We start from the raw sequence: 72,089 nt of genomic DNA, 5'->3' as shown, positions 1-72,089 counted from the left end.
AATAAATGAGTACAGCAAAGTAGCAGGTTACAAGATCAACATTCAAAAATCTGTAGCTTTTCTATACACTAGTAATGAACAAGCTGAGGGGGAAATCAAGAAACGAATCCCATTTACAATCGCAACTAAAAGAATAAAATACCTAGGAAAAATTTAACCAAAGAGACAAAAAACCTATATAAAGAAAACTACAAAAAACTGCTAAAAGAATTCACAGAAGACCTAAATAGATGGAAGGGCATACCGTGTTCATGGATTGGAAGACTAAATATAATTAAGATGTCAATCCTACCTAAACTCATCTACAGATTCAATGCAATACCAATCAAAATCCCAACAACTTATTTTTCAGAATTAGAAAAACCAATAAGCAAATTTATCTGGAAGGGCAGTTTGCCCCGAATTGCTAAAAACATCTTGAGGAAAAAAAACGAAGCTGGAGGTCTAGCGATGCCGACTTTAAGGCATATTATGAAGCCACAGTGGTCAAAACAGCATGGTATTGGCATAAAGATAGATATATCGACCAATGGAATCGAATAGAGTGCTCAGATATAGACCCTCTCATCTATGGACATTTGATCTTTGATAAGGCAGTCAAGCCAACTCACCTGGGACAGAACAGTCTCTTCAATAAATGGTGCCTAGAGAACTGGATATCCATAAGTAAAAGAATGAAAGAAGACCCGTATCTCACACCTTATACAAAAATTAACTCAAAATGGATCAAAGATCTAAACATTAGGTCTAAGACCATAAAACAGTTAGAGGAAAATGTAGGGAGATATCTTATGAATCTTACAACTGGAGGCGGTTTTATGGACCTTAAACCTAAAGCAAGAGCACTGAAGAAGGAAATAAATAAATGGGAGCTCCTCAAAATTAACCACTTTTGTGCATCAAAGAACTTCATCAAGAAAGTAGAAAGACAGCCTATACAATGGGAGACAATATTTGGAAACGACATATCAGATAAAGGTCTAGTATCCAGAATTTATAAAGAGATTATTCAACTCAACAACAAAAAGACAGCCAATCCAATTACAAAATGGGAAAAAGACTTGAACAGACACCTACCAGAAGAAGAAATACGGATGGCCAAGAGGCACATGAAGAGATGCTCAATATCCCTGGCCATTAGAGAAATGCAAATCAAAACCACAATGAGATATCATCTCACACCCACCAGAATGGCCATTATCAACAAAACAGAAAATGACAAGTGCTGGAGAGGATGCGGAGAAAGAGGCACACTTATCCACTGTTGGTGGGAATGTCAAATGGTGCAACCCCTGTGGAAGGCAGTTTGGCGGTTCCTCAAAAAGCTGAATATAGAATTGCCATACAACCCAGCAATACCATTGCTAGGTATCTACTCAAAGGACTTAAGGGCAAAGACACAAACGGACATTTGCACACCAATGTTTATAGCAGCGTTATTTACAATTGCAAAGAGATGGAAACAGCCAAAATGTCCATCAACAGAAGAATGGCTAAACAAACTGTGGTATATACATACGATGGAATATTATGCAGCTTTAAGACAAGATAAACTTATGAAGCATGTAATAACATGGATGGACCTAGAGAATATTATGCTGAGTGAGTCCAGCCAAAAACTAAAGGACAAATACTGTATGGTCCCACTGATGTGAACGGACATTCGAGAATAAACTTGAAATATGTCATTGGTAACAGAGTCCAGCAGGAGTTAGAAACAGGGTAAGACAATGGGTAATTGAAGCTGAAGGGATACAGACTGTGCAACAGGACTAGATACAAAAACTCAAAAATGGACAGCACAATAATACCTAATTGTAAAGTAATCATGTTAAAACACTGAATGAAGCTGCATCTGAGCTATAGGGGTTTTTTTTGTTTTTGTTTGCTTGTTTGTTTGTTTGTTGTTGTTGTTTTTTACTATTATTACTACTTTTATTTCTTTTCTTTATATTAACATTTTATATCTTTTTCTGTTGTGTTGCTAGTTCCTCTAAACTGATGCAAATGTACTAAGAAACGATGATCATGCATCTATGTGATGATGTTAAGAATTACTGAGTGCATATGTAGAACGGTATGATTTCTAAATGTTGTGTTAATTTCTTTTTTTTTTTTCCGTTAATAAAAAAAACAAAAACAAAAAAAAACAAAAAAAAAAAGAAGGCATTAGATCAAAATACTTAAAATGTTGAAAGGAAACAAATGCCAGCCAAGAATTTTATATCTGCCAAGACAGTTTTTCAAAAATGATGTAGAGATTAAGACATTTTCAGTTCAACAAAAGCTGAGGGAGTTCATCAACACTAGACCTAGCCTAAAACAAATGCCAAAGGAAGTTCTTCTGGCTGAAAGAACAAGATAATAGGCAGTCATTCAAAGTGGCATAAAGAAGAAAAGATCTGCAGTAAAGCTAACTATTTGGGTAAACATAAACACCAGTTTTATTGTAGAATATTGTTTGATATGTAACTCCACTTCTTACTTGCTACAGATACTAAAATGCAAATGCATAAAAATTAATCATATCTGTGTCTTTGCACATAAAATATGCACAGATATAAATGGTAACAAGTATTTTAAAAAAAGGTGGGAGACAGAGGGGTACAGGAAAAGTATGTGTTCATGTTATTGAATTTAAGTTGGTATCAACCAAATAGAATTATTGTATATTTAAGATGTTGAATTTTAACCCTATATTAACCACAAGGGAAATATGTGCAAAATAATTACAGATAAAAATGAGAAGCCACTTCATATGGTAAAAAATAAAAATAAACAAAAGGACAAATAATACATTAATGGAAATGAAGGACAAAAAAAGGAATAAGACTTACAAAGGCTAATAATAAAGTTCTGTATTATCAGTAGTGACTTTAGTGACCTTAAATATAAATGGATTAAACTCTCTAGTCAAAAGGCAGAGATTGGCAGAATGGATTTAAAAAAAAAAAAAAAAAAGCATAGCTCAACTATAGGCCACCTGAAAAACATTCACCTTAAATTCCAAGATCCAAGTAGTTTGAGGGTGAATGGGGGGGGTGGAATATACCATGAAAGTAGCAACCAAAAGATAGCTAGGGTGGCTAACCTAATATTGGATAAAATAAACTCTAAGTCAAAAGCAATTACAAGGGACAAAATTGTCACTGTATACAATAAAGGAACAATTCAACAAGAAAATGTAACAGTTACAAATATGCATGCACCTAACAACAAATCCCCAAAATATCTGAAACAAATACTGACAAATTTGAAGGGAGAGATTGATAGTTCTACATTAACAGTAGGAGGCTTTAATGTACAATTCCCAATGATTAATAGAACAACTAATCAGAAGATCAGTAAGGAAGAATAGGACTTGAATAACAATCTAAACCAACCATATCTAACAGACATGTAGGGGAAATTTCACCCAACAAAAGCAGAACACACATTCTTCTCAAGTGCATATTGATCATCCTCTAGGATAGACCATACGTTGGGTCACAAAACAAGTCTCAATAAATCAAGAAAACACTGGAATCATAGAATATATATTCTCCAACCACAACAGAATGAAGCTAGAAATCAGTAAGAGAGAGAAAGGTGAAATTCACAAAGATGTGGAAATTAAACAACCAAATGGGAAATCAGAAGCAAAATTAGGAAATATCTTGAGGCAAATGAAGAAGAAAATACAACTTACTAAAACTTATGAGATGCAGCAAAAGCAGTGCTGAGAGGGAAATTTATAGTGCTAAATGTTTACAATAAAAATGAAGAGAGATTCCAAGTCAGAGCCCTAACCTCAAAGCTGGAAGAACTAGAAAAAGAAGAGCAAATGAAACCCCAAGTGAGCAGAGGGAAAGAAATAACAAAGATTAGAGAAGAGACAAATGAAATAGAAAAATAATAATAATAATAAAATAATAGAGCACTCAACAAAACCAAAAGTTGGTTATTTGAAAAGATCAATAAAGTCAACAAACCTTTAACTACACTGACAGAGAAAAAGACAGAAGACACAAATAACAAAGGTCAGAAATGAAAAGGGGAAATTACTACCAACACTGCCAAAATAAAAAGCATTATAAAAGGATATTATGAACAACTGTTGTTCTAGTTTGCTAGCTGCCAGAATGCAATATACCAGAAATGGAATGGCTTTTAAAAAGGAGAATTTAATAAGTTGCTAGTTTATAATTCTAAGGCAGAGAAAATGTGCCAAATAAAGCAATTCTATAGAAATGTCCAATCTAAGGTCTCGATCCAGGGAAAGATACCTTGGTTCAAGAAGGCCAATGAAGCTCAGGGCTTCTCTCTCAAGTGAGAAGACACACGGCGAACACAGTCAGGGCTTCTGTCTCTGCTGGAAGGGCACATGGCAGACATGACGTCATTTGCTAGCTGTCTCTCCTGACTTCTGGTTTCATGAAGCTCCCCGGGAGGCATTTTCCTTCTTCATCTCCAAAGGTCTCTGGCTGGTGGACTCTCTGCTACAGCATTCTCTGCTCTCTCTGAATCTCCATTCTCCAAAATTTTTCCTCTTTTATAGGACTCCAATAAAGCAATCAAGACCCACACAAATGGGTGGAGACATATTGTCACCTAATCCAGTTTAACAACCACTCTTGACTAAATCACATCATCCAGGGAGATGATCTGATTACAGCTTCAAACATACAGTATTGAATAAGGATTATTATACCTTTATGAAATGGGGTTTTGATTAAAACATGGCTTTTCTAGGGGACATACATCCTTTTAAACCGGCACAATGTAGACCAATAAACTACATTATCTAGAAATGGACGAATTCTTAGAAATGTGCAAACTGTCTACAGCGACTCAGGAAGAAATGGAAGATCTCAACAAACCACTTACTAGTAAAGAGCTTGAATCGGTAGTTAAAAACATACCAACAAAGAACCATGAAGACATCATGTTGAATGAAATAGGCCAGACACAAAGGGAAAAATATTGTATGTTCTCACTGCTATGAAATAATTAGAATAATGAAATGCATAAGTCAGAAACTAGAATATAGGTTACCAGAGCCTGGGGCGGTTGTAGGAAATAGGGTGTTAAGGTTGAAAATGTACAGAGTTTCCATTTGGGTTTATGGAAATGTTTTGATAAGTGACGGTAGTGATGATAGCACAACATTGTGGGTGTAATTAACAATATTGAATTGTATATTTGACTGAAATTAAAAAGAGAACATTTGGGTTGTAAAAAAAAAAAAGCTTACCAACAAAGAAAAGTCAGGACCAGATGGCTTTACAGGGATTTCAACCAAGCATTCCAGGAAGACAATTCCAATTTTGCTCAAACACTTCCAAAAAAAATTGACGAAAGGGAACACTCCTTAATTTGTTCAATGGGGCCAACATCACCTTCATGCCAAAGTCAGATAAAGATACCAGAAGAAAAGAAAACTAAAAACTGATATCTCTTATGAATACAGATGAAAAAATCCTCAACAAAAATACTAGCAAACTGAATACAACAGCATATTAAAAGAATTATATACCATGATCAAGTGTATGCAAGGTTGGTTCAACATAAGAAAAGCAATTAATGCTTTTAAGTTAAATTAAAGCAATTTCTTTAAAAGAATGAAGGAACAGAATCACGTGATATCTCAATTGATGCAGAAAATGCACTTGACAAAATCCAGCACCCTTTCATGACAAAAACACTTAGAACACTAGGAATAGGAGATTTCCTCAACATGATAAGGGACATATATGAAAAGTTTGTGACTAACACTCCATTTAATGGTGAAATACTGAAAGCTTTCCTTCTAAGATCAGGAACAAGACAAGGATGTCCACTATCACCACTGTTATTAGCAAACATTGTAATGGAAGTTGTTGCCAGAGCAGTTAGGTGAGAAAAAAGAAATAAATGGTATCAAAACTGGAAAAGAGGAGATAAAACTTTCCCTATTTTTAAATTATATGATTCTATAAACAGAAAATCCTGAAAAATCCACAACAAAACTCTTAGAGCTAATAAATGAATTCCAGAGAGTGATAGGGTACAGCATCAATTCCCAAAAATCAATACTTTTTCTATACCTAAGCAATGAACAGTTGGAAGAAATCAAGAAAAAAATTTCATTCGCAATAGGAACTAAAACAATCAGATATCTAGGAATAAATCTAATCAGGGATGTAAAGGACTTGTACACATAAAACTACAAAACATTACTAAAAGAAATCAAGAAGACCTAAATAAATGGAAGGACATCCCATGCTCATGGATAGAAAGACTAAATATCATTAAGATATCCATACTACCAAGAGCAATTTATAGATTCAAAGCAATCCCAATCAAAATTTAAACAACCTTCTTTGCAGCAATGGAAAAGCCAATCATAAAATTTATATGGAAGGGTAAGTGACCTGGAATAGTTAAGGCCAACTTGAAATAAGAAATGAAGTTGGAAGACTCATACTTCCCGGCCTTAAAACTTATTACAAAGCTAGCTGCCAGAATGCAATATACTGAAAATGGAACAGCTTTTAAAAGGGGGAAATTTGATAAGTTGCTAGTTTACATTTCTAGGGCCAAAAATGTCCCAATTAAAGCAAGTGTATAGAAATGTCCAAATTAAGGTACCAACAAGAGGTCACTTTCACTCAAGAAAGGCCAATGAAGTTCAAAATTTCTCTCTCAACTGGAAAGGCACATGATGGACATACTGATGCCTGCTAGCTTTCTCTCCAGGTCTCTTTCATAATGAAGCTCCCCTGGGGGAGTTTTCCTTCTTCATCTCCAAAGGTTTCTGGCTGTGTAGGCTCTCATGGGCAGCTCTAAAAGAGGGACTCTCTCCAAAGTGTTTCCTCTTTTAAAGGACTCCAGTAAACTAATCAAATCCCACCTGGAATAGGTAGAGTCACATCTCCCTCTAATCCAAGGTTAGTACCCAGAGTTGGGTAAGTCATAGCTCCACAGAGATAATCTAATCAAAAGATTTGCAACTATATGGCTGAATAGAGATTAAAAGAAATGATGCTCCCACAAGATTGGATCAGGATTAAACCATGGCTTTTCTACAGTATATAATCTTTTCAAACCAGCACACCCAGCAACCAAAACAGCATTGTACTGGCACAAAGACAGACATATAGACCAATGGAATCAAATTGAAAGCTCAGAAATCAACCCTCACATTTATGGTCAACTGATTTTGACAAGGGGGTAAAGACCACTAAATTGGGAAAGAATAGTTTCTTCTACAAATGATCCTGAGAAAAAAAAGGGAAGACCCCTACTTCCCTACTTCACACCAAATACAAAACCCACTCAAAATGGATCAAAGACCTAAACATTAGAGCTAAGACCATAAAACTTTTAGAAGAAAATGGAGGGAAATATCTTATAAAATTTGTAATAGGAGGTGGTTTTCTAGATCTTACACCCAAAGCATTAGCATTCATAAAAGAAATAGATAAATGGAAACTCCTCAAAATGAAACATTTTTGTACATGAAGAACTTTGTCATGAAAATAAAAAGGTAGCCTACGTTATGGGAAACAATACTTGGAAACCACATATCAGACAAGGATTTAGATCCAGAATATAAAGAGATTCTTCAGCTCAACAACAAAAAGACAAACAACTCATTTTAAAAATGGGCAAAAGACATGAACAGACACTTCTCATAAGAGGGAATACACATGGCTAGAAGGCATATGAAAAGTTGTTCAACTTCAATGGCTATTAAGGAAATGCAAATCAAAATCACAGTAAAATTTCATCTGACACCCATTAGAATGGCCATTATCAAAAAACAGAAAACAACAAGTGTTGGAGAGTATGTGGAGAAAGAGGCACACTGTTGGTGGGAATGTAAAATGGTACAACCACTGTGGAAGGCAGTTTGGCAGTTCCTCAGGAAGCTGAGTATAGAATTGTCATATAATCCGGTAATATCATTGCTAGGTATCTATTCAGAGGACATGAGGGCAAGGAGACAAACAGACATTTGCACACCAATGTTTATAGCAGCATTATTTACAATTGCCAAGAAATGGAAACAGCCCAAAGGTCCATCAATGGGTGAGTGGTTAAACAAACTGTGGTATATTCATACGATGGAATATTACCCAGCTGTAAGACAGAAAAAAAGTCATAAAACATGTAACAACATGGGTGGACCTTGAGGACTTTATGCTGAGTGAAATTAGTCAGAAACAAAAGGACGAATACTGTATAGTCTCACTAATATGAACTAACATTAATGAGTGAACTTGGAGAATTGAAGTTAAGAACACAGATTATTAGGAGATAGAAATAGGATAGAGATTGGGTAATTGGTGCTGAGGGAATACAAATTGTGCAACAGAACTGATCTATCAAAATTCAGAAATGGCTAGCACAATGCTACCTAATTATAGTACAATAGCATAAGTACACTGAATGAGGCTGAGTGTGAGTATGATAGAGGGAGAAGGGCTGGGAGCACATATGAAACCAGAAGGAAAGATAGAGGAGAAAGACTAACATGGTTTAATGTAGGAAAGCCTAGGCTGTACAGTCATGGCGATTAAATATACAAATTAAAAAATGTTTTAGCATGAGGGAGAACAAATGAATGTCAGTATTTCAGGGTGTTGAAAATAGCATATGAGAAAAAGTACAATCAAGGTAAGCTAGGGTCTAGTGTCATCAGCAACGGCTTTCACTGAATGTAACAAAGACATTATGCCAAAACTGAATGTCAACAGGCAGGGTGATTGGGAAAGGGGTGTGGATTTGGTGTGGAAGAAAAAGAAATATCTTCAGATAGAGTATGGTAGCAAAGGCATGTCTATACAATTTGGCTAGATAGTATGCTGTGTGAATAAAACTGCTTAAAAATGAACAGAGAGAAACAAGTGCTAAAGAGAATAGAGAGAGAGAAATGTACCTATTTGCTATCAGTAGGGAAATGAGAGGTGCTGCCCCTTGGAGGGCAGTGTGGTGGTTTCACAGGAGGCTAGAAGTGGGGTTGCCATATGATCCTGAAACTCTCATGGTATGTCTGGAGGAACTGAGTGTGAGGACATGAATGGACATTTGCACAATGGCATTTCTGGCAGCAGTGTTCATGATCCACAATGAATGGAGGTTGCCTACGGGTACAACGACTGAGGAATATAAGGGGGAACTTTGTGCATACGTACAATGGACTACTGAGTGGTCACAAGAAGAAATGAAGTTGTGAGTCATGCAATTAGATGAACAAACCTTAAGAGCTGTATATTGAATGAAATGTCAGGAACAAAAAGACAAATATCATGTCTCATTCGTATGGACTAACTATAATATAAAAATTCAGTGAGCTCAAGTTGATAACATGGGTTATCAGGTTGGAGCTTATTGTGAAGGGTCCTAGATTGTGAGCTTTTACAGCAGTCACATATACTCAGGAGGTGTAACTGTTAATTCTAAATTCTGAGATACACGAGCTGTTTGTATATAACATGGTCTTTCCCAGAAACTTCAGGTATTTATTTGACACCTGAGACTCAGAATCTGAGCCCTGAAGCTATGAAAGTCAGCAGTACTCTATACGGGAACTGTTTAAAAAGTTGAAAAAGTGATTAGACATTGAGCAGATGCATGAATGAAGCTGGATAGGACTAAGGTATATCAGAAGACTAGGTAAAGGATGATATCGTCCATGTTTTAAAACTTCAACTTCTCTGTGAGACTAAAAGGAGAGATGTTTATTTGGTTTAAAATTTATATTTTGGGTAGTGCATTTCCTAATTTAACATGTATGGTTAGTTTAGTTAACACCATAAGTACATGGAATCTTGAATAGGTTGTGAGATTTTGTTGGTTTGTTGGTTTGCCCAGATTTATCTGGGATGCCCTGATAAATCCCAGAGAGATTTGGACAGTGAATAAAGAAGTATTTGCAAAGTGCCCTTGGGGGAATGGGGAGAAAGGAGGCAATATTCAACTTCCCCATTTGGAGAATTTCTGATATTCTTTAAGCAGTGGGGACAACCAAATCAATAGGCTAAGCCCTTGAATGTGGAGGTCGCCCCTATGAAACTTATTCCTGAAAGGATAGGCTAAACCTACTTAAAATTAGGCCTAAGAGTTACCCCCAAAGAACCTCATTTGTTGGTCAGATGTGGCCTCTCTCTCTCTAAACGATACAACAAGTGAACCCATCACCCTCCCCATCTATGTGGGACATGATGCCCAGGGGTGTAAAACTCCCTGGCAATGTGGGACAGAAATACCAGGATGAGACGGGACCCGGCATCAAGGGATTGAGAAAATCTTCTTGACCATAAGGGGGAAGAGAGAAATGAGACAAAATTAAGTTTCAGTGGCTGAAAGACTTCAAACAGAGTTGTGAGTTTATCCTGGAGGTTATTCTTATGCATTATATATATATCCCCTTTTTAGTTTATGATGTATTGGAGTGGCTGGAGGGAAATACCTGAAAATGTAGAGCTGTGTTCCGATAGCCATGTTTCTTGAAGATGATTGTATAATGGTATAGCTTTCACAATGTGACTGTGTGATTGTGAAAACCTTGTGTCTGATGCGCCTTTTAACTAGGGTATGGACAGATGAATAAAAATATGGATTATAAAATAACAAATAATAGGGGAAACAAAGATTAAAATTAACTGGGTAGATGGAAATACTAGTGGTCAATGAGAGGGAGGGGTGAGTTTTTTCTTTTTTTCTTCTTTTTCTGGAGTGATGCAAATGTTCAAAAAAATGATCACGGTGATGAATACACAATTATGTCATGATATTGTGAGCCATTGATTGTATATCATGTATGGAATGTTTGTATGTTAAGAATGTTTGTGTGTTTGCATGTTGTTTTGTTAAAAAAAAAAAAACACCTAAACACATAAGAGCTAGAACTATCAAATTCCTAGAAGAAAGTGTAGAGAAGCTTCTTCAGGCCCTTGTGTCAGAAACAGTTTTTCAGAATTTACACCCAAAGCGCAAGCAATAAAACAAGCAGTAGATAAATGAGACCTCATCAAAATGAAAAACATTTGTGCCTCAAAAGACTTTATCATGAAGGTAAAATGACAACCTATACAAGGGGAGGAAATATTTGGAAACCACACATCTGATAAAGATTTAATATACAAAATATATAAAGAAATCCTTTCAACTTAACAACAAAAAGACAAATAATCCAATTTTTAAAAAAAGACTTGAATAGACATCTCTCCAAAGAAGATATACAAATGGCCAGAAAGTACATGAAAAAGATCCTCAACATCATTAACGTTCAGGGAAATGCAAATCAGAACGATGATGAGATACCATTTCACACCCATTAAAATGGCTTATATTTAAAAAATGGAAAATAACAAGTGTTGGAAAGACTGTGGAGAAATAGAAACACTTAGTCTTTGCTGGTGGCAAAGTAAAATAGTGTAGCCACGTTGGAAGATAGTTTGGTAGTTCCTCAGAAAGCTAAGTACAGAGCAACCACATGACCCAGCAATCCCACTACTAGCTATATACCCAAAAGAATTTAAAGCAGGGACTTGAATAGATATTTGCACACCAGTGTTCAAAGCAGCATTATTCACAATTGCCAAAAGATGGAAGTAACCCAAGTCTCCATCAACCAAAGAATGGATAAATAAAATATGGCATATGCATACAATGGAATACTTAGCTGTAAAAGGGAATGAGGTCCTGTTACATACAACAACACAGATGAACCTTGAATACATCATGTTGAGTGAAATAAGCCGCACACAATAGGTCAAATATTGTATGACCTCACTGATTTGAAACAAGTAGAATAAGCAAATCATAGAGTCAGAAGCTAGCATATAGGTTACAAGGGAATGGAGTGAGGATAGGGAATGGGAGCTTAAAATACACAGGATTCCTACTTGGAATGATGGAAATGTTTTGATAATGGGTGATGGTGATGCTAGCATAACAATGTGAATGCAACTAATAGCACTGAAATATATGTCTGAATATGACTAAAAGGGGAAATATTAGAGTGTACATATGGCAACAGAATAAATTTTTTTAAATCCATGGATCTACACTATACAGTGAACTCATAGTTAAACCATGGACATTAATTAATAGTACAATTATAAAAATGTGCTATCATCGATTGTAACAACCTTCCACACCAATGAAAAGTGTTGGTAGTGGCATGGTATGTCAGAATCCTATATTTTATGCATGATTGTTCTGAAATCCACAACTTTTCTAAATAAGAAAAATAAAGTAAAAAAAAAGAGTTCTTACGGTTCCCTCTAGTCACCCACAACATTCCCTATCTATGACCTTGACTCTTTCCAGTTTTCCATTTGCAATGTCGTTGATATTTGATTAAGAGCCTTGTTTTGAACTCACAACAGTTTCTACATTTCCTGGCCTCTCTTTCATTTTCTCCTAATAGCCCAATTCCATGCTTGGCTCAAGTTTTAGTTTGCTTTTAAGTAGTTTGTTTCTTACAAAAAAGTTCTTGGGATAAGTGGCTTTGGCTTTTGTAAAGAATTTTTATTTCTTTCTTATTAATTTTTGTGTTGAATTTTTTTTAATGTAGAAATATCAGAGAGTTTTATGTTTACAAAAACTACCCTGGTTTATTTTTAGGATTCATTCTCTTTGCTACTAAAATTTTACTCTCATTTAAACTTACTTTTTTTATCTTATTTTGAGAATGTTTCCTCTTACAAAGTAGAAAGACTTCTGCTAAACAATTCATTCCAATTGACAAAAGAAAACTCCCTTCCTTAAAAATAGCTGCAACATGAATAGCACCAATTTTCATCCAAGACAAAATTATTTCTTCACAACAATCTTGATTCAGGAGGAAAAGACATGTGGCTACGTGACCTTGGGCAAGGTAACCTAAGTCTCAGTTTTCTTATCAATAAAATGGGGATAATACTAGGAATGCAGTATTCAGATGGTAGGGGGTCTTTCAGGAAGACACCTCTTTTCTCTGAGAAGTATCCTGCCCACGAGAATACCTGAAGCCTATAGGTCCAATCAGATTCTCTCACACATGGGAATCCGGAGTTAACCTTCAATCATAGTCAGTCATGTCACTAAGAGTAGCTGGAAATGAAGTGGTATAAACTTGAAAGCCTTAAGAACAGCCATCTCATGCATTGTTCATGGAGTAATAAAGAAAGCAAGTCAGGGAAGATCAAAGAATGAGAGACATATGGGGGAAAATCAGAGAGAGGTGAAGGCCATAGAGCAACTACCAGGGTTTCTGAGGATATCCCACCTCCTAGCTCTGGTTCTTAGGAGAACCAGGACCACCTTCCAACATTGAACTTCTTAGGACATTGCTACAGATTCATTTTTAAAGAGAATAAGACTTCTCTTTTTTAAATGTACCACAAGGTTAATTCTTTTCCTTAAAGCCAGAAGGGTCTTATCTGTATCATAGGAGTAAAAAATACCAAAAGTGTCTTTCTTTATCACGTTGAATGAACCTTCAAAGAGAACTTTATGCCACCAGCTAGAGCTCACTTTGGTCCCTCCCACGAAGGGATTCCAATTAGAGTAGAACAAGGTCTTTATACACATGTGATCATCAATATGCATAAAAGTGACATCAATCCAACATCAAATGCCCAATTATCCAAAAGTCTTGCTCAGGTAACAGCCTTTGAGTCAGAGGCTTTTCAGGAAATCATCTCCTTTAAAGAAATTAAAGCCAACTTGAATGTCAATGATTTCTAGTCCTTTTAACAGTCACTCTCAGAATAATTGAAAGGGTTTCCCATATCTAACAATCAGGTCAACATGGCACATTGAAACATTTTATTTAGCTAGGGGAGTTCATCCTGGATCAACCCTTCATTTGTGCTTTCATGAGGCTGATACAAAGTTCGCTCAATTTTTACAGTAACCTTTACTCAAGAGAAGCCTCAAGGTTAGACCTCTTCCAATTTGCTATTTGAAAGGAGTCAGGCCTGGGTGATCCCCTCTGCTCACAGCCTAAGATCCAGATGTGTGCATAACTATAGGAAGTGTGATAAAGTCAAACCCATTTTCTGACTGGCTGAGAGGGGAAAAGAAGTATCTAGGTATTTCTCAACCTGCAATATGGTGGTGTGGGAACTTTTAGATACTGTTCAGAGAACTTCATAAATGATTTTCAGGGATGTGGAGGCCAGTGTGCAGCTGGTAAATCATTCACCACTTCACAGGTGTTAGTACAAAGAATCCTCTTCATTCTCTACCCTCAAAGAGTTCTTATGTATACTTCCAAGTGGACTCATTTAGTAATGAACCACTGCAGCTCTGAGTTTTATAGAGTGAAAATTCATACTCACTCTGCTTACAAAGGGCTAGACCAGGTTGGAAAAGCCTAATTTTGATGTGAATAGACTTATTGTGCTTATAGAAAGGCACTGTATCTGCAGCTGACATTTTCTTCGGGCCCCTGTTCCCAACAGAAACTTGGCTTGGTGCATGTGCTGGTTTGAAACTGTTAAGTACCCCCAAAACAGGCATGTTCTTCTAATCCATTCCTGTGGGTACAGACCTGTTGTGGGAGGAACTTTTGGATTAAGTTGTTTCCATAGAGTTGTAGCCCACCCAATTTAGGGTGGGTCTTAATCCTTTCCTGGTCCCCTTTATGAGAGAGAGCCAGAAATGTTTAAAGAGAGAAAAAAAATGCCCAGAGACATTTTGAAGAGAGCCAATCCAGAGAGCAAAGAAATGAAACCAAGTGAAGGACACAAATGGAGAGAGATGCCCCGAAGGACACAAAGGGAGAGAGATGCCCTGGAGATGCTGAGAGAAGACCCACAGGACACAGAAAGTTCAAAGAAATGTCCCCAGAGAAGCTAGCAATGACTCAGAGGTGCTCAGAGAGAAAGCCACTGGAATCAGAGGCCAAGAGCAATGGAATCCAGGAGCAAGGAACTGGCAAAAGTTGTTATGTGCCTTCCCATGTAAGGGAGAAACCCCAGATGTCAGCACCCTTTCATCAGAGTCAAGGTATTTTCCTCTTGATGACTTAATTTAGACATTTTCATGGTGTTAGAACTGTAAATTTGTAACCTAACAAATCCCCCTTTGTAAAAGCCAATCTATATTAGGTATATTGCATTCTGACAGCTTTAGCAAACCAGTACAGATCACCCCACTTTCAAAATTGGCATAAAATTTGAAGACTTTAGCATGGCCTGGTTGCATGCAAGGCACAGAGTGTGAGGTTGCACTTTAAACAACAGATTTATCTCACTCTGGTCATTTCCTTGAGTTTCTCCTAGGAAAAATAAGGTCTATTCAAGTGGTAGAGGAGAAACGACATCACACTGCTTATTTATTTAAGCATGCCTTGCCTGTGTATCAACCTGCAGTTTTAAAGTCCTATACGTAAAGAGCTTCAAAGTCATCATGTCCATGCTTTACAAAAAAAAAAAGCTGAACAAACTGAAAATCAGTAAATTTTCTCAGACCCATCCAAGAAAGCCTCAGCCCCAGAGAACTGAGATTGCAGGGCAGATCATCACCTTGAAATCCAGGGACGCAGACTCATTCATAGAGACAAAGCCAAAATATGCTTACCAAGAGCAAAAGGAGCAAACCCCCCGGAGATTAAGTTTGTAAGAACACTTAAATGGTAATTTTCAAACGGACAGTATCTGCAGGAATCCTACCAGGTTCTCACACATAAGATCTAAATAAGATCTGTTGGTATCTTTGGTAGAAGGAAAAGTGTAATCATTGAGAATATGTCAAGAGCCTTAACCAAAGACCTACTCTCCAAGGTAAAGACTTTCCCAGAGGTTTATCCCAGCTGGGGACCCCTTTTAGGCTTTCTGCTTCACCTAAGGGGGGAAACATTGTCAACAGTAATCAAGGCTTTATGGAAATGGGTTGGGAATGCTGCAGCCAGGAAAAGGAGGAGGGGCAGAGTACTACTGGAGAAACGCTTGTGAGAGCCACAGCCCCAGGGCACAGGCCCACTAACACAATGAGATTTAATCAGAAGATTATGGACACACCCTGCCCCCAGAATTTACCACCACCCCAACAAAGCTCCAGTATAATTACAGTGGATTATAATGAGCGAATATCAAGACATAGGATCTTCCTGAAGAGGAATACTTAGGGAAGCCTAGAGTCAAGATAGGAGACAGAACAAACGCACTAGAGGAATTTGAGGTCTCTTGTACTTACAACTACAACATTAAATACAGTTCAACTCCAGCCGGATTATCATAATTCTTCACCCTAAAGGCCTCTTCACCTCAGTTCCTATTACCCGATACAATATGTCCAGCTTTCAAAACAAAATTTCAACGTAAGGAAACAAGCTCTGAATAGCCAAAACAAAGCATCAGAACCAAACTTATTACAAATAACACAGATTTTGGAATTATCTAAGAGGGAATTTGAAATATCTATAATTATATGATTAAAGCTATAATGGATAAAAAAGAACATGAGGGAACAAGGTAATGTAAACAGAAAGAGAGAAACTCTAAGAATCAAAAGGAAATGTTAGAAATAAAAACATTGTAATATAAATGAAGAACTTATCCCACAGGCTCATCGGTACAGTGGACAAGGTTGAAGAAGGAATTGCTGAGCCTCTGAAGACAGGTCAATAGAAATTTCACAAACTGAAATGCAAAGAGAAAAAGAATGAAAAAAAAAGAATAGCATGTCTAAGAACCATTGGACAATTACAAAATGTGTAACATACACATAATTAGAATACCAGAGGAAGAAAACAGAAGAAACATCTGAAGTAATAATGACTGAGAACTCTCCAAAATTAGACTTCAAACCACAAACATAAGAAGCTCAGAGAACATCAGTCAGGATAAATGCAACACAGACACACATGCACACACACTCATATACATGCACAGACACACATGCACACACATGCACAGGCACACATGCACACACATACACATGCACAGACGCACATGCATACACATGCACAGATACACATGCACACACACATACACATGCACAGGCATATCATATTCAAACTGCAAAAATTCAAAGACAATGAAAAAAGCATAAATCTTGAAGGAAGCCAGAGGGGTTTAGGGAACACTTCATATATAGAAGAACAATGATAATATTTATAGCTGACTTCTCATCAGAAATCACACCAGCAAGAGGAGAGTGTAGTGAAATATTTAAAGTGTTGAAAGAAGAAAAAAGTGAACACCAACCTAGAATCCTATATCCAGTGAAATTATTCTTCAAAAGTGAACAAGACCCTAAGTGGTACAAGCTATTCAGGAGTGAGAATCTCCCAGACATTGTGAGGTGTGACTCCCAGGAATGAGTCTGGCCCTGGCACCAAGGGCTCGACAATTCCAGGGGGAAAAGAAGTGTAATAAAATAAGGCATAAAAAAAAAAAAAAAGGCATCAGTGGCCAAGAGAGATCAAATGAATCAAGAGGCTATTCTGGAGGATGCTCTTAGGCAAGCTTCAGTTAGACACTAATTGCCATGGTTTGCTAAACCCCAATCAACTTCACTCCTGTTGACTCTTAAGAACATCTAGTGCTCAAACTGAGACTCCATAAAAGTTTCATGCCCTAGGTTTGCCTTTCTGGAACATATAATTCCTGGTAGGTTCCTAGGTCAGATAAATCCTGAAACTCAGAGGGACCAATTCTCCAGGTTTCTCAATTAATAACATCCTCCCAACCTTTAGTGTGGCCACCCCTTCTCAAGATGAAAAAATCAGAGCAGGTATTGCCCAAAAATCTCTATAGATTGGAAGACAGATTAAATGAGAAGGAGGAGATATAACAGAGAAAATAGGATATAACAAATGAGTATGGCTGTTGAATCACTATATTCATATTTCTTCTAGTCTCCAGGGTTTTGGAGCAGCTGGAAGAAAAAATCTGAGATAGTGGAATGGTAATCCATGACAAACTCTGGAATCTGTTCTGTAACTACTTGTTGAAGTGTGCTTTGAAAATTATCGCTTTTCTTTCTTTGCTTTGTATATATGTTACATTTTACAATTTAAAAAAACGTTTTTAAGAAATGAACAAGAAAGACTTTCTCAAACAAACAAAAACTGAGGAAATTTGTTGCCAGAATACTTGCCCTGGAAGAAATGGTAAAAGAAGTTCTTCAGGCAGGAGGAAAATGATAAAGGTTAGCCTGGACCTAAGAGCATCAGAGAAGAAATAAATGAAGACAAAATATTTCCTCCTTTGTAGTCTTAATTTATCCAAAAAATGTGTTTGTTTAAAGAAGTAATAATAATGTATTGGGTGAAAAGTTGCAAATATGTGGATTCTGAAGGCAGGCACACATGGGCAATTGCCTAGATAAAAGATACAGTGTGATAAGAGAAGAGCACCTATGACCTAGAGTTGGGAAATTCCAACCTATACTGCCACAGAGGAGATGAACCTGCAAAATAGACAGAATAGGAGGTGCTAGAGAGATAGGAAGAAAACTATGAGAACATAATGTCTCAGAACTCAAGAGAAGAGAGAATTTCAAGGCAGAAGTGTTCAGGAGTACCTGAACAAGCTTTGCAGAGAAGTCAAATAATATGCCTATTGATTTTAGAACATGGAGGTCATTAGTGACTACTAAGGAATTACTTGTTTGCAAAATACTTTCACATAGTACCATATGGCCCTCACCTAACACTTCTGTGAATCTAATATATTCAAAAGTTTTCTTATGTGTGTAGCTCTGTCTTAGGTGACTTTTACATGCCTGTAAGGAAAATGTGTTGTATTATGTTACATTATGGTATAACATCTTCATTTTCAGAAGAGGTCACTGTGGTAGGCTGCATCTAAGGTGGACTCTAAGCATCCCTGCCTCTTGATATTCATTATTCATGCCCTTGTAGAATCCCCTCCCTTAAATATGGGCTGGACCTAGTGATTGTTTCTAACCATTAGAATTTGGCAAAGGTGATCGATTGTTTCTTCTGTGATTGGGTTAGAAAAGATTATCCCTTCTGTCTTGCTGGCAGACTCTACTGCCTTCTTGGCTTGCCTGATTTGCACTTTGATAAAGCAAGCTGCCATGTCAAATAAGCCCCATGGCCAGGAACTGAATGCCACCTCTGGCCCATAGCCAGCAAGAAAGTGAGTCATGTGAACAACCATGGGAAATATCTCCTTTCCCAACTTATCTTTGCAAGTACTGCAACCTAGATGATGCTGCTGAAGCAGGGGGCCTAGCTAAGCTGTGCTGGGTTCATAACTTACAGAAATTGAGAGATAATAAATATTGCTGTGTGAAGCCTCCAAATGTTGTAGCAATTTGTTATGCAGCAACAGATGGCCTGCAACAGATGACTAACACAAGTCCTACGGCTCAGAGAAGGCTTCTGTGCTGGATATTCTCCTTGCCTCCTTTAGGTCCAATATCCACCAATCTCTACCCTACTCTTGTTCTGGAAGCGAAATTTATGGGATGCATCAGCCAAGCTCTTTTAGCCTCTGGCTATTGATTGGGTTTGGCCAATGGGCAGCACCAGTGGCCTCTCTATTCCCTTGGCTCTCTCCCCTGGAGTACAGTTTGGTAGGGGCATTCCACTACCCAAGGCCACAGCTCCTGGAAGGCAGCACCTCTCCTATAGCTTCAGGTCTCTCTGGGTTCCAGCATATTCTCCATCCCCTTCCTGCTTCAGGCCCAGAAGTATAAATGGCTCCCTGTTTTTGCCAGTCCTGGGGTACTTCATCAACCCTTGTTTGTTACTGCTACAAGTTTATGCCCACACTTTCATAAACAATCCTTTCAATAAATTCACTTTATTCATCACCTTTGAGTGTTCCAACTGATTCTGACCGTTAAAGTTGACAGATACAGCTTCTCAGCTAGTAAGTGGCAGAGCTAGAACATGAAATTTCAGAACATTAAAAGCATTTTACAAAAATAGATTACAACTCACGCTAGGTAGAGGAAGCACTGAGGCTACCCCTCAGCCTCAGATAGATGTGGGTCCAGAGCCCACTACAAACTCAAGGGCAAGTGATTTAACCACTTTGAGCCTCAGTTTCTTCATCAGCAAAATGGGAACAATACCAATCACTACACAAAACTGGTAAGAGAATTATACGCATGTGTAAAGTGTACAGTACAGAGAAAGGGCCCAGTAAATGATAGCTAAGCTACTACAACTCCTTCAGCAAAATACCCCATTTTGCTAAACCAACCAGACCAAAAATTCCATTTTGTGTTGTCAATAGCCCTGGGACTTTCAGTAATCACCAGTTCTTCAATAGGCAGACCCACAGGTGGTTAACACATTGAATTTTCTCCTCCTGAGGTCACACATTGCCCAGACAGGTTTTTGAATGTGTGAAAGCCAAAGGAGAGAAAGGAGAAAATAGGAATCAGCACATGGTGACATTACCAGAAACATGTTTTGACTTCAGATTACAGTTCTTGGAAAGGGCAGTGCTGTATGCCACGTTACTGCCATTCCAACTACATTTTAATGAGTCCCTGAATGCTGACATGAGGGCCACTTAGACTTGAATAATTGGGTCACTGTGGTTTCCTGACACAGGGCAGGCTGTAGGGTCTGAATTGTTGGCAGAGTATTGGCTGGTAGATTCAATTCAAAGTCGTGGGAAGGTGACAGTGGACTGGAAACAGAAACCTGCAGCTGGAAACAGAACCAGGAACCAAAAATACAAAGGGGGATAGCACAATCCAACCAAGAGTGCCTCTCAGTCTGGCAGCTTCTACCCTTGCTACACTTAGACAGGCAGAAACAAGGCTTCCCCAGCCTCTTTCCTTTGTGCTCCATCTTCATGGTTTTCCATCACTCACATCTATTATTTACTTTCTTTACTTTAAGTCAAACTCAATATCTTATTTAAATAAATTATTTCTAATTGAAATTTTATATCACAACCACAAATAGAAAACCTGCATTATGTGCCAAAAACAAAAGGTAACAATTAAAATGAATACAATAAAGATAAGCTTTGCTACTAGATTCCAGCTAGATATTGTTGTCTATAGAACAGTCTGAATTTGCAACTTGTGCTCTTCTTAATAAAAAAGGGGAGGTTGGCAAGTGTTCAAGTACCAAACGAGATTTTTCCTCCTATAATCATAAACATTAAAAGAGGATAGAAAAGAGAATAATTTTCTAACTGTTATCCAATTTTATTTTAATTTATTAGGTGCTAAAATCACCTAGTAACAGGTCCACGATCATCTTGTTATGTAATCCAGGGTTACCCATCTAGGATACAGCTCACTCCTCTCACACAGCTGAAGCCTGGGCTAAGCAATAACAGCCATAAATCATAGTTTGGGGACCAATACATACTAATCTCTACTGTGAACCACCCAAAGCCATCCTGTCTGTTCTGGATACAGATTCCAGCCTGTAGGAAACCCCAGGATAGAGAACATGGAAACACTCACCTTGCTGGGCAGAATGTCCATGACTCAGTGAAAAAAGTCCATCCTTTCCATTGTTGGAGGGGTCTTGGCCAGAACAATGTCCATGAACCCCAGTGCCCTCCAGGGGCCCTGGAAAAGGGAAGTTGAAGTACATCAGGGCTCTCATACTGGTGAAGATGCCCTCCATGAGGCAGATTTGGAAATGGGAAACACTCAACGTGTCCTCAGAGGACTATAGGCTAAAGTTCTACACCATCTCTGCCCTGTGCTCCTCCTTGGAAATCAGGGCCTCCCCTGGAGCACTGGATGGACCTGAATGGGCCTGGATAAGCCTCTGCCCCCTGCATGTGTCCTGCCATAGTACCTAAATGTTGGGATGGTTCCAGTGCAGGACACAGTGCTGACTTATGAGCTAGGATTCATAAAACATAAGTGCATAGGAATGATCAGAATGACATCATTCATTCATAGGTTCATACCACACATGCTCCTTAAGCCTCTACCGTGTGCCAGGTACTCTTCTATGCACCGGCAGTACCACAGGAAACAAAGCAGGTAAACCTCCCATGGAGTTCATATTATAGTTGAGGAGACAGTAAGCCAACAAAGACATGATATGTCGGCTGATCATAATGCTATGAGGAAGAGGATAGAAAGTGAAGGTGCAAAAGAGCCATTTTATATGAGTCAAGGTGGAGGCTGGGAGACCAATTAGGATCCCACTGTAAAATAGTCCAAGCAGAAGACTACCGTGCCTTGGCTGAGGCTGGTGGTGGTAGAGGTGGTGAAAAATGGACACATTTTGAAGATATCATAAGGAATATGGGTCCCAATGGTTCCAAAGAAGAGAGGCATCAAAAGCAACTCCAGAATTTCCAGCATGAGCAATAAGAAAATGAACTGTCATTTACTGAGATGGAGCAACTTGAGTGGGAAAAAACAAGAATTTAATATCAGACAGAATGAATTTGAGGTACCTATACACAAGTCCATTAAGCTGTTGGATATTAATAATGACAATGATAATATGTGTCATTTCTTGAGAGTCTATCATTGCCATTTATATCCCTGTCACTCAAAGTTCACTCCTATTCTGTCTTTAGGACTTTCTCCAGAAAGCTTTCCCTGAGCACCACCCACATGCATACCCTAAATTTGGGGTAGGAATTCCTTCTCGCTTGATAATCCCCCATAATAGCACTCATCATATTGTGCTATAATTGTCTTTATTTTTTGGTCTTTCTGTCCCAAAATTTTAATTTCCATGAGGGAAGTAACCATTTGCATTATTAACTTTTATGTATCCAGCACACAATATAAGCTGAATCAATATTTTAATGGCTTCTCAACATTACCTCTATCTTCCCAACAATATTGCAAGGTAGATAAAGATTCCCTTTCAATAGAAGGAGAAAATAAGACTCAGATTAAGTGGCTTGCCCAAGGTCATCCAGCTGTAAGTGACAAATGATATTGAACTTGGGTCCCAATGGTTCCAAAGTCCATGTTCTTTTCCCCATGAGAGAGACTTGATGTCTCTCTTGTCTACTACACAGAGCCAGGGTTTGCTCAGTACAGAATTTCTTTACAGCAACATCCATGAACGAGGAGTAAAGCTCATTTTCATTCCTACCTCTCTGATGCTCCCAAGTTCCTTTTGAATGTCTCTTTGCCCAAGACTGGCTATTCAGAGGCTGTCTTTTCCCAAAGCCATAAATATACAGGAAATTAAAGGAGCAAATACTAAGGTAAGACTGGTATCAGGAGAAGGATATTTGAAAAAGTGCTGGCCATTCATATTTGACTTTTTTAAACCATGCCTTTCCCTTCTCTTTTGGCCCCACCCCATTCCCCCAGTCCATGGAATGCATGCAAAGCAATTGGTGTCTCTGTAATCAAAATGTCACTACACATTCAACAAACAAGGAAGGGTGTGATGCTAGGACTGAGGATCTGCCTGTGATATGGTAAAGTGATCCAGTTTTCCCTCTGGAATCCAATGAATATTTCCTTCTTTCCAGAATTTGAGAGAGAGCCCATACTGAGGAGTCAGAAAATCCAGGTGTCAAATGAGGCACCACCTCTTACTGTGTGACTTTGCACAGATTGCTCATCCTCTCCGAGACTCTGTTTCTTCTACTTTAAATAAGAATATTAACACTATTTACCTCAAGGGTGATAGAAATTTGGGAGGTAATATATATAAAGAGATTTACCATGTATGTCCCCAAAAATAGCAGCTACTCTTAATGGTAGGTTCTTTGATAGGTGGTTGCAATATTCCCATGCTATATTCAGAACAGCCAAAGAAAATCTTAACTCCTCCCAGACTGCCTTGGAATCCAAACATATACACCTCTCCTGAAGTATGGCAGTAGAAACAAAGCTCTGATTAACTTTGCCAGAGATATTTTCAATTTAAACTGAGTTCCGTTGACAGCTCAACTTGTCAGAAAGAGCACACCATGGCTGACCTTTTCAAATAAAGTTAATTGCTTGGGTTTTAAGGTTAGGGAGCTGAAGTTTTTCCATATATTGATCTAGGAGTGCAAATTTCCCTCTTAATTTCTAATTTCCTCTTAAGGAGAAAGTAAGAATTTGCTTTGACACCTTCCTTCTCTGGGAGGAATATAAATATTCAGAAACTTTTAATATCCAAATCAACTTGGCCAATTATGCAGTATAATTTTTCAGATGAAAATTAGAACCTGACTATTTTGTTAGTTTTTTTATTCATTCAAGAAGTATTTATTGACTACTTTCAGCATGCCAGGCAAAGTGCTAGGTGCTATAGATAAAATGGTGAGCAAAAAAATCTTACAGTCCAGTGGGGGAGGTAGATAATAATAAAATAATTACAGTAATAACATAATTGTAAAATTATTACATTTATATTGGAGAAGAACCATGGTGGTTGAAGAGGGGGCAGTGGAAACAGTATAACCTCAGATACAAGCAACAAGTGAGTGTTTTGTCCATAGCAAAGTCCATCAGCTTTTCATTGTCAGCATATGCCAGGAATTCTCAACAAAATTATAATAACACTCCTCCCAAAGTGAGGGAGGTGTTCCACATAGCGGGAATAGCATAAGCAGTGAGCCTGTATCCCTGGAGGAGATGGAGTCCCAGAGCAGGACTTGGACAGGTAATATGCATGAACAGAGTGGGCCAGGTGAGACAGCGCTTGTCCCAGAAAAAGGAGCAACAGCTATTCAGCTGCGTCGATCTGCTTTCAAGAAAAACCGGAAATCCAGATTTTATGTAAAATCTGTCACTCTTAAAGTGTTGGCAACTAATTTAAAATTAAAACACCCTGTGAAGCCAAGATATTTCATCAGTTGGCCAAATTGAGCTTCAAGCAGGCAGCTCATGGGCTCTTCTTTATAACAGCTGAAAGGAGGCCAGTGAAGCTGGAGGTATGGGACTGAGGAGGGAGGGACAAGATGAAAGTAAACCTTCTTCCCAGGGAGAATTCATCAGGGCTCCCTGCCCTGAGCACCCAGCACATGCATCCTGTCCATTTGTCAGGCTTGGTCATTCATCTCTCTCTCCTAGGACCCTAGAAGAGTAAAAATGGCCTTCGTCAACTCCACTTTGGTGACAAATGCAGTATTGGGCATGTAGGGTATTCAGCAAATATGTAGAAATACATCTTGAAAACACACATACATTTGTAAATAAATGGAATAAGAGTTATTAATTTAACATATCTTCAGTCTTTCCCTAAGTCTTCTTTTGCCTTCTAAAAGGAAACAATTTTTGCTTGGGGCATCAGCCCTCATCTTTCCTTTTTTAAGCAGAATCTGAGTAATGGGCAGAGGGAAACAAAAATGAAAGGAGGCAGAGCCCTACACGAGTTACATATGGAACAAACAAACAAGCAAACAAATAAAAAATATAATGGGACAAAGTGAAGGGCGAGAAAATCAGGAGCACTCTGTAAGCTGAGTTTCTAGGAAAGATTTCAGGAAAGCTACATGCGGAGTATTTTAAAAGAGATTTTGGTGTATACAAATAATATCCTGTGTTTCATTATGTCTCACGAGAATGGGTAAAGATTTGAATTTCTATCAGTTTTATGTTTTGTTGTGCTTTTTGCTTGGAGCATCAGCCCTCATCTGATGGGTAGTCAGCAAACATTCATTTGGGAAAATTAATCATCTGGGCAGCCCCTGTCACTTTCCAGCCTCACTGGTGTACTCAGAGATTTTGATGTTTAAGAGAACAACTATAACTACCACCATGCTGGCTACCTGACAAGCATCCTCTCAATTTATCCTCCGAAGCTGGGGTCTGACCCCAGGGCAAAGCACCTCCAATGGTACAAAATCTTAACCATTATGCTCTTTGAAGACACAATCAAATGGAATAACTTTAAAAGTTTCTCAGTGTTCAAGATATTATCCCTTGAGAGATCATTATAAGCTCTCCTTAGAAGTGGGTGACCATCCTTGGTTTGGACAAATTTCTGTAAGAACAATTTGTTTATCAACTCTTTCACTTGACAACTCATACCTGCATCCCAATCCACTTCTTTCTTCTCTTCATTGATGCCTACAGGAAAGAAATTCAGTTCCGTTGTCAATCACTTCACCAGCATTTAAGACAAAGGCAAACAAACAAGACTAGAAAAGAAACATTATCATTCAATCTCAGATTCTAGCATCTTCATTTGCATAATATGTCCTATCTCTAAAGCACAGAAAGATGCCCATGGTGTATAAGGTTGGGTAAAGAAAATGTACATGTAGTATGACCCCATTTGTAACACAATAATGATGAATGAGGTGGATTTTACTTAAATAAGTAGATGTAATTTAAAGGATTCCATGTGCACAGAAAAGACACTCTAAGGATGAAGCAGGATAAAATAGGACAACTGTAAGTCCCTGATTTCTTGTTCCGCTTAGAAACGAGTTAACAGACAACTGCAAATTCCTTGTTTCTTATCTAGTTCCAAAGGAACTAATACAAAGCTGCAACCTTCCTGGGACAAAAATGTCCCTAAAGTCCCAAAACCTCCCCAAATCATAAAAGCTTGTAAAATTCTGGACCCAAGGCAAAGGCAAACTCTTAGTTAATAAAGATTGTTAATCATTTGCCCAAAACAAATTTTAGGTATGTGACAACAAACCATGAACTCCTGAGCTATCTCCTAGAATAAGGAAGACACCTAGTATTCAAAGATTACTCTGGAAACCTGCTACCAACAAAACTTTCCTACAAAACAAGCTGGCCCACTCCACTCAGTGCACGACCCTCCCTTGGGTACATCTGCCTAAATCTCTTTCAAGTGTACTCTCTCTCTTTGATAAAATTCTCTGTTTAATAAACTTTACTACTTATTCTTACTGACCCTCTAGTCTTTAAATTCTTTTAGTTTCAAGACTATCGAAACTGGATCAGGGCTCAGCTGGCACCATTGCCAGCCGGGCATTGGTTAAAAGGAGACCATCAAACTGAGGACAGTGGTTTTCTTTGGATGATGGTCTGAGGGAATGGTGAAGGGAGATTCTCTGCTTTTCAGTTCTGCATTATTAATATTTTTTGAGAAACATATGTTCCTTTGCATTTAGGAAAAAAGAAGTCCAAATGGGAGGCCCATCATGGCTTTGTAATTTCTGCAAAGCAGTTCCTTCTCTGGAGAGCATGGCTGCCATGAAGCTAAATGACAGATGCAGCTAAGCATCCTTCTCCTGCTCCATCATGAGTCCTTTTCTCCCTGGAAACACTGGTGCTGAACTACTAACAGGTTTCAGTGTTCTACCATGGGTGCAGACAAGATATATGCACAGATCACATTGTTTTAATTAAAAAATAATAATTATCACAATAACTACTGCTGACATTTATTAAGCACTTTCTCTGTGATGCTCAGTTAAGACTTTTATATATTAATCCATTTCTTCTTCACAAAAGCCCCAAGAAAGCATTTCCATTGTTACCCTCTTTTGTTAAAATAAAAGAACTGAGGCTCACAAAAGATCAAGCAACTTACACCCCACCACTGCTAAGTGGCATGTCAAAGATTCGAATTCAAGCCAATATTTAACCATCCAACTACCAACCTTAAATATTATTAAAAATATATCTGGAATATCAGCGCTGATGTATATTACCATTATCAGCATCACCATCATCATCATCACAGGTAATATGCACTATTTTCCAGGTAAAGTGCTAAATTCTTTACACAAGGTCATTTGACTAATGATTTTGCCCATACCATCTTTCCATAAGATAGGTAGTTTACTCCATTCTTTTCAGAGGAAAAACTAAGGTTGAAAGAGATGCTAGCGAACCAGTTCTGCTATTATTATTATAATAATTATAATTATTACAATTATTTACATCAGATTGAATCAAGAGAATGTTGAAACATTTATATTATAGGGAATGCCCTTAATTTTTCAATGGTCAGAAAGCAAACCAAAAACTTCTCTTAACATCTGCCATCTTGACTTTATGAATACAATGTCAGTGAAAACACACACCATTATGAGATCTATAAATATAAAAGCTCACTCTACAATGGTGTCAGAGATAGTAAATACAACCTATGTCAAAAAAAAAAAATGAGCTATCAGAGCTAATAGGAGCTCAATAGCCTCCTATTTCCCCATTCTCTCAAATAATCTCAGGAAATTACAGTATCCATAAATTTAAAATCTTATCTACTGTAGAGTCATGACATTTTTAAGTTGAAAAGCACCTTGGAGGTCACCCAGTCTAACCTAGGCCCAAAGAGGGGCAATGGCTTTCCCATTCATTGAATGGACCCACAGACTATAACAGCAGAAGTTTGACGCTGAAAAGGGTCCTCTGCAAGAGGAGAGGAAATGGGGGAAATGGAGACGTCACACTTGACCCTCTGACCACAACCTGCTCTAATTCCAGCAAGTCTTCAGACACCACTTCACCACTGGAAGTTTGAACTAAAGTGACTTTACCAGGTCACCGATCCCCACACTCTTGTTCAAAGGGAAATTAAGGCAGGAGAGAGAGAGGGAGGAGGGTTGTGACGGGTCTGAGGTCACATAATTGAGAATTCCCTAAAAACGGCATGTCTAAGAACCCAAGACATTCTAATGCTTCACACAAAAGAGGCAAAAAAAAAAAAAAAAAACCACTAAATAAACTTAAAGAATGAAAGAAGGACAGAAAGAAGGAAGAAAAAAGGGAAGAATGGAAAGAAGAAAAGGAAGGAGGGAGGGATGGAGGGAAGGAATGGGGGTAGAAATCAAGATAAAACCAGATGCCCATATGGCCTCAGCTGACACTCTGATTCCCTAGCTATTTAAAAAAAAAAAAAGCACAACAAAACATATAACTGATAGAAATTCAAATCTTTACCCATTCTTATGAGACATAATGAAACACAGGATATTATTTGTATACACCAAAATCTCTTTTAAAATACTCCGTATGCAGCTTTCCTGTAATCTTTCCTAGAAACTCAGCTTACAGAGTGCTCCTGACTCTTTCACCCTTCACTTTGTCCCATTTTATTTTTTATTTGTTTGCTTGTTTGTTTGTTCCATATGTAACGCGTGTAGGGCTCTGCCTCCTTTCATTTTTGTTTCCCTCTGCCCATTACTCAGATTCTGCTTAAAAAAGGAAAGATGAGGGCTGATGCCCCAAGCAAAAATTGTTTCCTTTTAGAAGGCAAAAGAAGACTTAGGGAAAGACTGAAGATCTTTTTAATTAATATCTCTTATTCCATTTATTTACAAATGTGTGTGTGTTTTCAAGATGTATTTCTACATATGACTTAAAAGCTTATTATTGTCTTTTGATCATAGCAGCTTGTGGCAAAAAGCTGCCTGTATATACTCAATATAATGCCAAGAACTGATACAGAAGTTCACAGTAGTTAAGAACTATATTGTCTCAGATTCTGAGAGGGATGCCACTGCAACCAAGTGGAAACCTCATGTCAGCCTCTTACAGTTATGGTAGGAATTAAAAAACTGCAGAGCGGACCACTTAGTAGACACTCAATAAGCTCTTACTGAATTCAATAGTGTTGAAAAAAAAGTAAAGTTGAGGTTCTTCCAGGCTTCTAAAAGAATGATGGTATATTTTAAACGATTGTTGGCTTGTTTGGTATTTGATTTAATTATTGGCAAAAAGGTTCAATTTTGTTTTGTATTATTAAAACTAATTTTTTACTTCTTTTAATTGAAAAGTACATAAAATACCCTTTTCTCCAGCCTTGTTGATGAGACTAAACAGAGACATATGGCTTCATCTCAGCCCACAACTAATCTGAGATAATTTCTGCTGACAGATTTTCATAGGTTGGGACCAGTTTGCCTCATACTTTGGTCCTGAATACATGAGGAAGGAAGGCCTGTTTGGGGAATGGAGTGGGAGAAGAGAAGGAGATCAAATTTTTAAGTTTGTTTATTTGATACACTGATAAATCAAGAAGGAAAACAATGGCCACTACACACATATCTCAAACTTAACTTTTTCAAACTAATGTCACCTAGGGATGTCACTTCTACTTCATAATCTTGGTGCCACAAAATGCAATATTGCTTCATGCCCCATCACAAGATCTAATTTGGGAAAAATGTGAACTCCCTTTTGATGATCCCCCTCTCAACATTAAAAAAGGTTCTCTGCTTTCAATTAAAGTGAAAGAAATCATTTTAAAAGCGCGTCACTGCGCATTGCAAATGCTTACTAGGACACCCTGGTGTATTTCACCACTATTAAAATGGCAACAAAAAATAAATAAGTAAAATAAAACAAAGAAGGAGCCCATCTGAAGCCTGGGACATGGAGTGATTGGGAAATCGTATCTTCTTTGGTAAAGATTAGAATCAAGGAATGCAACCATTTTCATCATCAGAATAACTCTTTGTAACTGATTTCAATGATGGCCCCAAATGGATGGCGCCTCCTCTTTTGTTACCCACAGTTGATAAATGTGCATCAATATTTCATTTTGAAGCGTTATTTCCTCTTGCAGTTTGCCAAGTGTCTTTCCATGTCCCATTTGAAGACTGCCCCATGAACAAAGCTCCTTCAGGGAAGACAAGTTAATTATCTGAATGCCACTCCAATTGCTGGCTGCTGGAAATAAAATTCTTAATCACCCAGATGGTGAAGCACTAACTCTGCTGTTTGATAATGGTGTCAAACTCCTACAGGACCCGTTCATGGACAAGTAGGAGAACAGACGTAGAATCAGACAGACCTGTGTTCAAACCCTGCACTTAATTGTTCTGTGACTTTAGAGAAGTGACTTAACTTCGATGAGCCTCAGTTTCCCCATCTGTAAAATGGAGATAATATTAGCTCCTATACGGTAATATTATTATAAAAATTAAATAGCATAATGTGTACAGTGCTCTTGTCATATAAGCATTGAGAAAATGTTTCTGTTCTGATAAACCACAACAACTGTACCAACCCCTTTCACTCACTAGAAGTTACTAGGATGGGTTATTTCATAATGTTTCCTGAGACATGTTTCAGAAATATTTTCACACCATACAGATTTCTTCACTTTAGATCTGTTGGTCATGCAAGCTACTGACTTGGGGAAGGAACTTGAGAAGTATTTTTCCTGGATGTGGCTCTTCAAGACCCATGGGGTACATTTACAACACACCACAGGCTTTGGGGAATGCTTTTAAAGACAAATTAATATTTCTAGGTACTTCCTGTCTTTATTTAAACACACATTTGTGGTTTGTTCGCATAATCACTCACTTCTACCCGTATATTCTTTCTAGTCCCCTAATTATCAAGGGGCCAAATTGAAGGAGTTGGGGACAATGCCATCCCTCTAGTTAGAATAATTCATTCACTAAAATACAAGAGAAAGAGGAGGGCAGAAAAGTCCCTTTGGTTTGGTGCTTAAACATTCAAGCTATGGGGTGCATATTCTACTTTGAGTTTCAGAAGAAGAAAATAAACAGTACAAGAGCCAAGTATGTATTAATTTGGCTTATTTATTTAGCACCACTGATGTGAATCAAGCTGTGTAGAAGGTAAATTGAAGGGGGAAAATAAGGTCCCAGTTCAAGAGAGCTAATGATCTCAGAATGTGTTGCCCATGCATCAGAATATTTCACGTCAAGAATAATTGGTAGCTGACGATGACAAGAAAATGGAATTAAATCTGTGGTGGGCTGGGCAGGGGACAAGGTTGGGGAATGAGAAAAAAGTGTTCAGAGGAAGAACAACTTGAACACCATTTGAGATGCCACCCTGCATGGGCACATCAAGGAAAACTTCCCACTGCCTCCTCCCAGCTCCTCAGAATACTTGATGAATGATTTAAATCAGAGGCTGTGGTTTACAACACTTCACCCCATGGCTTACCACTAATTTCTAATCATGCCAAGAGCAGGTTCAGGGGATGACATTCTCCCCCTTGATGCGTTAACGGAAAGAGAATCACCAATCCAGACAGCAATGTGTAAACAGTAAATTGCTTTTGCTACATTAGTAAAGTGTTGCTGCTTAAGAAATACCTGCTAGATGGCTCTAGAATGCTGAAACTTCTAGCCTGTTGTGAATGTTTTTACAAAAGCGGGAACCCTGACCTCTTTCTCTTTTTGATTTCCAAAAAAAAGGCCTTATATTTTTTAAATCCCCTTTACTGAGATTTAACTTACATGCAATAAAATGTATTCCTTCTAAATATACAATTTTTATGAGCTTTGAGAAATGTATAGTTACATAAACCCAACCAGAATCAGGCTATAGAGACTTTCAATCCCCCTAAAAAAGATCCCTTATGCCCCATTGCAGTCGATCCCCACTCCTACCTCAGCCTCTTGCAATCACTTATCTAGTTTCTGTCACTGTAGTTTTGCCTCTTCTTGAATTTCACATAAATGGAATGTTACATTATGAGTCTCTTGCTTCTGGCTTACTTCACTTATAATACAGCCTCAGAGATTCATCCATGTTTGTAGTGTATATTAATTGCTCAGCCCTCTTTACTGCTGAATAATATTCTACAATTTGTTTATCCATAGATATTTGGTTTGTTTCCAGCTAGGGGCTAGTATGAATAAAGCTGCCATGTACATTCAAGTATAAGTTTTGTGTAAACACATATTTATATTTCTTTTGGAAAAATACCTAGGAATGAGATTGTTAGGAAGGTGAGTGTGTGTTTAACTCTACAAGAACTAAAGAAGGGGTATCATTTTGCGTTTCCTTTCTTGTCAACACTTGTTCTTGTCTTTTTCATTTTAGCTATTCTCTGGGGCATGAATTGGCATCTTGTTGTGATTTTAATTTGTATTTCCATAGTGACTGAGACTGTGAGCATCTTTTCATATGCTTATTTGCCTTCTTTGGTGAAGTATCTACTCAAACCTTTTGCCAATACTTTCGGTAGATTGTTTCCTTTAAGTTCTAAGAGTTCTTCATATACTTGAATGTGATATTTGTTTTGCAAATATTTTCTCCCTGTCTGTGGCTTAACTTCTCCTTTCCTAATGATGTCTTTTGAGAGTAAAAGTTTTTCATTTTGACAAAGTCCAATTTAGCAATTATTTCTTTTGGAATTCATCATTTTAGGGTCTTCTTTAACAATTCTTTGCCTAACTCAAGGTCAAAAAAATTTTCTATTTTTTCCAGAAACTTTACACTTTTAGATTTTACATTTAGGTCTATGTTCTACTTCACATTACTTTTTGGGTGTGAAATGAGGTGAGGATTGAGGTTCATATTTTGCATATGATTATCTGATTGCTCCAGGACCATTTTTGTTGAAAGGACAGATCCTTTTCCCATTGAATTGCCTCCACGTAACTGGTCATTACAGCAGTAGTTAGAGCTAGAGGTTGGCTGAGGTTATTTTGAAATATTGATAAAAATTGTTCAATGCACACCTTCTGGAATACTACTCTGCAGCCATTTAAAATGATAATCAGAAAGATCTATATTTATTAATGATGGAAAGTTGTCCATGATACATTGTTAAGTAATAAAAATCCATACTTTAATCTTTCCATACATGGGATGATTTCATATTTCTAAACACAGTAAGAGACAGAATAAGAGACGGACAAACAAAGTAGCAAAAGATCTTTTCCAAAAGGTTGTTTGTGATCACCTCCAGGCGGCGGAAGTAAAGGTGAATTATATACTTTTTTGTAATTTTCTGAAATTTCTCAATGTGCGTGAGAGAGACTTTTGTACTATTTCTGTTTTGAAAAAGTGTAATGGGTGGAAGCAGACATAAACGAGGATGAGCTGTGAGTTACTGTTCCGGTCCTGTTGGACTAATTCATTCAATTTACCGTGAAGTTTAATGAGTTCCAATGCCACAGGAGCAGTACGAAGGGAATCCCAACACAGTTCCACACCAGGTACCCACCACCTGTAAAATACATTCCTAATATCTGCAACTCTTGCATTTGAGGATGCTGAAGTTGAATGCATGGCAGTAAGAAAGTATCGGTAAACTTATAAGTAATGACAGAAATGAGTAATCAAGTTATTTCAAATTACTCCTTATTCAGATTCCGTTTTTCCTGGCCATCTGGCAATTCTTTCTAAAGACTCTCGGGGTGACTCCTAACTAACTAGCATTACGTTTTCTGTCTCACAAATTATCTGCAGTGACTCCAGATTGATTTCTCCATTCATCCCCAGAACTCTCAGGCTGGTCCAATACTTACCAAAAAAAGACTTCGAAGCTGATTCAAAGGAAAAGAACTAGATAAAAAAAATTGGGGATGGATTAGCATAGAGAAGAGATGCCTAAGGGATTTCTCAATTACTATCTTCAAATAACTGGTAGTAATGCTATCAGTCAGTGGGGTAAGAAACCTAAGGGAGGAAATGGATTTTCACTTTGATCAAAGAATGTGTTTTCTAGATAACATTTTTCCATTCATTCACCAAACATACACAGAGTTTCCACTGTGGTTTGGACAATGTCCAAGGTGTTGGAAATACAGAGATTACCAGTTAAGGTCTCATATCTGAGAGTCCAAGATGTGGTAGGGCAAGATGCCAAGGTGATAAAACCCTGGGAAAAGACATTCAAAGCTGACTGAGGAGTCTCTCTGTAGTGCTGAACTTGATATCATCAATTGTCCTGGAAACATTAGTCATCACTCCTGAAAACAAGACCTGTCCCATGTACCCTTTCAAGTCTCTCCCAGCTTTGGGAAGCCTCTAATTTCAGAATCTTCAGTGCCCCTCTGGATTTATATGACATCGCATTTAGGATCTTTTATTGACTTTTGCACTATGTTCCAAGACTGCTTTTTTTAAGTTGCTGTTTTTGAACACTGATGCAAATAACACTTAGTTATGGTACTAAGCACTTAACAAATATTGTGTCTTTGAGTTCTTACTATTACAAAGGCAATATTATTATCCCCATTTTACTTATAAGAAAAGTGATGCTCCAAAGACTGAAATAACTTGCCTAGTGAATAAATTAACAGAGGTGGGATTTGAATCAGAATCTGTCTGACGCCAAAGCTCCTAACTGCCTTCCTCTACTGTGTATTTTTTACCCTTAAGATCATCCCTTAAATGAAGGTTTGTACAGATGGCAAATTATTTAAACAACAGCAGCTTTCCTAAATGTAGCAGAGACCAAATCTGGGCCTAGGGTATTTCTAGCATAATCATCAATATCCTGTCCTTGGGGCCAGAAGGCAAAGAATTCCAAGGTCCTGGGTACAGTCACAGTCCAACAAACTCAAGCCACCTATAATAAAACGTGCCAAGTTCAGTGTTAAATTGTAAAGCAAAAGCTCACTGCTCTGAAGCCCCAACCCTCTTCTGACCCCTGGTTCTGGAACTAAAACTCAGCCTTAACATGGGAGGTTTTGATTAATATTTGAAAAGCAAATGAAGAAAGCATTTAAATAGACAGTCACAAATGTTTCCTCTTCTCTTTCCCATCCCTTCAGAATATTTTATATTCTTATCCATAAGAAAACAAGTTCTTCAATAAACCAATTAGCTCCAACTCTCCTAGGCTTTGGAACCCAGGCAAGTCACTCAGCTTCCCTAATCATCCATTTCCTCATAGCTTCGTCATGAGGACTAAACAGCATAGTGAGGGCATGATGATAAAACTATCATTTTTAACATTTATTAAACATTTCTTAAGTGCCAGACACCTTATTAAGGACTTTACCTGCATGTATCACCTAATCTTCCCAACAACCCTTTGAGGTATGTGCTGTCATCATCCTCACTTTTCAGATGAGAAAACTGTGGATAAAAGAGGTTAAATAAATTGTCCAAGGTCACACAGCTACTGAGTGATAGAGCCAAGAGTCAAACTCAGAGAGTGTGACTTCTGAGCCTATATTCTGTTCCCCCTAAATTATGATCAGCAAAACCAGGCTGGACTTCTATTTATTTATTATTTGTAAATAAACTTTTTTTTGGAACCGAGCCATGCCCATTCATTTACATATTGTTAGGGCTGCTTTCCTGCTACAGTGGCAGAGTTAGAGCTGCCACAGAGACTATATGGCCCATAAAGCCAAAAATTTATTTTCTCTCTGGTCACATACAGAAAAAGTTTACTGAGCCCTAAATGTAATCTTTAATAACTGTCTTAGGCTCAAACCTGAAAGGAAGTAATACAACTAGACTAGTGTTTACTGTGAATGTCTAAGAAGGGACAGAGTAGGCAGCACTCCAGAAACTCACTTGACCCAGACTCTGTTTTCATAGGTGCTTGGTAGGGCTAATGTTCCCAGAACACACTTCAGGGAATGTGGTTCTAGACAATCCTGGAGCAGCTCTGTCTTCCCAAAAGCTCCAAGTCTCTAATGGAAAGCAATGAATAGCCTCCCAGAACCTAGACTGTTATTCAGGGGTTTCCCATCAAGTGATTTCTAGACTTTTCTTTCAAAGAAATGTCATGAGCAACAGAAAGTGCCTCCCCAAGCATAACTCTGAGCCACCTAAGGAATCAGGCCTAGAAATCTTAACCAAGTCACAGTGATCAAAATGGTCATTGACTCCATCAATAAATGCTTCTTGAAAACCAAAAAGAAGCTTGGCATTGCCCATGTCCCAAGCAGGTTATATTTTAGAGTGCTTTAGAAAAGAAATACCTCTGAATGAACAACTTCCATAGCAAGTGTGATATTACTCTTACATTTCCCTTAGTTTGAGCCTTCATAACTCTGACAGTTGTATTAATCTTTCCAACCTCACACCCTCTGGTGGCACCACTTATTCTTATAGTCACTTGTGTTGCTGAGCACGGAAGCATTAGAAAAAGAAGGAAGGAGACGATTGGGGTGGGGTGGTATTTGTAAATGGGAGTAGGGTAAAAGCAAGTTTTGTAGACTTGACTTTGTGGGATTAATGATTTTAAAAAAACGTTTGCAATTCTGATTGAAGAAAATCAGAATTTTTCTGCATGGGCAATATCAATTGAAGAAAATAATTTCATGCAATCCCAGATAGCTTTCCCAGGAGGATAATTCCCTTTATTCTCCCTGTCAAGATCATACTTGTTTGTCATGGGCTTCCATAGGATACTGTCATATTTTTCCTTCTAGCTGCTCCGGAATACAGGAGGCTAGAGGGCTTAAATATCATCACAATTCACTTTTTTTTTCTTCTTTTTTTTTGTGAACAATAACACATATACAAAAAGCTATAAATTTCAAAGCACAGCACCACAATTACTTATAGAACATATTTCAGACTTTGACATGGGTTACAATTTCACAATTTTAGATTTTTACTTCTAGCTGCTCTAAAATACTGGAGACTAAAAGAGATATCAATTTAATGATTCAGCATTCATCTTCATTTGTTAAGTCCTATCTTCTATGTATAATTCCACCATCACCTTTGATCTTTCCATACCTCTCATTGGGGTTGTTTGGGCCATGGCAATTCTAAATTTTTTATATTGGAAGGGTCTGTCACTAATATGGGGTAGGGAGGTGGAACTATCTGATGTTCTGGAGAAGCTGAGCCAGGTTTCAGGACTTATCTGGACCAAGAACCCATCTGGAGGTTGAAAGTTACTCTAGTGCCTGGAACACTTGTGGAATCTTATATATGGCCCCAGGTGTTCTTTAGGACTGGCTGGAGTGGTCCTGATTGGGGATTGGCAGGTTATGAAAGGTAGCAAGGTCTAGATGAAGCTTGAGTAAGAGCAACCTCCAGAGTAGCCTCTATTTGAACTCTCTCTGCCACTTCTCTTCCCCCTTTTGGTCAAGGTGGAATTATTGATCCCACGGTGCCAGGTCTGAATTTAACCCTGGGAGTCCTCTCCCATGTCTCCAGGGAGACTTTCACCCCTGGATGCCATGTCCCATGTAGAGGGGAGGGCAATGATTTCACTTGCAGAGTTGGACTTAGAGAGACTGAGGCCACATCTGAGCAACAACAGAGGTCCTCCAGAAGTAACTCTTAGGCATGCCTATAGGTAGTCTATAGTGGAAGACAGCTTCTTCATGAACAGAAACTATTAGTTTGTCTTCCCTTCAAATCTTTCAAAAATATATATGCAGAAAGTAAAATGGCAGCCTACTCAATGGAAGAAAATATTCAGAAACCATATATCTGATAAAGGTTTAGTATCTAGAATATATAAAGAAACCCTACAATTCAACAACAAAAAGGCAAACAACCCAATTCAAAAATGGGAAAAAACATTAATAGGCATTTTTCCAGAGAAGAAATATGAATAACTAAATATCATATGAAAAGATGCTCAGCTTCGATAGCTATTAGGGAAATGAAAATCAAAACCACAATGAGATACCATTTCACATCTGCTAGAATGGCCATTATAAAACAAAAAACAGAAAACCACAAGTGCTGGGGAGGATGTAGAGAAATAGGTGCACTTGTTCACTGTTGGTGGAAATGTAGAATTGTGCAGCTGCTCTGGAGGGAGGGCAGCTTGGCAGTTCCTCAGGAAGCTAAGTATAGAATTGCCATATGATCCAGCATTCCTGTAGGTATATATGTGGAAGAACTGAAAACAGGGACACAAATAGACATTTGCACATTGCTGTTTATAGAGGCACTATTCATGATTACCAATAGATGGAAACAGCCCAAATTTCCATCAATTAATGAGAGGATAAACAAACTGTGGTGCATACATATGATGGAATATTATGCAGCTGTAAGAAGAAATGAAGTGATGATGCATACAACAATGAGGATGAACTTTGAGGACATTATGTTGAGTGAAACAAGCCAGAAACAAAAGGACAAATATTGTATGGGCTCACTAATATGAACTAACAATAATAAGCAAACTCAGGGAGTTAAATCCGAGAGTCTAAGTTATCAGGAGATAAAAAGAGTGTGGAGATTGGGCAATTGATGCTTTTAGGGGTACAGAGTGTTTAGTAAGGTTGATTGTAAAGGTTTGGAAATGAAAGCACAATACTGTGGGTTGGCAGCACAATACTGTAAGTGTAATTAACAAAGCTGAGTGTGAGTATGGGTGAAAGAGGAAGGGTAGGGTCATGTGTGTCACCAGAAGGAAAGCTGAGGCAAAATCTGAGACTGTGTAACTTAGCAAAACTTAGAGTGGATGATGACAGTGGTTAATTGTACAAATATAAGAAAGTTCTTACATGAACTAGTACAAACGTTCATCATCATTACAAGGTGTCAATAGGGTGGTATGTGGAAAAAAAAAATTAATGCAAATTAAGGGCTGTAGTTAACAGTAACACTGTAATATTCGTTCCATAATTGTAGCAAAGGCACTCCACTAAAGATAAATGTCAATAATAGGGGGCTATGAATGATATGGGTTTGGTTTTTTGTTTTCTGAAGAAATTAGAATGTTCTAACATTGATTGTGGTGGTGAATGCATAACTATGTAAATATACCAACAGCAATTGATTGCATACTTAGGATGGATTGTATGGTATATGAATAAAACTTTTTAATACTAATTTATTTATTAATTTAAAAAATTTCACAAACAAACTAAAACATTAATATGTGATAATTCCATTCTACATATATAATCAGTAATTCACAATATCATCACTTAGTAGCATATTCGTCATTTCTTAGAACATTTGCATCAATTCAGAAAAAGAAATAAAAAGACAACAGAAAAAGAAATAAAATGAAAACAGAAAAAAAAAGATTATACATACCATACCCCTTACCCCTTGCCTTCATTGATCACTAGCATTTCAAACTAAATTTATTTTAACATTTGTTCCCCCTATCATTTATTTTTATTCCATATATTCTACTCATCTGTTGACAAGGTAGATAAAAGGAGCATCAGACACAAGGTTTTCACAATCACACAGTCACATTGTGAAAGCTGTATCATTATCAATCATCATCAAGAAACATGGCTACTGGAACACAGCTGTACATTTTCAGGCTGTTCCCTCCAGCCTCTCCATTACATCTTGAATAACAAGATGATATCCACTTAATGTATAAGAATAACCTCCAGGATAACCTCTCAACTCTGTTTCGAATCTCTCAGCCATTGACACTTTGTCTCATTTCACTCTTCCCCTTTTTGGTCGAGACGGTTTTCTCAATCCCTTGATGCTGAGTCTCAGCTCATTCTAGGGTTTTTCCCACACCCCTGGGAGTCATGTCCCACATAGACAAGGGTAGGGTGGTGAGTTTGCTTGTTGTGTTGGCTGGAGAGAGAGGCCACATCTGAGCAACGAAAGAGGCTCTCTTGGGGGTGACTCTTAGGCATAAATTTTAAGTAGACTTGACCTATCCTTGTGGGGTTAAGTTTCATATGAATGAACCCCAAGACTGGGGGCTCAGCCTATAGCTTTGGTTGTCCACACTGCTTGTGAGAATATCAAGAATTCAACTTGGAGAATTTCTCCCCGTTCTCATCATTCCCCGAAGGGGATTTGCAAATACTTTTCCACTCACTGATCGAATCACTCTGGGATTCATTGGGGCATCACTCTGGACAAACCAACAAAATCTCATGTCCTACCTGAGATTCCAAGTACTTATAGTGTTCAATCAAGCTATCTATGTGTTATATTAGGAAATGCACTAGTCAAAATATAAATTTTGTACTAAATAAACATTTTTTGCTTTAGTCTCACACATAAAGTGAGATTTTAAAATACTGGCAACTAAAAGAAATATAAATTTAATGATTCAGCATTCAAATTCATTTGTTAAGTCCTATCTTCTATGTATAATTCCACCATCACCTTTGATCTTTCCATACCTCTCATTGGGGTTGTTTGGGTGATGGCAATTCTAAATTTTTTATATTGGAACGATCTGTCGCTAATACGTGGTATGGAGATGGAACTATCTGATGTCCTGGGGAGCTGGGCTAGTTTTCAGAACTTATCTGGACCAGGGACCCATCTGGAGTTTATAGGTTTCTGGAAAGTTACTCTAGTGCATGGAACCCTTGTGGAATCTTATATATTGCCCTAGGTGTTCTTTAGCATTGGCTAGAATGGTCCTGGTTCAGGTTTGGCAGGTTATGATAGGTAGCAGGGTCTACCTGAAGCTTGTGTAAGAGCAATCTCCAGAGTAGTCTCCCAACTCTTTGAACTGTCTCTGTCATTGATACTTTATTAATTACACTTCTTTTCCCCCTTTTTGCTGGGATGGAATTGTTGACCCCATGGTACCAGGTCTGGATTCCTCCCTGGGAGTCCTCTCCCATGTCAACAGGGAGACTTTCACCCCTGGATGTCATGTCTCACATAGTGGAGAGGGCAATGATTCCACTTGCAGAGTTGGGCTTGGAGAGACTGAGACCACATCTGAGCAACCACAGAGGTCCTCCAGAAGTAAGTCTCAGGCATGCCTATAGGTAGTCTAATCTTCTATGCTACCTACACAAGTGTCACAAGAGTAAGCCTCATGATCGAGGGCATGACTTATTGATTTGGGTATCCCTAAAGTTTGACACAGTAGCAGGGGATTCCCTGATGGTAAGGTTTAATAGTTCCATATTTTTGCTCACCTGCATCAGGGAACTTTGCCAATCCTTCTTGATTATCTGCTTAATATATGCTACGATGTTTCCAGGCATTACAATAATTAGAAAGGATTAAAGGACCTCTTTTTTATTCTGTACTTCCTGTGTTTCAGTTGTTCAAATGAGCTATACAGATAGGTTGAATTAGAATATGCACTACAGAAAATGTCAGTTCCATATCAAATAAGCATTTCTTCCATTGGTCTCAAAGAGTATGTGTGGTTCTAAAATATAGACATTGTCTTCCTTAACCCTATGTTCTGAATGACTTTAACCCCAACCTGTTTGGCCTCGTTCTTATTTCTAAATAACAAGATTTTATTATATATAAAATATATATATGTTATATATATATATATGAAACAGCCCCTCAAAATCCAGAAATAATAATCACTACTCCAAACTGAATGTGTCTGCTCTAAAAGCTTACAATCTAGGCCCCTGTTTTCTTATAAGCATTTTCTAAAGGTGACCATAACATAGGTTTTTTTTGTTTGTTTCTGGCCTATTTTGTCTTACCAAATGTCCCACATGTTTATTCACATCATTACATGCCTCATGACGTTGTTCTTTTTTGTAGCAGCACAACCATTGTTCATAAGTATACCCCATCGTTTGCCCATCTACTTTTCCGTCAGTGCATCCAACAGCCACCTGCATTCATCAGGCATCATGTAGAGGGCCCAAAGTCCACAGTCCATCCAACAATCTTAATTTTAGATAATTTCATTGTTTCCAAGAGAAAGAACACCAAGAAACACACCATCGCCAAATAAAAAATCTGAACTTCCTCTTAACTCTTGTCCCACACCACTGCTGTTCTGTGGTAGGGCTTATGGTTTCCTTTTGACCATAGCTCATAGTATGCAATAGCAGATTTTCCCCTGTACTTTGGACTTAAATGCTCTTTGTACAAGGATAATATCTTTGAAGTAATTCTTACAAGAACTCATTCATATTTCTAGTCTGAGTCAGTGGTACATGTAGGTCTATACAACCCCTTTCAATCTTGTTCATCTTCAATATGGTAAATTACTTCTAGACCCACTAGAGAATCACCTTTGCTCTAATTTGTCCCCTTACATTGAAGTTCAACTTCTTGAGCTAATGGTTCACCCCTCTCTAGCTTCTATGTATCTCTAAGTCCCCTATCTTCTGCATTATAAGCCTCTGATTATACCTTTATGCTGGTCATAAAAGTGGACTCATACAGTATCTATCCTTTTGTGTCTGGCTGACATCACTCAGCATTATGTCCTCAAGGCTCGTCCATCTTGTCATATGCTTCAGGACATCATTTTGACTTACTGCTGCATAGTAGTCCATCATATGTATATACCACATTTGGTTGATACATTCATCTGTTGATGGGCATTTGCTTTGTTTCCATCTTTTGGCGATTGTGAATAATGCAGCTATGAACATCGATGTGCAAATGTCTGTTTGTGTCATTGCTTTCAACTCTTCCGGGTATACACCAAGTGGTGCTATTGCTGGGTCATAGGGCAATTCAATATTTAGTTTCCTAAGGAACTGCCAAACAGTCTTCCATAGTGGCTGCACCATTATACTTTCCCACCAGCAGTGCATAAGTGTCCCAGTTTCTCCACATCCTCTCCAACACTTCCTGATTGTTTAATAGCAGCCATTCTTATAGGTGTGAGGTGGTATCTCATTGTAGTCTTGATCTGCATTTCCCTTATAGCCAGTGAAATTGAGCATCTCTTCATGTGCTTTTGAGCCATCTGTATGTGCTCTTCAGAAAAATGCCTATTCATATCTCTAGCCCATTTTATAATTGGATTGCTTCTTCTTTAGTTGTTGAGTTGTATGATTTCTTTGTATATACAGGAAATCAAACCTTTGTCTGATATGTGATTTCCAACTATTTTCTCTGATTGAGTTGGCTGCCTCTTCACCTTTTTGACAAAGTCTTTTGAGGTACAGAAGCATTTGATTTTGAGGAGTTCCCATTTATCCATTTTTTCTTTTGTTGCTTATGCCTTGGGTGTAAAGTTTGGGAAACTACCTCCTATTACTAGGTCTTAAAGATGTTTTCTTCTACAAGCTTTATGGTGTTAGTTCTTATATTTAGGTGTTTGATCCATTTTGAGTTAATTTTTGCATAGGATGTAAGATAAGTGTCCTCTTTCATTCTCCTGACTATTGATACCCATTTCTTCCATGCCCAATTATTGAAATGACTATTTTGTCCCAGTTCAGAGGATTCGGGGGCCTTGTCAAAAATCAGTTGAGCATAGATTTGGTTGTCTACCTCCACACTGTAGATTCAATTCCATTGGTCAATGCTTCAATCTTTGTGCCAGTACCATGCTGTTTTGACTACTGTGCTTTATAAAAGGTTTTAAAGTCAGGGAGTGTTAATCCTCCCATGTCGCGCTCCTTTCTTAGAATGCTTTTAGCTACTCAGGGTCTCTTTCCCTTCCAGATGAATTTGGTAGTTAGCTTTTCCAAATCTTCAAAGTAGGTTGTTGGAATTTTGATTGGTACTGTGGTGTTGAATCTGTAGATCAACTTGGGGAGAATTGACATCTTACCTATATCTAGCCTTCCTATCCATAAGCGGGGAATGACTTTCCACCTATTTACATCTCCTTTGATTTCTTTTAGCAAGGTTATGTAGTTTTCTGTGTATAAGTCCTTTACATCCCTAGTTAAGTTCATTCCTAAGTATTTGATTCATTTAATTGCTTTGTTGAATGGATTTTTTTCCTTGACTGACTCCTCAGCTAGGTCATTGCTTGTGTATAGAAATGTTACTGATTTTTGCACATTAATTTTATATCCTGCCACCTTGCTGAATTTGTTGATTAGCTCAAGTAACTTTGCTGTAGATTTCTCAGGATCTTCCAAGCATAGTATCATATCATCTGCAAATACTGAGTGTTTTACTTCTTCCTTTCCAATTTGGATCCCTTTTCTTTCTTTGTCCTCCCTGATTGCTCTAGCTAGAACTTTAGCACAGTGTTGAATAATAGTGGTGACAGTGGGCATCCCTGTCTTGTACCTGATCTTAGGGGGAAAACTTTCAGTCTCTCTCCATCAAGTATGATGCTGGTTATTGGTTTTTCATATATTCCCTTTATCGTATTGAGGTAGTTACCTTTGATTGCTATCTTTTGAAGTGTTTTTATCAGAAAAGGATGCTGAATTTTGTTTAATGATTTTTCAGCATCAATCAAGATGATGATGTGATTTTTTTCTTTTCGATTTGCTAATGTGCTGCATTATATTAATTGATTTTCTTGCGTTGAACCATCCTTGCATTGCTGTTATAAACCCCACTTGGTCACGGTGTATAATTCTTTTAATGTGCTGTTGGATTTGATTTGCTAATATTTTATTGAGAATTTTTGCATCTATGTTCATTAGGGAAATTGGCCTGTAGTTTTCCTTTCTTATAGCATCTTTACCCAGTTTTGGTAATAAAATGACAGCTTCATAATATGAGTTAGGTAGAGTTCATTTTTCTTCAATTTTTTGTAAATGTTTGAGCAGGATTGGCATTAGTTCTTGATTAAATGTTTGATAAAATTCCCCTGTGAAGCCATCTGGCCCTGAGCTTCTCTTTGCAGGAAGATTTTTGATGACTGATTGAATATCTTTACTTGTGATTGGTCTGTTGAGATCTTCTATTTCTTCCTGAATCAGTGTAACTTGTTTGTGTGTCTCCAGGAATGTGTCCATTTCATTTAAGTTGTCTAATTTGTTGGCATATAGTTGTTCATAGTATCCTCTTATGATTTCTTTTATTTCTTCAGGGTCTGTGGTAACACACCCCTTCTCATTTCTGACTTTGTTTATTTGCACCCTCTTTCTTTTTTTCTTTGTCAGTCTTGCTAGTAGCCCATCAACTTTATTGATTTTCTCAAAGAACCAACTTTTGGTTTAATTAATTCTTTATATTGTTCTTTTGTTCTCCCATTCATTTATCTCTGCTTTAATCTTTCTTTTTTTTTTTTTTTTTTTTTAAAGAGGGAGGAAGGGAAGGAAAGACAGAGAGAAGGAAGGAAGGAAGGAAGAAAGGGAAACATCTTTAAACATTTTCTTGTTTTATTGTATTTTGTTTGTTTGTTTGTTTTTTACATGGGCTGGGGCCGGGAATCGAATCGAGGTCCTCCGGCATGGCAGGCAAGCACTTTTGCCCGCTGAGCCACCGCGGCCCGCCCTGCTTTAATCTTTCTTATTTCTCTTCTCCTATTTGGTTTGGGGTTAGTTTGCTGTTCTCTTTCAAATTCCTCCAGGTTTGCTGTTAAGTCCTTGATTTTTTTCTCTTTCTTGTTTTTTAATATAGGCATTTAAGGCAATAAATTTCCCTCTCAGCACAGCCTTTGCTGCACCCCATAAGTTCTGATATGTTGTGTTCTCATTTTCATTAATCTCCAGCTAGCTACTGATTTCTTTAACAATTTCTTCTCTGACCCACTGGTTGTTTAAGAGTGTGTTATTTAATCTCCAGATATTTGTGAATGTTCTCATTCTTTGGTGGTTATTGGGATCCAGTTTCATCCCTTTGTGATCAGAGAAAGTGCTTTGAATAACTTCAACATTTTAAAATTTATAAAGACCTGTTTAGGGTCCCAGCATATGATCTACCCTGGAGAATGTTCCATGAGCACTAGAAAAGAATGTATAACCTTGTGCTTTGGGGTGCAATGCCCTATATATTTCTGTTAAGTCTAATTCATTTATCAAGTTATTTAACTTCTCTATTTCCTTGTTGATCTTCTGTCTGGTTGTTCTATCTATAGAGGAGAGTGGTGTATTATTGTTGAAACATCTCTTGCTCCCTTCAGTTTTGTCAATGTCTGTCTCATGTACTTTGGAGCTCCTTGATTGGGAGCATAAACATTTATGATTATATCTTCTTGATGAATTGACCCTTTAATTAGTATATAGTGTCCTTCTTTGTCTCTTATGATGTCTTTATATTTAAAATCTATTTTGTCCGATATTAGTATAGCTACTCCTGCTTTCTTTTGGTTACAACTTGCATGGAAAATCTCTTTCCATCCTTTCACTTTCAATCTATTTGTATACTCATGTCTAAGATGCATCTCTTATAAGCAGCATATAGCTGGATTATGTTTTTTAATCCATTCTGCCAATCTGTATCTTTTAATTGGTAAGTTTAGTCCATTAACATTCAAAGTTATTACCGAAAAGGCGTTTCTTGATTCCACCATCTTATCTTTCTTATTTTATTTTTCAGATCTATATATTCTTTTCCCTCTTTCTCTTTGCATTCTTTAAATTACCCTTAGTGGTGTTCTTCATTTCTGTGCCCTCTGCCAGACCTCCCTCTCCTGTCTTTTTTTCTCCAACCAGCAGAACTCTTTTTAGTATTTCTTGTAGGACCAGTCTCTTGTTGACAAATTCTTCCAGGACTTTTTTGCCTGTGAAAACTTTAATCTCTCCCTCAGTTTTGAAGGACAATTTAGCTAGGTACAGAATTCTTGACTGGAAGTCTTTCTCTTTCAGGATCTTGAATATATCATAACATTGCCTTCTTGCCTCCAGGGTGTTAGTTGAGTAATCTGAACTCAGTCTTATTTAACTTCCCTTGTATGTAACAGATTGTTTTTCTCTTGCCACTCTCAGGATTTTGTGTTTCTCTTCAACATTTGACAGACCAATTAGTATGTGCCTTGGAGAAGGCCTATTTGGATTTATACTGTTTGGAGTTCTTTGGGCTTCTTTGACTTATATATTTATGTCCTTTATGAAGGTTGGGAAGTTTTCCCCCATTATATCCTCAACTACACTTCTTAGCCCTTTACTCCTCTCTTCTCCTTCTGGGACACCAGTGATTCTTATATTTGTGAACTTTGTTTTATCTATCATTTCCTTGAGTTCCCATTCAATTTTTCCATCTTTTTTGCCATTTGCTATTTTAAGTCTTTGAAATCAATTACCCTGTCCTGTATATCATTTATTCTTTCTTCTGTCTTTTCAAATCTGGTGTTGTGTGCCTCTAATATGTTTTTATTTGGTCAACAGGGTCTTTATCTCTGTGATTTCTGCTATTTCTCTATTTATCCTTTCAAATTCCTCTTTGTGCTCTTCTACTGTCTTCTTGATCTCCTTTATGTCATTTGCTATCCCATTTATTTTATTAAGTAGAGATGTATGAACATCTTTGATTAGTTGTTCTAATGTCTGTGCCTCCTCAGGTGTTTTAATTTGGTCATTAGGTAGGGCTATATTTGTCTGCATTGTGATATGCTTAGTGATCTTCTGCTGTCTTTGCAGCATGTAAATATCTTGGTTGATTTACTTTGAGAGTTGATTTCTTTCAGTAGTCTAAGGCCTTGTGTTTGCAGCGTGGTTGTATAGCAGGGAGCAGGGCACAGGCTGGAGCACTTAGTATGGTGATTTTTTCAGGGTAGGTATGGGCGCAGATTGGGGATGTTATGCTGATGCTCATGAACGTGGGTACCCAGTACCCGGGGAGGATGTAGCTGTGTGGATACACTGGTCTGTGGGGGCATAACCCTGGTGTGTGCTGGTCTAAGGCACAGGGCCCTTTGTGCACATGCATAGAGCTGTGGCAGCAGGTCAGTGTTACGCCTTAGTAGATTGGGGATAAATGTGACCCAGCTGTGCAGGTCAGCACTTTCTCAGAGCTGGGAAGTGAGGCTGAGGGCTGTGCACATGCACGGTTCTAGGACTGCTGTAAAGTGTGGTTCTCAGAGCTGAATGATGTGATTGGGAGCCATGTGCATGTGTGGGCCTGGGTTGCACTGAGCTTAGGGAGGGCAGAATGAGGTTGTGCGACTCTATGGGTGTGTGGTGGAGGTAGCCTAGGTATGGAAGTTAGTGCCCACAACCTTTAAGCACTGGTAATAGCCTGCAGGGAACAGGGAGGTGGGGTAGTGCTCTGGAGGTATGCAGGAGAGGTGGGTTGGGCTGCACTTAAGGTGCGGGTGAGGGTGTGGGGTAGGTATGTGCACTGGGGGCTGGTGGGGTGGGAGCACATGGAGCACGGGGAATGGGAGAGAGTGATGGAGTTCAGGGGCATGGGTGTGGGGTGAGTCACCAGTCATTGGGCTGCACTAGTGAGATAAGTGGCCTGGCTTACTTCCTAGCCCCGTGTTCCTGTCTGTGCTCTCCCGTGGGCTCCGCGGCTCCCTGCCTCTGTGCCAGGCTCCATCTTTCTGCCTCTCAGTTCCTCCCCCTCTGCAACCAGGGCTGCCGCACATGGTGCAGAAGGTTGACCCAGGTCAGCCATACTCCTAAATTGTAGCCTCCATCGCCCTCCTGTCACCTGTCCAGCCTTTCCGTGGGGCAGAGCTAAACTCAAGCCACTCTAGTCAGCCATCTTCCCAGAAGTCCTGTTTGAGATTTTTATCTTTTCTTTTTCCATTATAAAATTTACGTCAACACAACCCTTAATAAAACCATGTTTGATCAGGATAAAGAAGGAGACAATGAAGCTATTTAAGTAAATTATCCTGCAGCCTCCAAGTAGAACAGTACCCTTCCCTTCTCTTTCCCCTCCCTCCTCTACCACAATTGCTTTTCTTTATTTAGAAGATTTTCAGACTTGTCTACTAACACACTGTGCGAGTTTGACATGGCCCATCCTGTGAGCTAAAAGGAGAGTTGTTTTTTTGTGTTTGTATATATTTTTTTTACTTCTGTTTCAAGAAAAAGGAAAAGGAAATAAAAAAAGGAAGAGGCTGGTTATCTTTTTAGCACTCATTGCAACAATCGATTCAGAGCTGTGTTTGATGTGGTTTCCTAAATCATCAAGCAATTATTTTCCATCACAAGAAAAAATTATCGGTTAGACAAGCAACCAAATCAACAACTCCTCCAGAATCTAGGGATTCACTACTATAACCATCATAACAGACTTCTGTTAGTAATAATAATTAGAACAGTAATATTTTTTATTGTCTTTCTGTGCCAAAACTTGTGCTAAGTGATTTACGTGCACAATCACATTGAATCCTCATAACCCTGAGTAGGAACTATTATTATCCTCATTTTACAGATAAGGAAAATGAGGTTCAGAGGGATTAATTGTTTTACCCAGTTTGTCAGTAACATAGCTGGGATTTGAACCCAAGTCTGTCTGAGTCCATGGCCTCGGCTGTTGACCATTCTGTACCAAAGGCCAGCACTCATATTCTGTCAAAGGTCAGAGGGCAAATATTCAGCTTTGTGGGCCATGAGGTCTCTGTCACTATGACTTAAGTGCTGTGATAGTGTGAAAGCAGCCAGGGACAAAAATTGAACAAGTGAGCATGACTGTGTCCTAAATAAAATTTTATTACAAAAGCAGGCAGCTAACTGGATTTTATGCAAGACCATGGTTTGCTGACCCCTGTTCTCTATCTTCATAGAAAGAAAGGATTTGAGCTGAAAGGGCAGAATAGATTGCAAAAGGCGAAGAGAAGAAGGAAGGAAAAGTACAGGCTTATACGTGGATATATCAGGGGGCCAGGTCTTATATTGGAGGTTACTGACCTTTCTCTGAAGAAGCAATATTTGACTTGAGGTCACTTTAACCAAGCCAGTAAGCAATCAAATAAAGCAAAACAATGGGAATTTATTGTTTAATTAATTGAAAAGCCCAGGAGAAGTTTAGCCGCAGGTGTGGCTTAATGCAGGCACTCAACTGATGTCACCACAGAAGGCTGTGGGCAGTAAAGTGCTTCCATTCACTCACTCAACAAAGACTCAATGAATTCCTATTTCACAAGAGCCCTCCGTGAGCACTGGAGTTCCCCTATGAGTAAGGCACTGCTCCTGGCCTCAGGAAGTTTTCAGTCCAGTGAGTGCCGCCATTAAGAGAAGAAACAGCTGGAAAAGGGGAGAGGAGGAGCAATCTGATGACACTGACAAAGCATCTGCATCAACCCACACCTGAAGCTTGACTTCCAATTCCAGGAGCCAATGATTTCCTTCACTTTTTTTAATTTTTTTTTCATTGTGCAATATAACATATATACAAAAAAAGCAATAAATTTCCAAGTATGTTTTAACAAGTAGTTATAGAACAGATGTTAAAGTTCAGTATGGGTTATAGTTCTCCAATTTTCCGTTTTTCTTCTGGCCACTCTAGGACACTAAAGACAATAGAAATATCAATACACTGATTCAGCAGTCATACTTATTTGTTAAATCCTAACTTCTGTTTTATACTCCTCTTTAAATAACATACATACATAAAAACAATTCTTTCATTTTTGTTTGCTTGCTTCTTGCTGGGTTTATTCAAACAACTTCAACTCAAGTATCCCTTCTTCAGAGATACCAACGTTGAAATATAAGACTAGGTCTTCTTTATATCCATTCTCCATCCCCAGTACTTTTCCTTCATAATAGTCAACGCAGTTGCACTAAATATACAATTTTTTTTATAGCTGATTCACTGGAGAGCTCTAGGAAGGCAGGGATTGTGTCTGTGGCTTACACTGTTGGCCCAAAATGGGCACTCAGTAAATTTATTTTTTTCAAACGAACAAAAGTTATATTTTTATGTTCCTGCTAAATTGGAATTCTGGTTTCTGTTCTGGCCCTTCCTTCCAACCCTCAGGATGATAGCTACCAGTTCATTCCTGCCTAACTCTGGATCACCTCCTGAAAGTTGGCAGCAGTGGTGTTCAGATCAGAGGGTAGGAGTCCAGGCTAACCAAAGTCTTAGGAAGGTGACAACAATATTCTAGGCTTATACACTCTGCAGCTTTGATTCCATTATTTAAACCACCAGCCCAGCTATGTTTTGACCTGTGTGCTAAAATGCATCTGAAATGAAATGTAATCCTCTCACTTCCAACAGATCCACTGAGTCTGATGTCACAGGTAAATGTATCAAAGCCCAGTCAATGCACAGGGTAGATCTTAAATACTTCTTCTCCATCCTCCACTTGAATCCTCAAGTTTTACTGAATTCTAGTTGTACCTTATATTAACAAGTTTTTTTTAGAAGTACTTTAAAATAAAGCACAGACTATTGCTCAGCCATCAGGATACAGTTACAGTTAGAAGACATCTTTGGTCCTGTGTTTCCTACAGGAATAAGAACCAATAAATATTGCACTGAAGGTTTGTGGTTTGGAGTCCCTAAGTGACAAAGAGGGAACATATTTGCAGAGTTGTGTAGGGTTTTTATGCAGAATTTTGTCAGAAGACAATGGTGCTGCATATTTTCCTTTGAGTGCAAACGTATATTCCTAAGATTTTTTTAAAGATGGCATGTGCTTTTAAAAAAAAGGAAATTGCATTTTTAAGAGTTTAAAAATCTTATGACTGAGAAATATAAGAAATCTTACTTATTTCCACCTCTGTAGAAGGAATAAAAGATATTTCTCATAAAAAAAAAAGCCTAGTCGATGTCCTATTTATGGCCATTACTCTGAAATGCTACCAATGCTTCTCAAAATACAGGCGTGCTGGTTTGAAATTGTTATGTACCTCAGAAAAGCCTTGTTCTTCTAATCCTGATTCAATATTGTAGGGTGGGACCCTTTGATTAGATTGTTTCCATGGAAATATAACCCATTCAAGAGTGGGTGTGACATTCTGATTAAATGGAGATGTGGCTCCACCCATTTAATGTATGTCTTAATTAGCTTACTGGAGTCCTTTAAAAGAGGAGACATTTTGGAGAAAATACAGTTGTTTGAGAGGCAATAAAGACACAGAAATTTGGAGATGCTTGCTGTATCAACAGAGAGAGCAGATGCCTAGACATGGATATTTGGAGATGCAGAGCCCAGCAGACATTGCCTCATGCCTTCTCACGAGATGTTAAGCAAGCCAAAACCCAGAGTTTTGCCCCAGAGGAGACAAGTGAAGGCCCACAGAGAGGAGAACCACTGGAATTAGAAGCTGGAAGCAACAGAACCAGGAACAAGGACCAGCAGACACGAGCTGCATGCCTTCCCATGTGACAAACATAGGCCTTTCTTGAGTCAAGGTATCTTTCTCTGGACGCCTTAGTTTGGACATTGTTATGGCCTTAGAACTGTAAACTTGTAACTTAATAAAATCCCTTTTTAAATGCCACTCCATTTCTGGTATTCCAGCATTCTAGAAATGGAATGCAATCCATCAGCATTTAGCAAACTAATAGGTGTCACCTTGGAACATGTAGAGAAGATAAGGTATGTCTCTATTCCCTCTCTTCATCTTGTACCCCCTCACCTAACAGAAGCCACCTAACAGTTAATGAGCTCCTGTTTTCTCAGTTTATTTCAAGTGAAAAGTAGTCAGAGACTCATAGTTAGGTCTCCCAGTCTGGTCTCAATGATGCAATTTACACAATATTTATCGTGGCTGACATTAAAGAAAAGACTACAGATTGCCCCCCAAAGCCTCTTTTCCTATTCGTGTCTGCCTGGTAAGTTTTCTGACAAAGACCCTGGTGTACTCCCTTTCTGTTTGAAGATGATGAGTATATTTAAATACCGGATGGTTCAGTAATAAGAGACTGCCTTGCTGATTTTCCAATATCCGCCTCCTGAAAACATCATAAAGGCCCATCCAGGCTTTGCCTGGCCTTCGTCTTAGGTCCTACGTACCCCAGTGAGAAATGTGAAAACAGCAGCCACAGGAGGATGGGACGCTGTATTCCAGAGGTCATGGAATACCGCGAGCTCTGCAACCTTACAGAACAGGCCCCCCAAGGGTCAGATGAGAGAAAACCTGCCAGGACTTGGGGCTGTCCTTATAAGAGGCCATATTCATGTACTGAGCATTTTCTGCATGCCAAATATAACATTGATCATACAAGGGTGTAGAGAAAAGAGAAAAAAGATGACAGCCCATGACCTCATGGAGCTGAAAGTCTATTATGGAGACAAATGCTATTCACACAAATGATGCATATATGAGTAAAAATTCCAACTATGATCAGCGATACCAAGAAGAATTACATGATCTTTCTGACACTGGGAACAGACCCAGCCAAGGGAGGCTTCCCTGGGATTTCTGGCACCCCCTCCCCCACCTGCCAACTTGTTTTCTCAAATATGAGGGTCATGCTGAAAGCTGTCTCCTCTGAGAAGATGTCTGTGGCCTCTAAAATAGCCCACCTTCACCCCATCTCTTTTTACTCCCTGCCCCTCATCCTACTGCTCTTGTTCTCATCTCAGGCATCACTACCTAAAATATTACACCCCCATCTGCCTCTCTTTGCTAAGAAAACATAAGTTCCACAAAAGAAGGGGTTTTGCCTTCTTTTTATTCTACTGGCAGCACCTAGAATAGTGCCACCCAGCACATAGAAGGTATTCAGTAAGTATTTGTTGAGTGAATGAATGGATAAGTGAGCTGAGATCTGTAGGACAACGAGGGGTTAACAGGGGAAGGGAGAAGGAAATGGGATTCAAAGAAGCAGAATCAGCATCACAAACTCAAAGATGGTGGGCTGGGATCCTGGCCAGAAGGAGGAGCTAAACTGGACAGTGGAGAGCCCCAGTGTCCAGTTCAGCTCCTCCAGTGGGAGAGCCCCAGGGGCTGTGGGGAAGACAACAGAAGGAGGCTGATGTTGTGAGCACAGTAAGCATTTTGGTCTTTACCCTAAAAGCAATTCAGGGGGTGGGGTACAAGAGTAGTTCAGTGGTAGAATTCTTGCCTGCCATGTGGGAGACCCAGGTTCGATTTCCAGTCCATGCACTTCCCAAATAAACAAGCAAAATAAGCAAACAAAAACAAATTAAAAATTCAACAAATGGTGCTGCAATAACAAGATACTCATATGGAAAAAATAATGAAATGTGACCCCGCCATATAGCATACAAGAGAAAAGCAACTGGGAGCTAATGATGTCCTGAGCTGGGTAGGAAGCCTTGGGAAAGGGTCACTCTGGCTTCAGGTCAGAGGGGACCAGGGTAGACATGGGAGAACAGCTAGGAAGACAGGATGAAGAGGAGAGCAGGAGTAGCCATGGTGGACTTAGAAAGTCAGCAAGTTCAATATACATTTAAGAGGTAAAATCCAGAGGGCATGGTGAAGGACTGTCTATGGGAAGGGAAAGAAGGAACTGTGGGGAATGTCTCCCAGGTTTCATTTCATGGCTCTCATGAATGAGAGCCAACGTGCTGGCCATGGTCCTCACCACCCAAATGCAGGTGGGGAGCTCAGGTCCTTGGGGATCCTGGCTTACATTTCTGCACTTACCCCTAACCCTCATCCTTACCCACCTGCCTCTCTGCATTACTCTTTTCCCACCAAATCTAAGGCCCCTTGAGTTCTCAGGTGTTTATTTTTCATTATATTCATAATTCCTTTGCTTTTTCCCTGGTGGATATGAAACAAAGACAGCAAAACACTGGGAAAAAGATCATTCCTCAACTCACCCAGAGACAGGGGTGTTGCCTACAGTACAATTCTATCTCCAGGACCCACCACACAATTACAATTCAATTCCTACTTTATGTTCTGTTGACAACCTGGTTGGTGAGTTTAATCCACCTTTGAAACCCACAGAGAGCCCACCAGGAATCAAATACACAGGGCTTTTGTAAAACTTCAAAGCACAGGATCTGGTTGGAAGTGAAATTGCCAGGAGAAAATCATTGTTAGTTACTCAGCCTAGCACCAGGGAGGAATATCAACCGAGTGTGTGCACATTTGTATGCAGGCATGCGCACATGAGTGTGTGCAGAAGAGGAAAATACAGATTAAGAGGGAAAGGCACATTCTCTCCAGCAAACACACGTGCACACAAATACAAACTCATACCTTTGAATCTAAAATGGTGGAAGCTGGAACCCTTTCTGGGTTGCCACTGCCACTTGTTAATGTGTGTTAATGACAGAGCATTGCACTTTCCTCTGATGTACATAAACAAAGCCGAGAGCTGTTAATGGGCTTGAAATGACATTATGGATTGCTCAAAACAAAACTGTGACAGTTTCAGTGGCAGAAAGCAAGGAAAAGAAACCCCGGAGTAGATAAGCCTGTCCAGAATCTCCCTGCTGTGGGAATAGAACAGCAGGTACACAGTTTTTATTCCAGACCAAGGCCAAGGGTTGGAGGAGGTACTAAGAGGAAATTTGCTCAGCTTAAAGAGGTTGCTGTCACCTCACTTCTGCTCCAAACAGGCTTATTCTGTGCCATTCTCAGCAGTGCTGGAATCAATGAATAAGAAGGAAATTACGAATCCTGCTCTGGCTGCCATTCTAGAACCTTTATCCAGCCCCACTCTGCATATAACCTTGCTTCCAGTAATTCTAGGTAGCTTAGCCATGTCCTGATTCTAACTGATGCTCTTCAAACACTGTTTTAGCTACTCAAACATCACCGGGTTAAAGAAGGTTGCTTTATCTCTCATTTCAGATTGGGCTCAATTTTTCAGCTCTGCCAATTTCTGTGTGATGTCAGCCAAGATTCTTAACCTTTCTGAGTCTTGGATGTTTTCCTTTGAAAACCAAGTATAAGCAATAACCCCTTTAGGTTCTGGAATTGTTTGTATGGATTAAATGTGATAATACATGTGAAATGGTTAGGAGAGTAAGCAGCTCATGTTTTGGTTATGTAACCCTTACTGAGTGTATATTATGCAAGAAATTGTTCTAAGCTCTTGCCACCTGGTTGCTCATGGGTTAGCTAATTATATACATTCATTCTAAAGGTATGACTGATTGATGACAACTTCACATACACTACTCTTAGGTTATAGGACACTTTGGAGCTTTAAGCTGATAGTTATAAGTGGATTTCCTAAACCTGACATTCCTTTTGGTTGCTGTTGGGGAAGTCAGTAATGGAGAACAAATGAGGTGGGGGTAAGCCAGACAGCTCACTCACACCATCTTGGTTTTCCCCATAATGAAGTTCTGTGCAAGAGTGCACCAGAGTGGGGGAAGGGAAATAGACCCATTCCTTTAGAAAAATTATTTTAAGTTTTAAAAGCAACAACACAGTAGCTATGCTCCTTGTTGCATGCAAAAGAAACTAAGGCTAAGTGGCTGGCTTTATTGGAGGAACAATGACTGAAAGAGAAAGACACTCACAGAATCTATAGGAACCCAGGGGGGTCAGGCTGGCAGCCGCAGGAACCCAGAAACAGGCAGCTGAACATAAAGCAAAGGCTTGGACCAACAGCCTTGGACACGACTCTGTAGGCCAAGCTTTGACTACAAGTGGAATGATTGGCTTCCAGCGGTGGACCTCTCTTTACTCAACTCAGTCAGAATGCAAAGACCCAGAAGGCTGCTTCTCCACCACAGCACTGCTGACACATGGGTTTGCATAATTCTTTGTTGTAGCACCATCCTGTGCACTACAGAATGTTTTGCAGCATCCCTGGCCTCTATCCACTAGATGCCAATAACAACACCCTTCAGTTCTGACAACCAAAAAATGTCTCCAGATATTGCCTATTGTCCCCTGGGGGCAGGAGTGTCTCCAGTTGAGAAGCCCTGAGTTAGCTCAACTTCAGTCATACCCTGGCTGTCTTGGGGTAGGAAGAGCAAGGCATGGCCCCTTGGCTTCCATTGCAGAAGACAGGTGTCTAGAATTGTGCTATTACCTAGACCACACTCAATACCATAAAGGTAATTCCAAAAAAAATAATAATCAGGGGCCTTTAGGGGAATGGACAGTGCACAACTAAAACTCCACAACTGACTAGTACCACCACCTTAAGCTTTAAGCACCAAGGACTTTCAATCACTGTAAACCAGGCTGCGGAAGTAATGAGAATACAGAAAGGGACTTTGCTGGAGTCTTCCTCTCTGACTCACATCTGCTCTCCCACCTGCCATTCAAAAAGCAACCATCATCTAAGCTCTCCACCCTACCAGCTTTTTTTTTAACTGCTTTGCAATGAATCAAGTGCAAAGAAAAATTAATTTTTTAGTGAGAGATTTTCCTATCTGACTCTTCCACTCTGAACTTCTCTGGCAGCCCAGCAGGATTTGGGAATGTTTTCAAACTGTGTGGAATGGGACAACAGGTATGTTTATCAAGTGAGAAAGCACACTTGTTCCTCCTCTCCCCACGCTCCAGTAGCACAAAATCTGCATTGTGTGAATGTAGTGGGTTTGGAATGATGTAGATTTGCAGAGGCAAATCCATCTCTGCCACCGTGTACTTAGACCCCTTCTCTCCTACCTGCACATAGCTAAAGAAGCTAAGTAGAAATCTGATATCTTTAAGCCCTTCAAAACTTTCAAACCAAGTCCCATCAAAACAAATGGCTTTAAGATCATCCAAACTAACACAAGGGAAGAAAGAAGAGGAAAAGTGAATATAAATACAAAAACCAAGTGTCTAAAGAACTTAAATCACCTCTAAATGCTACATCTGAATTTTAAGTTGTTTCTACATTTCCAATTCACTCTCAGTATACAATTACATCTTAAATAGATAATCCTCTACAGAACAGTTCTTATGTAAACAGCCAGTAATTTTGATATATTAGAATTAAAAGAAATTTCCTAAGGCCAAATTCTGCCATGTTTGAAGAAATATGCCATGGTTATTCAGGAATAATTTTGCTTCAGGGACCCAATTAAAGTTATCAAAACTGTAGGTTCTTCTGGATGCTAAAGATGCAATTTATTTTTCCCATACTTCTATAGGTCATTATTTTTCTAGGATTTCATCTAACAGATTTAAAGAAAAAAAGTCCATCAACCAAGGGGAAGGGTTTTTAGAAGATCACATAATTCTAAATTGCAAACAGAAATCATAGAAGCTCTATAATCATGAAGGCTCATAATGAAAGAAAAAGTAGGTTTGTTCACAGACACTTGAAAGAATTGCCAAATAGGTTTGTCTATGAGATGCTACAATTCTCAACACTTTGAAGTTTAAGACATGGTAACCACAGTTCACATGAGGTGTGATCAAGAAGCGGTTGTTTGTTTATGTTGCTGAAAATTATGGGGTGCCCCAGATGAGCTAGCATCTTGTGCATTTGTATATATGATTATTGTTCTGCAAAAATTCTGACACTCCGTGCATTCCCCAGGAAAAAAGGGTAACAATGATGGGCACAGTTAATGACAGGCTTTCAAGTGTCCCAAACCTCTCGTCTGCAAGCGCTAAAGGATGGGCCAACCAATCGAGCCAACTGGGAGAGCAAATGGAAAAGGTGTTACATGTGAAATAAAACAGGTAGATAAAAACAGTTCCATTTGTGGGATCTGTCAGAATATTTGTCAGCCTGAGGATTAGGTGAAGGTTCTGACATATTTCAGTTACCAAGGTATTTTACTTGCAAACAAGACTTGAGCAGTTTGACCTTTATTGTTTCATAATTAGTAAAGAATTTGCCTTACACCCTGATTTCCATTATATGGGTTTGAAAAGAGATTAAGAATGAAAACCTCATGTCAGTTTCCCTGTTGCAATATCATCACATCAAATTATGTGGCATAGTGATCCAAGAGACTGGGCCCAGGACCACCCAAAATAATTTTCAAATGGAACACCCTCCTGTATCTATGATTACAGAAGCTGAAATTTCCAGGTTTCTTTTTTTTCAAAAAATAATTGGGATGTGTTTTTTCTTTAATCTAGTGCAGGGACTAGCAAATGCCTTCTGTCAAGACCTAGATAGTAAATATTTTAGGCTCTGAGGGCCTTGTGGTCTCTATTGCAATTACACAATTCTCATCCACACACAGAACGAAACAGCCACAGACATAATATAAATGAGCAGGCGTATCTGTGTTCCTATAAAACTTTGTTTTGCAAAAACAAGCAGCAGGTCAGATTTTTGCAAACAGCGGGCAGTGCGCTGACCGACCTATGGTCTAGGGGTTGGGCAGCTCCGGTTTGCCTTCATTCCTTCAGAGATGCTGATATCAATCAAAAGCAGTGGGTTCTATGCCCAAGGAGCTCAAGTGACCAATTCTTGAGACACTGGGTCTCAAAGAGAGAAAAAGTTTATTGCTAAGCATGAAACAGGAAATCCAATGGCCTATCAGCCTAAAAATCTGTCTCCCTGGATTGTAGTAACTCTGATAGTTTTATAGTATTAAAAGATGGGCAGCTTTTAAAGATAATGAGCACAATGGCTCAAGATGACAAGGTTAGGGATGATCTAATTATTGCACATGTGCAGATTGATTACATGTGTACCCATATGTAAGCAAATAGAGGCCTTAATATGACGATGGACATGGTTTTATTATCATAATGGGGAATAGTTCACATATAGGCTAAAATTTAAGCTATTGTGCATGTCAGGTGGAACCATTTCAGTGAGATCCAGTTTTGGTTTTCAAGATAAGTTTGGAATTAGGGTGCATTCGTTCTGGGCTTACCCAAGGCCCTTCATTAATAAACATTAGGGGCTGTTTTTAGCGATCCCAAAATTACAAAGCCAAAAAACAGGATAAGGGGGAACAAATGAGGGTCAGTCACAAGGTTTTTACGATCACAAGATAAAGGCTACATAGTTATACAATCATCATCAAAGATCAGCTGGATTACAGATCAGAAATTTCAGGTATCTGCCTCTGGCTATCCTAATATACTAGAAAGCAAAAAGAAATATCTATATAATGATTCAGTAATCAGAGTCATTTGTTAAATTCTAACTTCTTGGTTACAATGCTATTGATTAACCAGAGTTTGGGGGAAATATCACAGCTAGCAGTTATGAAATTTTGCTTTGAACAAGCACATCTACAGTGGAGTTTAATTATTTTAACCTTGTAGACTTCCTCCCTCAAGCATCTTCAAATCCACACTGGAAACCACATACAATTGTGCATGCATGTGGGGAGGTTTGGGCGGGGGGTGGGGGTGGGGTAGTTGTCAGCTTAACATGGCAGAGCAGACACTGGCTTGGATGGACCCAGAACGACGGCAGGTAGTCCTTAGTGGCTCCCACAGCTTGGGCAAGTCTAGTGAGAGACGGAGTGGACATGGAGAAGCGTCTCCTCACCCGCTGCCTCTGCAGTCTCAGCAAATCCCAACTTCTGCCTCCTGCCAATGATCCACTATGTCCTCAGCTCTACCATGCCTGTAGCACGCGCTCCCAAAGGTCACCAAAGCAGGAACGTGACCCCATTTCACAGGCAAATGGTGGCTTCTTTCTGCATTTGAGGGGTTGGGTTTTCTTAAAGCATCTTTCTTCTCCACAATGAGATCTCTTGAACCCTTCAGTGCTTTCTAGAGAAGCTGGCTTCTTGCATGGGTTATCAAACTCCTCATCTCCCATCCTTGTTGATTAAAGATAATTGTCAGCTCTACATTTAATTCATTGGTTTTTCAAAGTTCTTAAGTAATGTGAGTTAACTATTAGCGTGTTTCATCCCAACGCTATGCTTTAAAATAATGTGTCAATGCAGCTTCTAATTAATATCAATTAGTAGTAGCATTTGGGTGTTAAAAAAAAATCCGAATTATGAAATTGGCATAAAGGTGAGTCCAGACTCGGTGTTTTTTGCTTTTATTCATTCTGACCCTTCAGATATCTGCTTACTTGGGTTCCTGGTTTCCAACTCTTTGGGGCGTCTTCAGCTCCCTTCTGGGCTCTGTATGGAAAAACCCCAAAGTCTCTACCTTTCAACGTGGATGAACTAAGACCTGGCCTTTCTAAGACGCGAGGCTCGTTATTCAGCCTCTCACAGCTCCCCTGCCCTGTCCCTGCCGCCAGCGGGGCCCTGTTCCAAGGCAAAGCAATGAATAGAAAAGGCTTTGCTCCTCGAACCAGGTGAGTGAGGGCTTTTAAGAGGCTGAAGGCAGCTTTTCTAGCCATGGTGGAGCAATTTAAATAACAAGGGTGAGGATTAGCCCTTTATAGAACCGAGGTGAAAAAAAAATCTGCAGAGGCAGTGAAATGCGAAAGGTAGACAAGGATTCATTCTCTTACAATAGATCCATTTCCCATCTTGCTAAGCACACACAGCCATAATTATATTGCCTTCCACCGACTCGTATACACACTTCTTCTCTGCCATAAACACAAATGCGCTTCTATAGATGAAAACCGATTTTAATATAGAAACCCTGGTATCTATAATTCATGCTCTTTAGCCTTTACATATTTATTCTGCATTTTAATTAAGGCCAAAATCTGAATACTTTAGATGGATGGTTTCTTTTTTCTTCTGTGCATAGCTTATAAGCAAATTACCTGACAGAAGCCCAAATGTTAAGCAAACACAATAGAGCTTGTGATTGAAGCAAGCTATTATCTGGACACAAGCGGCCCAGGAGAGCTTCAGAAACTCTCTCCTTTCAAAAGCCACCCTCTCAAGATTGGCAGGACCCGTCCCTCTGCAGCCTCAACACAATGACAGGATAAGACACCAAAGTTTGGGGAATACCAGTATGAAGCATCTCTCCACAGGACACCAGCTAAGGGTCATCCCTGGTGACACTGAGGAGGCAGAGCACAGGGGTTGGGGGCTGGAAAGGGGGGTCTGGAAGAATCCTGAAGTGTGCAAGGAATTCAACATCCACACCTAGCATTGTAGTTCCCAAAACTAACCCTCGAATAATCCAGCTGGCACAAAGAACAGATTTAAAATTAGAAAAACCAAAGAGCTCACACTTGACTTTTGGTTGGACTGACCAGAATTTTCGATAAAACATTTAGTACTTTGAAACCCTAGGAGGCTTCTCCATGAATAATATATCAAGAAAGGTGATCTTTAGAATGTGAACATCTACCTAATTCTTACCCAAGTGGGCAGCACTAGTTACCCATGTCTTCCTTCGTAATCACTAAAGCAGGGAGCAGCAAACTGCAGTCCACAGGTCCAGTTTGGCACATTCGTGAGCTATAGAACAGACTTTCAGCTCTTCCCAAATCTCAGAAATGCTGCCCAGTGGACATTGTAATGCCAAAATTCTGCCTTTCAACCCCGTCATAATGTGTACGTCAGTTGAAGGCAGACAGATGTATCCAGGGAAGACACTGCAAGAACAGGCACTTCGCACCTCCCTCTTCCAGGAATTGTCATAGTGCTCAGAGTTCCCAGACCTCTATTTAAAATATTAAATAAATTACAGATGGTAGATAGATAGATAGATAGATAGATAGATAGATAGATAGACAGACGGATGGATGCATGACAGACAGGTAGATGGTGTGAGAAAGCAGAAAGAAGATGTAGATGGCATTACTTATAAAGGACTTTTTTTTTGACTATCCAGCATCCATTCTACTGTCTTTGGGGAGAGTGCTCTGCTTTCTTTTGTGGGAATCACCTTGTCCCTGTTAGATCAATCTCAGGTTGCCCGGTCCTCCCTTGGCCCAGACAGGCCATGACCCAAGCCCACTTTCAGCACATCTAAAACGCCAAAAGAAGAGACTTCACATTAGGAATATTGTGATCCTGGTAACAAGACTTTATGGAGTAGCCGAGTTGGTATCTGCCAAGCCTGGTTTCCAGCCCTCACTTTAGTACTGTGAACTACCTCATAGTTTCCCAATAAATCCCTGTCTTGCAGAAGTTAATCAAAGTTGGTTCCTGTTGCTTATAACCAACCAATGCTAATATCTGACAATGCCAGAAGTACCTTTCTTGGGGGAAAAAAAATGCCTTTATTCAGTGTCATTTCAGTCTTGCTAGGGATCCCCTTTTTAAGAATATTTTTAAAGTAATTTTTTTCCTACTTTAACCTTTTAAAATAAATCTACATATCTAGATAGCTCTCTTTAAATGCAAAATAGGGTAGAAATTGACTAAATATACACAGGTCTAACAAGTGAAATGAAAAAGCTTTGCTCTATTAATACTTGTCTTAAAGGATAATGTATTGGTTTGCTGAAGCTGCTGGAATGCAATATACCAGAAATGGGTTGGCTTTTATAAAGGGACTTTATTAACTTGCAAGTTTTCAGTTCTAAGGCTATAAAAATATCCACAATAAGGCATCGAGGAAAGATACTTTGACTCAAGACAGACCAGTGGGTCCAGAATACCTCTGTCGGCTAGGAATGCACTAGCCTGGCATCTGCTGGTACTGGGCTTTTGATTTCAGACAACTTCGCTAGAGGCGTTTTCTTTCTGCATCTCCAAACATCTGGGTCTCACATTGGCTCTGAAACTCTTTCTAAAATGGTTCTCTCTTAAAGGACTCCAGTAAGCAACCCCGTCTTGAATGGGTGGGGACATATCTCCATGGAAACAATTTAATCAAAAGATCCTACCCTACAATATCAAATCAGGATTAAAGAACATGACTTTTTTAGGGTGCACAACAGTTTCAAGCCAGCACAGATAATATGTGTTAAGTGCACATATTTGTGTTTTATCATCCAGATTCTAGCATCAATTTGATTAGCTTTACTACCCAGCACTGGGTATCAAGGAATTTGATTAGCAGAGAGTTACTGAACTCAAATGGGCCTTAACCTCAATCTATTGTCCAAACAGGTGCAAATTTGCTGCAAAGCATTATTGTCTGCTCCATATTTTACTATTCTATCATGAGTTACTCACTAAATGCTTTAATAAATATGATCCGCTATGTCTGAAAAATCCCTTACTTTCATAACATCACAATAAAGCAAATAGAGCTCCACGGGGCACCTTGTTCTTAGGATTCCTGTGGGGACCCTACGGGACCCTTCCTTTCCTCTCAATCTGTTTAGAAACTCTCTGTAAATATCTGTCCTGCAACTTAGGCCCCACAATGGCATCCCATAATATTTTTAATAAACTAAGATTTCTGACCATGACAAAGCACTGTATGAAACAGCCACTGCTTAAAGCCCAGCTTCTTCCTGCACCCTTCTTCCTCTTCCCTCCTTGCTGTCCCTCTCTTATGCCAGGACTCCTCTTACCTCCATGCCTTGCACTGGCTACTCCCTCTGCCTGGAACCACTCTTCTGATCTCCAAGACTGGCACCCACTTGTCATTCAGGTCTCCCTGAAATGTCACTGTGCTGGTTTGAAAAGGTTTATGTTCCCTAGAAAAGCCACATTTTAATCCTAATCAGCCTTGTGTGAGCTAACGGTTTCTTCTAATCCATATTCGGTACTGTATGTTTGAAACTTTAATTAGATCATCCCCCTGGAGATGTGACTCAATCAAGAATGGTTGTTAAACTGGATTAGGTGGACCATTCTAGGTGGGTCTTGATTAGTTTACTGCAATCCTATAAAAGAGGAAACTTTTTGGAGAAAAGGAGATTCTGAGAGAGCAGGAAATGACTTAGCCACGAGAAGCAGAGAGTTCACCAGTCAGCGACCTTTGGAAATGAAGAAGGAAAATGCCTCCTGGGGAGCTTCACGAAAGGAAGCCTGGAGAGAAAGCTAGTAGATGACATCGTGCTCACCACATGGCTTTCCAAATGAGAGAGAAACTCTGACCGTGTTCGTCATATGCCTTCTCACTTGAGAGAGAAACCTGAACTTCATTGGCCTTCTTGAATCAAGACATCTTTCCCTGGATGGCTTAGATTGGACATTTCTATAGATTTGCTTGATGGGAACCTTTTCTCAGCCTTAGAACTGTAAACTAGTAACTTATTAAATTCCCCCTTTTTAAAAGCCATTCCATTTCTGGTTTATTGCATTCCAGCAGCTAGCAAACTAGAATAGCCACCAACTCAAAAAGTCCTTTGCAGACCCTTTGACCCAATGGAGCCACCATTCCAACTTGCTCTTCATGGTGCTCTGCTCTGTTTTACTTCCCAGTGCTTACCACCATGTAAAAAATATTCTCAAGGCTTTGCTTCCTTGTGTCCCCTCGACTACATTGTGAGATCCATGAAAGCAGGAATTTGGTATCTAGAGCACTTAGAACAGTGTCTGAAATAGTAGGCTCATGAAGAAAGGCTGGTAAGAATGGAGAGAGAAAAGAACATAAAGAAAGAAGGAAAGGAGGAAGGAAAATAGGACACAGGGAGGGAGGAAATGGCTTTATGAAGCACTGACATCCCTTTGGCTGGCTGTTAATTTATGATTTATGTTTTCAAAAACTAGAATATCAGTTGCACCTCCTTAAATCTTCTCATTATGATAATAATGACTAATCAGGGGTAAAGCTAAGTTTCATGGGGTCATGTAGAATATTGGAAACCCTTTTAAAGAGTAAGAAGATGAACGTTAAAGCAGGTATGCAAATAAATATTCATTTGAAATGAGAAAAAAAATCACAATATATTATATATCTCTTAGAAACTCACATCCTTTTCTCCTTGAATCTCTTTAGGTAATTTACCAGAAACACTCAAGTAGGAATGTTTGCTGAAAGTGACCTGGCTCTAATACACACTTAAAAACTTTATGATTCCAAGCAACCCGCAGAACTCACAGACATGTGAGGGTCTCAGGTGCTGGCACTTCATTTGCTTTGTGGTACGTCTTTCTCCAGGGCTCATGTTTATAAAACAATATGTATCAGTTGTATGCTAATCTTTCACTCATATTATCTCATTTATCCGTCACAACTATGCGATAATAAAACCCCACTGCCAGAATGAGATATACCAGAACTGGAATGGCTTTTAAGAAGGGGAAGTTAATAAGCTAGAAGTTTACAGTTCCAAGGAATTGAAAGCAAACAAATTAAAGTACCAACAAGAGGTTACCTTTACTCAAGAAAGGATGATGGGTCAGGAACACCTTTGTCAGCTGGGTAGTCACGTGGCTGGCATCTGCTTGTCCCTTACTCCTGGGCTCTGTTGCTTTCAGCCTCTGTTCCTGTGGGGGTTCCTCACCTTACTTCTCCAGGGCTGGCATTCATCTTTTGGCTTCCCTTGGTTCTCTCCAGGTTAACACTTCATGGCACTTCATGGGCAATGCCTGCTGGGCTCCAAGCATCTCCAAACATCAGTGTCTCTGTTCTCCACATATCCGTATCTATGTCAGCTCTGCTGTGAAGTTTCTGTCAACTCTGAGGTTTCTGTTATTTCTGTAGGCTCTATCTTTCTCCAAAGGGTTTCCTCTTTTAAGACTCTATAGTACTCTAATCAAGATCCACCTAGAATGGGTGGAGTCACATCTCCATTTAATCAAAAGATTACACCCACAATTGGGCATGTCACATCTCCATGGAGATAATCTAATCAAAGTTTGCAACCAACATATTGGATCAGGATTAAAGAAAACAGCTGCATCCACAAGATTGAATCAGGATTAAAACATGGCTTTTCTTGGGTACATAGCATTTGCAAACTGGCACACCCATTATTAAAAATTCCCATCTCACGGATGGTGAAACTGCTTCAGAACTGCACAGTGGTCCTCAACAGTAGCCATCAATCAGGTCTGAAAGTGCATTCATGTCCAGTAACATAAACCACCTTCTCAGGGCAGCATGAATGCATATGAAGAAGCCCAGACTATCACCAGATCCCCATTTTACACTTTTTAAACAATCTTCTTAACTAGTTATTTTCTACACTGCAGCTCAGTCTTTAAAAATTTCCTGAGTACATTGCTAACATCTTTATGTTTGCTTTCATTATTTCTATATTTACCACAGTTTTTCATTCCATTTCCTCCCCTCAGTAACATTCTCCTTGCTCCCTCTTGCAAATCACAAAGGTAGAAACATTTAGTGATTTTAAAATATGTCTTCAAAATAAGGGGAAGCCCTGAGCTGGGAGGGAAGGGCAGATAATGCAAACAGCACATAGGAGAAAACTCAGTCAAAGACTGTTCCACTTCTTCATGAGAGAAGAAAAGATAAAACCCATATGGAGCCACCATTTCTCACTTAACACAGTCAGCTGGAGTCAAAAACATTGATAACGTACTATGTTGGTGAAGCTGAGGATAGTTCCTTGTTGATGGGAAGCAAATCGGGGCTTTTGTGTATCAATTGGACAATTTCCATCAGAATTACAAATGCATTTACCCTTCTGCCCAGCAACTCCAGTTCCAGGAAATTATTTACAGATATACCCCTGCATGGGCAAGGAAATGTATGCCCAGGGTTATGCATCGTGATGTTGATTCTAATAACAATCTAGAATCCACTTGAAGAGGAGGGGACTAGTTGAACCAGTGTGTCATAGCCATACAGTGGAATATTAGAAGGCCAAAAAAGAAATATAAGCATGTTATATTCAAATATAAAAGAAACTAAAATATATATAAGTGAAAAAAACAGGTAAAGAACAGTGTCTATAGATGCATAACCTTTTCCTCTTTTGTAAAAAAGAGGTAAAATAATGCATGTTTTTTCTTTAAATGAATAAAAGCATTACATGGATGGCAAACAAAAAGAAGTACTAACAAAGGTTGCAAGTTTTGTTTTGGGGGGCATGGGAATTAGGAGAAGAGGAACATTTTTCACTGTTTGACTTTCTATCATCTTGGGCTATTTTGATCCACCTTCTCAAAAATATAAATTAAACATTCTACGCAAGTCAAGATTGACTCATTCCACACCCTAGTCCCTAAAGAGTAACATCACTGACCTTTATTTACCCCTTGAGGATTGACAAGGAATCAGAAAATCATTTTCATCCTGCAAGAATTTGTCAAAGCTACGGAGGTTCCTGATATAAATTGGTGAATTTAATGTGCTTAACAAAGAATCTATTGGGGGGGGATGTTAGTGCTATTTTCAGTGGATACATGTGGATTTGGCTGCCCAGAACCCTCTCTCCCCTTCTTCCAGTGGCAGTAACCTCATTTTACAATAATAACTATTCTCCTTCATCTAGTAAATGCAGCCCAACCACCCACCACCTGATCTCAAACACAGTGATTGGCCCAGGATTGGTCACATGACCCAGGCAGGACCAGCCTGGAGCTGCCAGTGACCTTCTCTGTTGCCATGTAGAATCAGGAGGGTAAAGCCAGCTGAGGGTGAAGCCAACACCTAGAGAAAAATGAACTCCTAGATCCAGCTGTACCTGAAGTTAGAATAAGTCCCTCCCTGGTCCTTTCATTTATTTGAGCCAATAAATTCCCCAAATTTGCTGAGGCCGATTTGAATTAGTGTCTGTCACTTACAACCAAGAGAGGCCTGACTAATATGCTCTTACTCTGTTATCTGCAACACTGAATCGTCGTCTGTCCAGCAATGAAGATAGTTCACGTTGATGCCATTACCAGCTCCTCTGGGACTGTCTAATGAGGAAGGACTAATGGGTTCCCAGCCCACAATCTAGCTCTCATTGCTGGTACAGTCTTACCTACTGAGTCAGTGTCATGCAGCAATCAATACTTCAAAAAGAACAGGTCTCCTTTGACAGTGACTGTCCTGGGGTGAAGGTAAAGCTCTAGAGTGGGCATAATGTCACCATGACTACGGGCTGTTAGTTCCTTCCACCTGTTCATCCTGAGAACTCCGCCCCCTACTTCTATAGCTGAGTCATGGCAGTTTAAAGAAGATGAATGATTCATGGCAGCACCGTCCAGAATTTGTTCCAACTAAGAAAACTAGCAAGACTAGAGGGTTTTGTCACTAGAGAGATTCTCAATTTAAGACCCCATTCAGCCATGCATCAGCCACGTGGCTCAGCCTGTCACCTAAGTTCTCTGCCCCTCAGTTCTAGTCTGCAGATTGAAGGTGATCATTGTTCCTTCTCACAGGATTGCTATAAGACCCAATGAGATATCACAGGGGAGGAGCTTAATCCAGTGCCAGACACAGTGTCTCAATAAATGTTTGCAATCACTATCATTTATTCTCTCAATGACATTGATTGATATCTTATTGTTGGTAGATGAAGTATATCTTCAGATGAAAGTGTATCAGATATGTATCCTGCCTTCAAATAACTTAGCGTCTTTAATAGACATTAAAGAGCTAGGACTAGTATATAAATAGTTATTAATAAAACAATGATAATAGGTAACACTTCCTGTACTAGACCCGGAGGGTCAATAGTTAGCAGGACAATGACCTCTGTCGACACTTAATGAAGTGTGTGTTTTATTGGAGAGACAGGTCATAAATAATCAAGAACTCAATTTAAAGTTCTGATAAGGACTACAAAGCGGGAGTGGGAGGTGGCACACAGTGTTAGAAGAGCAATATCAGGGAGTTAGGGTGGGGCATCTCCAGGAGGATTCAAGGAAGTGGCCCCAGTAAGACAAGGAAAGGCAAAAGCAGCAGAGGGAAGGGAGGAGGTCAAGCACATCTCAGGCACAGTAGGGGGGTGGGGCAGCTCTAGCCTGATCCACAGCGGACTCTGGAGTGCATTACACTTCAGAGTTGTCCCAATCTAATGTCAGCAAGCTAGGCTTTTATAATCCCGCACCTGTCAGCCACTGGCCAAGGGCCACCCTGGGACACACAAACCCAGTCACTTCCAGCTCTCTCCAGCTGTGAGCAAAATGGCTTCAGTAGCCCAAAGATAGTTTTCCAGAGAAGAGGCACAGGTGCCAGCAGTGGAGAGCAGAATCCCACTAAGCCAGCAAGAGCTCCCAGAGCTGTGAGAAGAAGCTGGGGCCCTGGCGGAGTTCCAACACTGTCTGCTACACATAGGTTCTTGACCTTCTTTTGGGGATGGGGGGATTAGGAAAGGAAGTGACATTTTAGCTGCGTAGGAATAACCAGGCAATGAGGGGGTTAGTTTATTCTGGAATTAAAAGGTTTACATATAATATTTATGTAAAAGGCAGTGAATTGGGGAAACCTACAGGATTCCATTTCCATCTTAGCGCTGTCTGCAGCCATGATGTTCTCTGTTGGGACCATTAGCGGCCCTGCCAGGTGGCCGTGCTGACAGCTGCCACTGGTGACACGTGCCGTAACTATAGATCAAGGGCTCTCATTGGGAAGTACTTGACAACTTCAGCACTAAATGACTCAAGCTGGCAGTGGCCGATTGTTTTACTCATCACAAATCCTCCTGAACACGTGGCACTGGTTGTGCTCTAGGCTGCGGCCAATGGATGCTGAAGGGTCTCTTGGCGCTCATAGTCCATGGCCGTTGATTAAGATTGTGGGGCACAGAAACTCCAAAAGACCTCAACTTCTGTTGCCAAGTGGGTTTCTAACTCCTGCTTGGAAAGGGACCCAAGAAACAAGTTTTAAGGGAGACTAGCTCTGGATCTATCTAGACCAGTGGTCCTCAATGAGGGGTGATTTTTCAGCACCTCCCTAGGGACATTTGACAATGTCTAGAGATATTTAGGGTTGTCACAATTGAGAGGATGCTACTGGAACCTAGTGTGTAGCAGCTAGGGATGCTGCTGAACATCCTACAAATGCACAGGACAGCCCACTTCTACCCTCCAGCAAATAATTATCCTGCCCAAAATGGCAAAAAATGCCAAGGTTGAGAAACCCTGATCTAGAACAATGGTCAAAGGTGTGGCACAAGTCAGACCTCCAATTTCCATGCTCCCTCTTTTTTGCCAAGATAAGTGACATAGTATATATGTCATGATTTTTGTCATCATGTTGTTTTAAGTGGCAGAAGCTCTATTCAAACTGTCTTATAAGGTGTGTATGTACAGGGGGTGGGAGAAGAAGTTCAAATAATTGATTAGTTCAGACATGCTAGATCCAGGGTTTCTTTCTGATGATGTCATCAGGATTCAATACCTCTCTTTCTCCTTTGTCCTTTTTCGTCTGTTTTTTTTCCTCATTCACAAGCAGTCTCTCTCCATGTGGAGGCTCTAAGGAGCACAGGTTTACATCCTAGCAGCTTGATAGCCTCAAAAGTGGAAGAGGTCCCTTTCCTCGATACTGTAGAGGTGGCCTGAGGACCCTTACACCAATTACTGTAGCCAGATGAGAAGGACTCTCTTTGGCCAGGCCTGAGTCACCTGTCCATAGCTGGAGCCAGGATAGGTAAACCCACCCAGAGTTGACATGAGATTGGTTCTCTAAGGCAAAGAGGAGCGCTCTGTGCATAATCACACATTTAATCAACCTTGGAATGAAAACAGTCTACTATACACACTGTAAAGACATCGAAGTCCCTTTGAAAAGACAAATGGCAGGTGGCTGAGATTGCAGCACCCAGAGCCAGACTGCCTGGCTTCCACTCCCAGCCCTACAACTTTCCAGCTATGTGATTCCGGGCACTTACTTACTCTTCTGTCTTTGGTTTCCTTGTCTGGCAAGTGGTTTGCTGTGAGAATTAAATAGGTTAATCCAAAGGCTTAAAATAAAAAAGACTGATCAAGTACTTAATAAATGTCAGTTGCTGTTTTTAATACAAGGGACTTATCTAGTAAAAGGAGAAACTGAGGTCCAGAAAGGGAATCCAATGTCCCAAGGGCACACAGAATGTCTGTGGCAAAAGCAAGACAAGAAAGGTCCATCTTCCTGACGCTAGTCCTGGAGTCACTTTGAAGACTTCAGTCCCCTCTGAACATCATCAGCCCCAACAGATGTGCATCCAACCCAGAGCCCAGTAGTTTCTGGTTTTATAAGTTTTCCATCCACTGTGGCATCCCGACCTCCCTGAATGGAAAGCAGTCCCAGGTCTTTTGGGGGTTTGAAGCCTCTCTTTTCCCATCGGGGTGTCCTAGGAGTCAGCCAGCTCCCGTGACTGCAAAGACCAAGGAGGAGGTCACCATGAGGTCCATTCACACCCCACTCTCGTTTTTCCAGCAGCCTCTCTCTCTCTTTCTCACTTTCTCAGGCCCTCTTGGAATCCATCAGCCTCGTGACATTTATTACTTGCTCCTTCCTTTTATGAGTTAGCTAAGGACAAAAAAGAGAAGCTGAGCACTTCCTGTCAGCCAGCATGTGAGGCAGAAAGAAGAAAAGGTTATAGCTGTGTTTACTTTACTTAGTATTGTTTTCCTGGCTGCCTCACCATTGAAGATCCACAGCAATCCAATAGCATATTATTAACCGGAAAGCCTTTGCAGCTACACTCCAAACAGCTATCATAATGACATAGGGCCTAGGTAGAGAGGCATAGAAAAATGCTGATTTTTTTAATTAAATTGCTATCTCCCT

General features: G+C 39.3%; 1 long non-coding RNA gene across 1 annotated transcript; it reads right to left on the bottom strand.

Annotated features, from left to right (window-relative positions):
- Positions 1-21,414: 21,414 nt before the first annotated feature.
- Positions 21,415-68,454, bottom strand: LOC143683940 (uncharacterized). Its single transcript, XR_013175742.1, has 3 exons — positions 68,356-68,454; positions 25,867-25,905; positions 21,415-21,480 (listed from the first exon to the last, which is right to left on the bottom strand). It is a non-coding gene; the product is annotated as an uncharacterized LOC143683940 (long non-coding RNA).
- Positions 68,455-72,089: the final 3,635 nt, after the last annotated feature.

Source organism: Tamandua tetradactyla, chromosome 1 (assembly GCF_023851605.1).
Source record: "Tamandua tetradactyla isolate mTamTet1 chromosome 1, mTamTet1.pri, whole genome shotgun sequence".
In the NCBI taxonomy this organism is placed as follows: Eukaryota; Metazoa; Chordata; class Mammalia; order Pilosa; family Myrmecophagidae; genus Tamandua; species Tamandua tetradactyla.
This window is presented reverse-complemented; position numbering and strand designations above follow the sequence as displayed.